The sequence below is a fragment of the Podarcis cretensis genome, assembly GCF_951804945.1.
Source record: "Podarcis cretensis genome assembly, chromosome: 8".
Lineage (NCBI taxonomy): Eukaryota > Metazoa > Chordata > Lepidosauria > Squamata > Lacertidae > Podarcis > Podarcis cretensis.
This window is the reverse complement of record NC_137177.1, coordinates 17,919,825-17,990,221: the sequence shown is the minus strand read 5'-3', so window position 1 is coordinate 17,990,221 and position 70,397 is coordinate 17,919,825. Positions and strand designations below refer to the sequence as shown.

Here is a 70,397-nt window from a genome sequence, read left to right as displayed (position 1 = left end):
ATTCATTTCAGTGGATCCACTGAGTAGAACTTAGTTGGACACAACCTAATGGCTTTGGTTTCATTCTCAGTCATCTCCTGTCATCCGTCCCCACAATAACTTTGCATCTCCCATTCCTTCCCAAACTCTAACCAACTGATCTGTCCAGACTTGACTTCTCAGGTTTGACACAAGTTGCCTGCCAGAAAGTGGTTTCAATGATCAGGCCAGTAGAACTGTGGACTGCTGTTGAGAACCAGGTGGAGGGAGGGAGATCAGAGAAGGATAAACTCACTTGATCAGGCCCAGGCAGAGCAGGAAGACAACCGCTGCCAGCAAAGCCCCACATAGCCCAGAGAGGAGCAGTGCTGAATAGCTTCCTCCTGCAATGATAAACCAAGATCTCAAAGAAAACTGGGATTGGAAATCAGGAATCCTGGTCCCCATCCTCCTTCCTTCATTTCCCAAAAGCAAATGATGATGATGACAATGATCATCATTTGCTGCTCCTTTTATTTTTAAACATCTCCAAGTAGTTTAACACAAACAGGTAAAATAAAGTCAAAAATTAAGATGCTAGTTTTAATTGGCATCATTTTTCAGTAAGGGTGAAATGGGTGGAGACACCATTCTGGCAATCCCCGATCTACAGAAATAAATGAGGTTCACTTGTAATTAAATGTACTTTAGAATCAGGGTGCAAAAGTCAGGATTTCTCAATCTGGTGGAGTCTCACCTGTTTTCAAGGAACTAAGGAGGAATTGCATGGTGTAGACTCCCAGAGAATTGTTCCCAAGACAGATGATGCTGAGGTCACCATCCGGGCTACCTGTCCAAATTAGGGAGCTGGTGACCTCATTCTTCTGGACTGAGGAAGAGACTTTCAGGTCTGTCGTGCTGGTGTTCTCAGTTACAGTCATCCCGCCCAGTTGCCAATGGATCTGAGGTGGAGGCTTGGAGTGCAGGGAGCAGTTGCAGAGGATGCCATTGTCCTTGCGCCAACAGGTAGTGTTTTTCTCGGGTTTTTTGCTGAGCTTGGGGGCATCTGCAGAGAACCAAGTAGCCAAGGTAAAGAACACATTCCGATCTAGCTAATGACTGCAACAGCTGCAATACCACAATTCATTCACTAGAGGCAGCCAGGAGCAGACACTGCTGCCACCCTAGTTCCCTACTCTGTTGCATAAGGTAAAATCCTGCTTTGGCTTGGGTTCAGAAGGCAAGGAGTTTCTTTCCCCCTTGTGTCCAGTTTGAAAATAAAAGCAGAATTTACAGGAATGGTTTACAAGAACTTAAGAGCTGTGTCTCATAGAATCTTAGAGTTGGCAGGGAGAGAAAGGGTCATCTAGTCCAACCCCCTGTAATGCAGGAATCTCAACTAAAGCATCCATGACAGATGGACATCCAGCCTCCAAGGAAGGAGAGTCCACCACCTCTCGTGGGAGAAAACAATGCGGCCTGGGCTTTTCCAGTCACGGGGCAGCAACAATAGCAAAAGAGTCCCTGAATGGGTTTCTTCTGCCCATGCTGCTATTAGAGGCTCAGGAACCCCTTAATGAAAAAGGGAGTTGGCCTCCCTAAATAGGAACACTACTCTAGGCAGCTATTTGGGTGGGATGTAAATCTCACTTGGTGTTTTCACACCGAACCTCAAATGCAGCCCAGCAGAGGAAAAGGGGTGTCCTGTAGCATGGGAGATCAGCACCCTTAACAGTTCCCCTGCAGCAGGGAGTCCCAGTGATAGACCCAAACCCTGACTCCCTCACTCACATTCCACAAGGAGGTGGAGGAATCCCTCAGCAGAAGCTATGGAGTTCTGAGCCTGGCACTTGTAGTCACCCTGATCCTCTGCTTTCACATTGACCAGCTCCAACCAGTCATCTGGCAGCTTCTCCAAGGCCCTGCCTTCCTTGAACCAGCTCGTAGTGGCTGCAGGGTTGCTATCGGCCTTGCAGAGCAGCCGCAATAAGTTGCCTTCCTGAACCGTCAACTGGGAGCCACTGGCTACTTCCCTGGGGCAACCTGTAATCACAGGAAAGTGCCGTTATGTCTGTGAAACAGCAGCTGCCCCGCTGAAGCCAGCCTTATCCTCCAGAGGAGAAAGGATCCATGCGCTGACTTTTGCACCCTAAAACTCTCTGGTACCTCGAGCTAGTGCTGGGTCCCTCCTGTGTGCATGGGTGACAGTGAACGTCATTGTCCTTGGGCAATCTGGAACAGACATATCAATATTGAATCAACAAGAGAAGAGCCTTTACATTGGTGAATGAGAGGCCCGTTGCTGTGCAAGAAAGGGCCTTCTGGCGGCATTGGGACTGGCTAGCTGGAAGGGAGGGAGACCACTAATGGCAAGCAGATCCAGAAGCAATGAGAGGTGGAGCCAGAGACAGGTAGAGCCAGCTAAATCCAGTTATATCGCTATTCTTGTCTGCCCTGCTGAGCTCTAGAAGGGTAGAATGGAGACCAAGGAGGAGAAAGCTGGCAGCCTGGGCCACCCCTGAAGCTGGTTGTAAGAAGGCAGCAAGTAGGGGCTGTCTAAGGTTGGACTGAGGTTGGTGGGTCAGTGCCCCATTCGCCCCAATGAATCAGCCTGTACTGTCCGCTGGAAAGGTGGGGTCAGCAATGACCATCCAGGAAAGTGCCCTTCCCCTGCCCAGTGTACACAGAGCAGACAGAGCAAGATGAAAAAGCACCATATTTTGACACAAAAACGCTGCACTGTTGTGACTGCAATCTAGGCTGCGTCTTTTACCTCCTGTTCTGCCCTCCACTGTCCATAATCTTGGCGCATTTGGGGTTGTATCCCAGTGCTAATCTGTCACAGAGTAGACTCATTGACATGAATGAACATGCCTAAAGCCCATTGATTTCAATGGATCTACTCGGAGTAAAACTTAGCCGGTGACATTCTGCTTGTCAAATGTTTACTTTATTCTGTTCCTATTAGCGTCGTCATTGCTAATCAGATTATTGCATTTTTTGAAAAAGGAAACAGAGGGGAATAGAGAAAGAAGAAGGGCATAAATCCTTTCCTAAGCTACACACACACACAAACACACACAAACACACACACACACAGTGGGGGGTTTTCTGGGGGGATGCAGGGCGATGCATACCCTAAACATTTTGTGAATCTAAGTTTGGCAGTATTTCAATATGAGTAGGAAAAAGAGTACAGTGGTACATCAGGTTACATATGCTTCAAGTTACATATGCTTCAGGTTACAGACTCCGCTAACCCAGAAACATTACCTCAGGTTAAGAATTTTGCTTCAGGATGAGAACAGAAATTGTGCAGTGGTAGTGCAGCAGCAACAGGAGGCCCCATTAGCTAAAGTGGTGCTTCAGGTTAAGAACAGTTTCAGGTTAAGAACAGACCTCCAGAACGAATTAAGTTCTTAACCCGAGTTACCACTGTACCCCTAAACATATTTTTTTAGGAAAAGCACTGTATACACACACAAACACACCATGATGACCAGAAAATTGCTCATAAAAAGACAATGCAGATTCTCGGTATGCCAAATGAATATCAGAGTATTGGGTTGTGCAACACCCCAACAGCTAAACACAAGGCCCACCTATGAGGCTATCACATAGTACCTGAGAGGGGGAAGAGAAATTACTTTGCAAAACGACTTAGGTCCCCACAAGCAGCATCCTTATGGCATCCTTTTCATTGGATAAGCAACGGAACTATGTTCTGCATCTCCAGGTAGCAAACAGTGAGACCATTGCCACCTGGGGATATTCCTTCATGAGATGCTCATTATACAAAAAGGTCTTGAAGCAACTGAAGGTGGGCAGGTGGGAGAGGGACATCCAGCCATTCTCCTCCATTGTCCACACAGACCTTTTATTACAAAACATCAGAGCCACATCCTACACATCCTGCTTTATGGGCAGGACAGATATGTGAACAAAAAACTTCTAAGTTTGGCCTTTGCATTTAATATTAGAGAGCTGTCATTCTGATGAGAGGTTGCATAAATGTGCCCTCTCCTGGTGAATGAGGATACTCTCACAGATTTCAGACAAGGGTTATGTTCAGTGACCTGAATTTGTGGTTTTGCCCCTGGGGCAACTAACTTCTTAGAAAGCTTCTGCAAATATGTAAGTTCATCATGGGGCTCCTGAACTTGTGATGAAGCTGTCAAAAGCTGCATCTCACACTACTTGGCTGACACACTGTGCAATGCAGCCACAGCCGTGTACATTTGCAGAGGTCCCCTTAGTGGAAGCATGCTGGTATTAGTTGCAGGTAAAGCCACTTAGCATACAATGGAGTTTCCCAGGTTAATGCCCCCAAGGAACTTCCCACTCCCCATCTCTTACATTGCACAATCACTGAAATATTCTTCCTGATTGAGCCATGTAGATTCTCTGCCTGACACTGATACATCCCAGCATCCTCTGATTTAATGTTGGACAGTTGAAGAGTTTCTTTACTGCCCTGCATATGGTTCTTTAGGGGCTTGTTCTTCCTCAGCCATGTCACGGAGGGAATAGGTTTGCCCTGAGCTTCACAAAGCAGGCTGACAGTGTCACCTTCTTGGACCACCAGTTTTTCTTTCTGCGCAGAGAAATCTGTAAGAGAAATGCAATTAGATCACAATTGGTCCTGGGATGCCTGATGCTAAGGAATCCTCATTCAGTGCTGAGGTGTTCTTGTGTATTTTGAAGAAGGATGGTTGACACCAGGTCTGCAAATCTTTACAATGATTATTAATTATAATTGGTTCAAGACAGCTTTGGGCCATAGTTTTGCAAAGAGAGATAATCCCCTCATTTCTCTGCCAGTTCAACTGGCAAGAGAAAAAATAATAATATCCCCTGTTTTGCCTTCCACTGGGAAGACGGGCCCATTTCTTTTCCTTCTCATTCCCCCTTAATACACAACTTAATGCCAACATAGGATTCTAAATGGCTTACGAAGTACAAAAACCAGTTACACAAACATTAAAATATAAACACCCACAATTGAAATATGCAATAGAACAGTCCCATCAAACAGAAACCACATGGCAATTAAAAGAGGAGACCCAGGTCAAGAGCCGGAAGGGTGCTACGGTGGGGAGTGAATTTGGTTTGGGTGCAAGGATGCGTGCATGGCATGGCTTCTGGAAAGACCCAGTGAGCCCAGCTCCTCCCTGTTACCGTCCAGTTTGTCTTCAACTCTCCTCCAAACCACCATCCTGGGCTCTGCCACAACGCCCAGCCATCTCTAAAACCCTTCCTCCTGCACAATCCCCACTCTGAGATCCCTAAGCAGCTATTGGCTGCCCAGCGGAGCTCAGTGAGGATGGGGATGTGCAAAAAGTCTTAAGAGTTTTGTATCTCACCAGGGTGTCCAGGCCTTGTGATTCCGATGTCCTGAGGTGGGTCTGAAACATAAGAAAACAGTGAGGGGTGCATGAAAGGAGTAAATTAGCTTGCATGGGCTAGAAAGAACTGTTGGCTGTTCATGGGAGGGGGAAGCAGTACTGAGCTATGGGAGCTACTCACAGACCACTTCAAGAGAGATTGTATTCGCAACTGTTGTATCAACTGCAGGGTATCTGACACGGCAAGTGAGGGCTCTGCCTTGATCCTCCAAAGTAGGTGTGAAGGTGAAGGCAGAAGCAAAGGTCCAGCTTCCATTGCTGTGCTGATGTTTCTGTGCACTTGCTTGTACTGGCAAATTACTCCATGAGATCTGAGGCTGGCTCCATGATTCCTTCCATGGGCAGGTCCCTGGCGCCTGGCAGATGAGGGTGACGCTCTTCCCCAAAACCACCTCTGATAAGTTCAGGATCTTTGGCTTTGCCAGCTCTGAGAAAACAAAAGTCCCCAGGATGGGATCAGAAGAAAATTCACAGACTAAAGTAACTAGGGAACAGGACACAAGAGTCCTGAATTATGGGTGGTCACCAGCACTACTTTACCCCCCACTTTGTGGCAAATCCCACCATTCTTTCGTTTGTCCTTTAACAATAACTTTGTGTCTCTCCCTTAGTAGACTGATTCCTCATGCAATGGTCTGCTTTCTCTACCAATGTTGGTCAATGTTTCTGCCCAATGTGGACTCAGCCTGGAGAGGGAGAAATCTTGATGGCTGCCTCTATGCTGCTGAACATGATGTTTGATACTCAGGATCCTGAAATTGGAGGATGAAGCCAGATGTGATTTGGGAGACACAGGAAGAGGGGGGAAATGACACCTTTAATGCAGCAGCCATAGGAGGGATCTGTCTTTCATCAAAAGAGGAGCACAGGCTGAGAAGGGGTCACTTAACCCTTGAACTATTTTTTCTGAAGCAAATGGCCACCCACCCAAACTGCTCACTTGCATACAGGGGAATAGGAAGCAGGTCTGCATATCTTTTGCTGTGGGGTGAGGAGCTTGGAGAGGGCAATTTCTAGGGGCTCAGCTATACTGTTGCAAATAAAATGTTTCAAGTGTGTTGCAAAGTGATATATAGAAATGTGGCACTAGATGGTAATGGTGAGCCATGGCAAATTCAGTGGAATTTTTTTAAAAAAGAAACAAACATTTCCTCGGCGTTCTTTTATATGTGTGTAGATTCCACCTAGGAGACATGGAACAAATCCAGAACTCCCCTGTCCACACTCCCCACCCCGTCCATGCATACACCTTCTTCTAGGAATGGGTTGCTGAACTGTGATAATGAGTCTAGCTTGTCTGTATGGAAAGAGGTGGATGACCATGTAGAAACAGCTGACATTTACCTGAATGCCATGTAGCCAACACAAGCCTGGCTTGCATATCACCTTAGCCCTAACTGAACTATTGTTTGAAGGTGAATGCACACTGTGTTGGTGCAGAGGACCCAAATCAAAGGTGTTTTGCTCCTGCCATGTTGCCAAGAGCTAAGCCATGGTTTGGCAGAATGTTAATCTAAACCAGTGGTTCCCAATTAACTAATTACTAAGGAAATCAGCCCTGAGTGCTCACTGGAAGGACAGATCCTGAAGCTAAGGCTCCAATACTTTGGCCACCTCATGAGAAGAGAAGACTCTCTGGAAAAGACCCTGATATTGGGAAAGATGGAGGGCACAAGGAGAAGGGGATGACAGAGGACGAGATGGTTGGACAGTGTTCTCAAAGCTACCAGCATGAGTTTGACCAAACTGCGGGAGGCAGTGGAAGACAGGAGTGCCTGGCGTGCTATGGTCCATGGGGTCACAAAGAGTCGGACACGACTAAACAACTAAACAACAACAACAACAACAACAACAACGCCCTGTTTTCCAAAAGCCAAGCCCCAGTCCCCCTACTTTTGAACATTTTGATAGCTCTATGGTAGTTACCTCTGCAAAGCAATTTTTTGAACAAAATGTGGGGTAGCCTTTAATAAGCAAAGGATTTTAGGTATACTAAAAAAACAGACTAGGGCTGAGAGATATCTGGTATTCAACATTGTGATATATCAGCAGCTAAAAATCACAATGTTCTGATATATCACAATGTCTGAAATGGGAGATTGGGCATAGGGATGAGGGAAGGAGCAGCCGCAGAGATTGGATGGCTGGGGGGGAGGAGAGGAAGCGGAGTCACCCCCATTACATGGTTTGAGTGGGAGGGGGTGGGGTGCATCAAGCCACAGTCAGGGGGGCAGCCAGTGAAGCAGCACATCCACTGTGGCTGCTGCTGCTGCTTTCCTGCTAAGAAAAGCTGCTCCGAGTCAGTGCCAGGGGAAGGTAGTGCCACAATTCCTTGAAGTGAGAGCAGTCAGATGCCCTGTTCTCCATCAGCATGAGGAGAAGGCGGTGATCGGCTGCCCTAGTCTCCCTCGGTGTGAGGGAAGGCAGCTCAGATCAGTAGTGTTATCGGCTGAGATCATCGTGCGAATTTGGTGGTGCCTTGAAATCGAAGAGTGCTAAAACAGACCATAAAATTTGTGAAATACCATGCAAAAATGACAAAAAATGAGTTGGGGGAAAGGCAAGGGATGGGGCAGCGGAGCCCCTGTGTGTATTCCACAGACCCCTAATTGGGAACCACTGATCTAAACTCAGGTTCATGATTTGTTTCTCTCCAAAAGAAACCATGAGCTGTAGCATAGGCTTGCTTTTTAGCTAACTGCTCATGGTTTGTTTGGGGCTCAGACATTAAGCAGAGGCTTAATCTCCTGTAAAACCACTGCCCCACAACAACAAGGGGAAGGTTCTCCACCTCCATGCTAAGCCAAATCAAGGCTTAGCTCTGTGCAGACAGCAGCAGGAGAAACAGGGGAGGAGCAAAGTACCCCTAATTTTAGCCCTGTGCCTCAACCCACTCTGCACTGTTGGCTATTTGCAGTATGGTAGCGCTGCAGAGAGCTTGCTGGGGAGACCATGCATTAAAAAGGGACTCAAAAAGTACTTAAACAAGGTTTTAATTACAAAAACAAAAACTCCATTTACACTAAATACATCAACAACAAAACAGACCCAACCACCAACCCATCCCCCAGGGTAATGGAAGAGCTAGGTGCTGCTCCTTATATACTACACCCAATTGCTGACACAGCTTAATCAATACAACTCAGCAGCACCTGCTATGTTTCACAGCTGCAAGACTGGGTCTCATTATCTTGCTCTGGCCCTTGCTCTGGCCCCTTAAAGACATACACATCGGGTGGAACAATGATGAACCTTTACATTTAAAGAAACCATTCAACATGCACTCACCTTAAAACCAGTCAGCTATGGGAAAGTGACCTGAGTTTGAGGCCTGAACAAGATAAGAGGCACACCTGTTGCTCTGCCCACATTTGCTTGAGGCTCCATCCATGTGTGCTTCTGGCCCTGCCCACCACTTGCATGTGGCCCCTGGAATGAGGCCCATGAACAAAATAAATGTCCCCCACCCAAAGCACCCTCTGGTCCCAGAATTCAGGATGCAGTGGGTTAGGACAATGTTCCAGATTTTCACTGAGGCTGATTTCAAAGGTGGCAAGAGAATACCTCTCTGCTTCTCCTGCATTGAGGAAGCTGTGGAGAGATGCTGGGGGAAGGAGAAGAAGCAGGTGATGGGATGCAGCTGGAAGTGAAGGAGAAAATACCTCCAGTTTCCTGTTTCTCCAGACTGTCAGCACAGAATCCACAAGAGAGTTCTTCCCTCTGGTGAGCTGTGTAAAGTACTCAGACATTTGGAGATGCAAATGATCTAATTTTGGTGTTACAACAATGGAGAGGAACAGGAAGCATGGAGCACTTGTACATCCTGTCCCTTTGGAATCAGCATAATGTCCAGAGGTCAAGGCATATTTGTAGGCAGAGCCTTTCCCCCCTTTACAGCACGAAAGAGCACAAAACAGGGAATGAGGGAGGAAATAAAGAAGTAGGAAACCTCTTACCTGTCACAGAAACACGAGGTAAAATATAATGAGAATAGCTGAATTTTAAGTTCAGTCCTTTCTCAATTCGAAAATAGTACTGCCCTTCATCCTGATTCTGAACATCATTGATGCTAAAGGAACAGTCACCTTCTGATGGATTTCCAGTCAACTGGAAACGATTCCCAGCAAGTGAGGCAATGCTTTGATCCTTGTCACTACTGGCAACAACACTACCAGCATTTGAGTGCCACTTGTTGCGAATATAGGAAGTAGCATGATCGTTCTTAATCCAGTAGACGTATAATTTCCCAGAATACTGAGAAGTGGGATAAGTGAAGTTGCAGGGAATGTGAACACAGAGACCTCTTTGCATGGAGACATCCTTTAGTGCTTTAAGATCATATCCCAGGAACTGACTCCGCAGACCTGCCAAAGGAAAGAAGGAAGGAATTCACTGGTTTGTGGGCTTAGCAAAGACCAGTTTTGCAGCTGACCCTCTTGCCAGCATACTGTACACCTCGAGAAGAACATTCTGCACAGTCAACAGCACCAAAACATCAAGGGTTGTCTGGAGCAGCAGTGCCTGGGGATTGTGGTGGGTCTCCAGTCCCAGGACCTCCCAACCACCCACCACAGTAGCAGGACCTCAGGGGGAAGCATTTCCCTGGGCAAGAAGGAGGAGGACATTCAGGTGTGAGTGTCTAGCAGGTGCCACACACACTCTCAGTCAGAAGGAGGAAGGTGCTCTCAAGCCCCCTGACCAAGGACCCTGAACCCAGGGATATTCCGGTGCTCCTTAGGCCTCACACTGGAGTTCTTCCTGCTATTTGTGCTAAGGACTCATCATTTCCAAGTTTTCAAATTCTTCACTCTTAAATTAAACCAAGTGAGCAAAACTTAGGAGGGATGTAGGAAGCAGGGCTGGCCTCAAGAGGTGGCATGGTTGGGTGTCTGTCAAGAGCCCTTATCCCAGTGGGGACTCAAGGATAAGAACCCTCTGGAGCTCCTGCAGTGAGGAAGGGGCATGTGTGGAGGGTGTCTTGTTCAAGGACCACCCAAAACCTGGACCTGATCAGAAGCTGCCTTATGCTGAGTCCATCCACTGGTCCATCTAGATTTACTCTGATGGGTGGTGCCTTTCCAGTGTCCCAGACAGGAACCTCTCCCAGTTTGTGGAGATGCTCGGGTTTAACTTGGAGTGTTTTTGTTGCAATTCTTCATTCATTCATTCCCCAACTTTTTCCTGACAGGGACTCATGGTGGCATAGAGATAAAAATAAGAACAGCTAAAAACGTTTTTTTAAAAACCAATACAGTGGTACCTCAGGTTAAGTACTTACCGTAATTCGTTCTGGAGGTCCATTCTTAACCTGAAACTGTTCTTAACCTGAAGTACCACTTTAGCTAAGGAGGCCTCCCACTGCTGCCGTGCCGCCAGAGCACTATTTCTGTTCTCATCCTGAAGCAAAGTTCTTAACCTGAAGCACTATTTTTGGGTTAGCAGAGTCTGTAACCTGAAGCGTATGTAACCTGAAGCATAACCCGAGGTACCACTGTAATTAAAATAAATAAAACATGAATGCTATATACACACAAACACACACTTTAAAATATACAGAAAATTACAATAAAAACAGCACGGCACCAGCCCTTTCATCACAGTCAGTTTCCAAACTCAGCCTTGGTCCTTCCCTCTTAGGAAGCAACACTCAGAAGAACACATTTTCTCATTTCTGTACACCAAGGGTGGAGAAAATGTGAGCCTTCAAAAGTTGAGGGACCTTCCTTGAGGGTGGGCTTTGCTGGCTGGGGTTGATAACATCTAGAGTCTAACAATATCTGGAAAGGCTGAAGGTTCCCCAGTGTTGTTGTGAACCAGATCTACCTTTGCAGAGAAAGGCAAGGATCAACAGTGTCAGCGTCGCCATCGATGAGGCTGGGTTCTTCATCCCCCAGGGAAGGTTCATGAGTTGTATTGTCCTTCTGCCTCTTGGCATCTTTTTTGAACTGGAGGCTTCTTTCTGAGGCTGGAGCTCTGGGGCAAAGAAAGAAGAGAAGAGGAGCATGAGGCACTAAGTAAGCAGCGCTGGCTGAAGCAGGGAAGATACTCAGAACCCATAGTTTCAGAAAGAATCAAAATGTGGAAGCAGCATTAGCCACAAAGTCTCTCATTCCAATGCCACAGTCTAGCATGAGCTCAGACGCCAGGCTCGCAAGGGCCACCAGCCCCAGCCTCAGTTTCCCCATTTCTAACATTCCCAGCAAGCTTGCGCTCCTATCTCAGTGACATCTACACTGGTCATGTCCACAGAATGGAAAATGGCAGGATTCCCCAAGGTCGTGCTCTGTGGGGAGCTGGTATCAGGCACCAGGCCCAATGGCGGACCAGCTGATTCTCTGATCCTGACCTCTACTAGCATATGAGCTCAGGAAGCATTTTCATGAGAGGGTGTGGGAGAGCTAAGGGAGTCTCCGTACTGGTACGCACACACACACACACACACTGAGTGGAGCCAGTCGCTTTGCACAGGCACCAGTGGAGTCAAACACATGAGGTAGCTCACACCCTGATGAGAAGGCCGCTGTGGAATCCAAGCTGAAGAGCCAAGTGCATCTGCTTGTTTGTGTTTTTTTGGACAGCGATGAGTGAGGAAGAAGGAGAAGACTGAAGATGAAGAAGGACACAATTGCCCCCCTCCCGGGTGATCCAGGGCTACCCTGACCAGCTCTGGACCAATTCCAGATTGACCCAGAAAAGCTTGATTCCGTTCAGGATCCAGGAGCTATTCAGTCAGGATGCACCGTTTAAATGCCAACGAACATTTTAAACCACATCTCTAGACATACTCAAAGAGCTCATATTTAACTAATCGCTTCATCCAGCGGCCAAATGACATGCGATCTAGGAGATCTCTGTTTCAAAACAGACAGTAGGGTCCCCTGAAAAAGATGGGGACCCCAGCATCATCAAGGAAAGGCAGCTGTCCCCCTCCATGTTGCTTCCCTCTGTCTCCCTCCATGTTGTTTCCGCAGATGAAATTCCTCATCTCTGGTTGCTATTTGTCACCCTTGTGAGGCAAATAGCAGCTTGAAGGGGAGGATAAGCCCTCAATGATGTGGAAATGTGGAGAACTAAAGACAGGGGAAATGAGACGCTGAGAGAAACCAGGGGGAGTACTCCGGCAGGGAGCTTGAAAGCAAAGACCTGAGCCTAGAAACACAGTGCAAATGCTAGTCTGGATGAGCTCTTTGTTGTGTGTTGTTGCACCTGCATAATAAATGCAAGAAACAAGAGAACGACCTGTCCCAGAACCTTCCCACTCTTGGCTGTGTTTTGTTCTGCAGTATTCGCCCTGGGGGGAAACAGCCTCTTTTGCTCCTTTCTCTGAGATTGGGAGAGAGAGAGAGAGAGAGAGAGAGAGAGAGAGAGAGAGAGAAAGCCTTCTTCAAAACCAGGGCAAGCCCAAGACATTTTGGTGCTTGAGGTGGAGCAGGAAATGGCACACACACACGTATATAGTACCAAAAGCAAGGCAAGTTATTTTGATGCAAGACCTTAAATCAGCTTTCCGCCTGAAGTAGCTCCCTCATCCTGCCCAATAGTAGGGTTGGCTCTGCTCACCAACCCTCAAAAGAACCTCCCAAACATCTGCTTACTGAACCTCTTCTTGTGAACCATTACCGCTTTGGGTGGGGTTCAAAGTAAAGACAACTAAGACATTCTGGATGGTGTATGCACCATGTCTTTAAAACACATCTTAAGCACATTTTCTGCCCCAAGGAATGGTAGCTTGCCTCTTACAATTCAGAGCAGCTTCAAAAAAAAAAGGACCATTCACAGTATTTTGGGGGGCAGGGGGATGTGCTTTAAATGTATGGTGTTACACACTACAATTCCCTGTCCAGACCCAGAATTTCTCCTGACCTGTCCGTTTCGACTTGCAGCGAGAGATGCACCTCCTGGTTGCCCCTGTCTTTCCGCCTGTGGTCCTGACCCTCGATGAGAATTCTGCTAAACGCAGAAGGGGAAATAATAGACAGGAACCAGAAAAGCAGAAGTCTCTGCAAAACGTCTTGTGCAAGCAGGAGGAGGAGAGGTGGGGGGAGATAGCTTTCTCAGGCATTTCCCCCTTCTATCATATATGAAATCTCAAGATATCACAACTGAAGCTTGACATTAGCTTCACCCTGAGTGGATAAAATATAGTAGAACCCAATGTGGTGTATTGGTTAGGACACGGGTCAGTAAACTTTTTCAGCAGGGAGCCGGTACTCTGTCCCTCAGACCTTGGGGGGGGGCAGACTATATTTTGAAAAAAGAAGAATGAATTCCTATGCCCCACAAATAACCCTGAGATGCATTTTAAATAAAAGGGCAAATTCTGCTCATGTAAAAACACACTGATTCCCAGACCTTTAGTGGGCTGGATTTAGAAGGTGATTGGGCCGGATCCGGCCCCCAGGCCTTAGTTTGCCTACCCATGGGTTAGGTTGTTGGTTCAAATCTCCTGCTCAGCCATGATGTTTGCTGGTTGTTCTCAGGCCAGTCTTTCTACCTAACCAACAGCGGAGGGTTGTTGTGAGGATAAAATAGGTCAGAGCAGAGAAACATGTTTGCCAGCCTTAAACTCTTTGCGGAGGGAGGATTGGAATATTAATGCAATAAGCTGGGGGGGGGAGGGGGTTTAAAAAAAATGAAATTCAAAGCAGTAACCCTGGCCACTTTCACTAATGCCCTTCCCTCTAAATTTGGGGCATTGTCAAATCCTGGTTCTCCTGACCCTTTAGAAAGGTTTGCTCACACATACACACACACACACACTGCAAAAGTGCCATGCTTGGGAAATTCCAGCCACTAGCCATCTCAGTTGGCTCAGAGGCATCTAGCCATAAAAAAAACCCGAGCACATGCAAGAAGAAGAAGAAGAAGAGTTTTGGATTTGATATCCCGCTTTATCACTACCCTAAGGAGTCTCAAAGCGGCTAACAATCTCCTTTCCCTTCCTCCCCCACAACAACCACTCTGTGAGGTGAGTGAGGCTGAGAGACTTCAGAGAAGTGTGACTAACCCAAGACGCAAATTGCCACATGCAAATATGTGCCATAGGCTTGTGTCCCAGGCAGCAAGTATCTGGAAGCAGTGGATGGGAATAAATGGACAGCTCTCCCTCATAACACCATTCTTCAGGAACATCCAATGCAGCCGAATGTTGGAAGATTCAGAGCAGATAAAAGAATGTGGTGCATAACTGAACTATGGAACTCACTGCCACAGGAAGAAGCACTGTCTGCTAGCATAGACGACTTTAAAAGAGAATTCGACAAATTCATGGAGTAGAGGGCTGTCAAAGGCTGCTAGCCACGATGGGGGATATTCAGTTGCCGCTGTTGAAGGCATCATGCCTCTGAATCCAAGTTGCTGAGAATTACAGCTTAAATGGGCATCTAAGAATTTACCATCAGAATTAAATCCACCATGGATTAGTCCAGTGGGTTGCTAGCTGCAACCACCTCCTGAATTTAGAGCACCAGAACTCTATGGTATGTTAATTTGGGGGGGGCAGGAGCCAAAGAGGCAGTCCCTCCGTGGGCTCCCCACCACCACCACAGTCTCCCCTGCCTGGGTTGCATGGTGGCAGCTTCCAGCGAGATCTTGCCAAAAGCTGGCACTGCTTCTGGAACCATTTCTGCACCAGCAGCAGAGGCGGTGAGGTGCCCAAGGGGAGATGCCACCTGCGCCCAAGGCAGCTACCTCTCCCCACCTTATGGGTGGGCTGGCCCAGAAGGAGGGGAGATGTAACTGGGAGTGGGAGGGAAAGAGGGGGCAGGATAGTCCAAATGCCGTTTCGAAGCAGGCAAGAAAAACCATTCCATCCCACTTGCCTTGGTTGTGGAAAAGAAACAGCATAGAAGGATTTTGGCATGCTACACTTGTGAAGAAGAGGAGGAGGAGGAGGAGGAGGAGGAGGAGGAGGAGTTTGGATTTGACATCACTACCCTAAGGAGTCTCAAAGTGGCTAACATTCTCCTTTCCCTTCCTCCCCCACAACAAACACTCTGTGAGGTGAGTGGGGCTGAGAGAAGTATGCCTAGCCCAAGGTCACCCAGCAGCTGCATGTGGAGGACTGGAGACGCAAACCCGGTTCATTAGATTACGAGTCTACCACTCTTAACCACTACACCACACTGGCTCTCTTGTGGTTCTTGGGAACCATAGCTCTGTGCAGAGAATTGCATGGCTGTGGTGCAGGTGCTTATCTCCACACACCCAGCCTAGGAAACTGCAGTCACCTGGTTTCTTCGAGGAAACCAGGGCGGTTAAAACAATTTTAAACTGATAGCATAGGTGTGCCCCCAGACATGAGTTAAAGGCAAAGATGAAAGTGGGAAATTCAGTTTTGAGGCAATGGCACAACGTGTCTGCACGCGGATTGGACTTTCCTTGGTGAAAGGATGGTGTGACCATTGAGGAAGGCTTGTGACTGGATGGAAATTGCAAGATAGGCATGCAAATCCTGTCTCAAATCTGGTTTCATAATGCAGCTCTTGCTGCTTCAAAATGCCTCTGACAAAGCTCAGAACAAAGGCCACCAGGCCTGGCTCAGCAAGCCCACAAGAGAGAGCCCTGCATCCAAATACTGGAGGTGGTCTAATTGGATCTACCTGCGGTCCCCTGCTTGAGACAACAGGGTGGGCAACTGTGGGGAAAGTGGTGAGGTGACCCTTGAGATTTCTACACAGGGATAAAGAGAAGCCACAACTCATCCAATGTTGACCAACTTTCCGGTCATGTGCCGTGGTCCACCAATGGGTCAGCATGTGTCCTACTTTACACAGTCCACTCTTTGAAGGGCGGTCTGGTCCAAGTCTGATTTAAAGGTAATGCATAAGGAGCTGAGATTTAAGAAGGGAATGTATAAGAAATGGAAGAAAGGGGGAATCACAAAGGAAGAGTATACTGAAGCAGCCAACAGCTGCAGGGAGGTCAGGAGGGGAAAAGTCTAGAATGAGGCCAGGCTTGCAAGAGAGGTTAAAAATAGTATTAAAAGGTTTATTTGGCTATGTTCAAAGAAAGAGGAAGAACAAGCAAATTAGTAGATCCTTGGTGTGGAGAAGACAGAGAAATGCTGCTGGGCGACAGAGGAAACTGCTCAACACCTACTGTATTTTTTGCTCTATAAGACTCACTTTCCCTCCCCTAAAAAGTAAGGGGAAATGTGTGTGCGTCTTATGGAGTGAATGCAGGCTGCGCAGCTATCCCAGAAGCCAGAACAGCAAGAGGGATTGCTGCTTTCACTGCGCAGCGATCCCTCTTGCTGTTCTGGCTTCTGAGATTCAGAATATTTTTTTTCTTGTTTTCCTCCTCCAAAAACTAGGTGCGTCTTGTGGTCTGGTGCATCTTATAGAGCGAAAAATACTGTACTTTGCATCTGCCTTCCAGACCCTCCAAATGTCCCTATTTTCCAGGGACGTCCCTGATTTAGAGAAGTCATCCTGGTTTCTGATTTGATCCCAGAATGTCCCGCTTTTCCTTAGGATGTCCCTATTTTCATTGGAGAAATGTTGGAGGGTATGGAGTTATCTAACCCCCATGCTGTTTGAAGGCAATCCTGTATAAGGAAGTTTGTTTTAACGTTTAATGTTTTATTATGTTTTTATATGTGTTGGAAGCTGCCCAGAGTGGCTGGGGCAACCTAGTAAGATGTGTGGGTATAAATAGTAAAATTATCCTTATGGAATGGGATGTCCCTATTTTCATCAGAGAAATGTTGGAGGGTTAGCAGCACCCGACCTGGCAATAACAGCATAAACAATGTAAGGAAGGAGCTGCAGCCCAAGATAGGAAAGGGGGTAGTAAGTGAACACTGAGCTATTTTAAAAGAATTCAAATCTCCAGGGCCTGATGAGCTGCACCCAAGGGAACCAAAGGAGCTTGTGGGTATATTCTCAGAGCCTCTGTCTATAATCTTTGAGAATTCTTAGAGAACAAGTGAAGTCTCTGCAGACTGAAAGCAGGCAAATGTTGTCCTCATCGTCAAAAAAAGGGGGAAAAGAAGACAGGTAACTACCAACCTGCCAGCTTGATGTCAATACCTGAAAAGGTCCAAGAACAGATAGTTAAATGGTCAGTCCGTGAGCACTGAGAAAAATATGTTGTGATAAGGTTACTGTTAGGTAGATTTATAGCTGGTGGACTGTCCAAACCCAAAGTGTGCTCACTAATGGTTCCTCATCATCCTGGAAAAAGTGAACTATTTGAGCAGTCATGTTGGCTCCCCTCTTAGGCCCAGGATGACAACTGTCTGCTGCCAGCTTCACACAATGGGGACAGCCTAAGTGCCAAGCTCATGCCTGCTAATTCTTCATTTGAATCCACATGATGTCCAGGAGTGGGGACCAATCAGACGTTTGCAGGGTGTTACCTTCTACACGGGACATGGGTGGCGCTGTGGGTTAAACCACAGAGCCTAGGACTTGCCGATCAGAAGGTCGGTGGTTTGAATCCTCGTGACGGGGTGAGCTCCCATCGCTCGGTCCCTGCTCCACCCAACCTAGCAGTTCGAAAGCATGTCAAAGTGCAAGTAGATAAATAGGTACCGCTCTGGTGGGAAGGTAAACAGCATTTCTGTGTGCTGCTCTGGTTCGCCAGAAGTGGCTTAGTCATGCTGGCCACATGACCCAGAAGCTGTACACCGGCTCCCTCGGCCAATAAAAGCGAGATGAGCACCACAACCCCAGTCGGTCACGACTGGACCTAATGGTCAGGGGTCCCTTTACCTTTACCTTTACCTTCTACACATGACTCAGCATATTCCTTACCATCACTTCTGACTTGGATGGCTTAAGGAATTCCCCCACCCACCCCTGCTGGCCCATCTTAAACCTGAACTTCACTGAACAGTCCCAGAACAGCGCTTTTCTTCGGGGGGAAATCAGTACCGATACTCACCATGAAGATGTTGCAGTCAGTGCCACATTTTTAACCAGTGGAGGGTTTTTTTCTAGGGGGGAAAAAAAAGGTGTCAGTACTGAGTACAGCCAGAGAAAAAGCACTGCCAGAGCAGAATTTAAAAGTACCACAACTAAAACAGGCATGAGGCATATTGGCATCATGAGGCAAAACCATGAAACTAACCAATAAAGACAGTATCAAAACAGCAACAAGAACAGCAAAGTAGCAGGCAAGAAGATGCCCACACAACCAGTGGTCTGGGTGAAGGTGACATATCTGCTTCTTCAGATATGTGGGGCTGAATTTTGGATGGGTTGAAAAAGATGGGGTTGGGCAGACCATGACATCCCTAACTCTGAATGCAAACGAAAGAGGAAACCGTGCTGCACCTTCGCCTGCCCAAATCCCCTTCCAGTCGAGGTAGGAATTTGGGGTGGCACCATTTCACCTTGCAGTCTGCTCTGCCAATTGTTACCCAATTATAAAAATATAATAAAACATCCAAGGTTAAGAACTTCCCCATGCAGGGCTGCCTTCAGGCATCTTCTAAAAGTTGCACAGTTATTTATCTCATTGACATCTGATGGGAGAGTGTTCCACTGGGCAGGCAGTGGTTAGAGTGCCGGATTATTAGGAACCCGGGAAACCAGGGTTCAAGTCCCCACTCAGCCACAAAGCTCACTGGGGGACCGTGCTCTAGGTGCTGCCTCTCAACCTTGTCTACGTCGCAGGGTTGTTGAGGGGATGAAAGGGGGAGGGGGAACCATGTATGCCGTCTTGAGCTCCTTGGAGGAAAAGGTGAGCTGTAAATGAAACAAACAAACCACTTACCTGGACAGCTTGAACATTCCAGGGGCATCTGCTTGCAAGGGACAAGAGACTAGAGAGGGAGACTCCAGTATGCTTATGACACTCTTTCTGACAGTAATCTCTTTTGCTTGGTTCAGTTCCTGTTTTATTTGCAAATTGAGCACAGGGCAAAGTTCCTTACAGAGAAAGGTGTTTTGTTTTGCCTTCCATTTTAAAAACTGCACCAGTTTCACTGAAAGCAAGGAGCGTGACTGTGAAACCCACCTGCCCATTGCAAACCTGACAGGACTTCAGTTGCATGAACTTTCTTCATCCTCAGCACCCAGCTCAGCAGGTCCTGCTGGTAGGAGCCCCCAGGCGCAATAACAATTGATTTCCAGGCATCTCCAAACTTGGCCCTACAGAAGTTTTGGGACTACAACTCCCATCATCCCTAGCTAACAGGACCAGTGGCTAGGGATGATGGGAAGTGTAGTCCCAAAACATCTGGAGGGCCGAGTTTGGGGGGTGCCTGATTTAGACACTAGCACCCCTTACCAGTGACAGAGCTTCATGCTCCGACACTGGGAGGTGGAGAGAAGGCGGGGGGCTGATGCGCATCCCGGGGTGTGGTGCGTTGCCTGTGGGGGTGTGGTGCCCAGCACAGGTGGGGGCAACCGCGATGGCACCCCACCGGGATTGCGCTGCCGGGGGCAGTGCGCTCCCCCCGCACTCCCCTTCCTCCACCAGTGCCCCTTACATGCACATATTGTTTTCCCGTTTGCTTCCTGTTCTCTTCCATGCTTTTTCTAACTGTTTTCTTTGGGTGTTTTTTGTTTTATTGCAGAAGGCAATAAATAAGAAATAATCATCTTTCACTATCCCAAGCCAGGTGTGGGGAACCTCAAGCCTAGGGGCCAAATGAGGCCATCTATGCCTCTCTGGTTCTCTCCTGGAACTCTCCCCACAGCAAGCCCCTCCTCAGCCACACCCCCTTTGCCCAGGCCACACCCCTCTCCCTCCTTGATTTGCACCCTCCTTGAATCTGTTTTCCTGGCTGTAATGCACAATAATGCCTTGCTTGCTGGCATGGAGGTCGGTGGGTGTAGAAACCACCCTAGTTGTGCAAAGGTAAAATTTACATTGGTTGCTCCACCCACTTTAGCTCTGGCCCTACTCAGCACTGGCATGTGGCCCTTGGAAGGCTAACCTAAAGATAAGGTGGCTCTTGTGCTGGAAAAGTTTCCTCCACCCCTGACTTAAAAAAACCCATAGTGTTATAAAGTTGCATGGAAATCAGACACCTAGAACACGCTCACTCAGAAGTGGTTCCCCCGCTTCTTGCATATTCTGGAAATAAACAACATTCTGCTTTTTGTAAAAAAAAAAAAAAAAAAGGTTGCGTTTTTCATACAGGCCAAAGTTGTTGAGCTTTTTCTAGTTCTGCTCCCAGAGTTATTTTTATGAAACATCAGCAAAAGCAGCATGGGCTGCCATACATCCAGATTTCCCCAGACATTTTACAGATTCCCGCCCAGACACTGCTAGAGACAACTGGATTCCCAGATGTATGCCAACCCTAGTAAAGAATACTGTTAGTTATTCGGGTGCAAGAGAAAGGTAAGGCCGATCGCTGAATTCTCAGTTCCTCAAACAGATGTTGCTCTGGGAACGGTCTTGTTTGTGGTGTGAAAAACGTCAATGTGAGGGATTTCAGCAACTTCTGTTGGTTATTCAAATTAGATTTTCTCTTCCCCTTTGTGGGGAAGGTGGTGACAGTGACTGTAAGATGGGACGATTAAGGGAGAAAGTAGCCTCGTTAAGCAAGAGCTGCTTTGATCAACAGAGATAAAGAGCTTGGAAATCAATGGCTGAAGGGGACATTTTAGTGTAGATTTGCATCCAGAATGCAGATTTGATAGTCAGTTGTCCATAGCCTCCAACATTTTACAGAAGAAAATAGTATTGTAGATTTCAGGGGTCCGCCTGTATGATCCCCATGGGTCCCTTCCAAAGTTAAAATCTTTAAGAGGAAACATGCTATACCACTCACATTAGTCTTTTCGTAAGATAATGGTGTGAGCTGGCCAGTTAAGTACAGCCATTTACATATCCAAACAGGCTGCCCTGTTGCCGTAGAGACAAACAGGTGGGCTTTTTCCCACCTCACCTGACTGGATGTTACATCATCCTAGGATAGAGAACAATAGACCAATGAAGGGTCCTTTCCATGAAAGGAATCAGATTGCATGCTTTTGTCTTAATGCAAAATATTTCAGGTTTTTGCAGAGTTTGGATTTTTGGATAACCAGCAATAACACAGAGCAATCTGAGGCATGTTTACGCAGAAGTAAGGCACTTCTTACTAGGAACTGTGTTTAGAAATGTAGTCTTAGCCACTGTATAAAGTGCTGAGTCATGGATCACAAAGTTTTTGTGTATGTTATCACACTGATGCGCAACCACCAAGCGGAGCGAGATTCCTAGGGTTCTAGGTGCTTATTCGGGGTTCATGTTTCCTTTGGAATGAGGCACAGCGGAGACTGCAGTGTCTTTATGATAGATGGTTTTTAGGGTTGCCATATTCTGAGGAGCAAAAAAGAGGAAGCTATGACGACTCTCATTTTAAATACCCCTACTATATATAGGATATAGAAGCTGTGATATATTGCTGAGGGAGGGGACAGGAGAAAAAAAAGAGAAAGGCAAGTCTTCAACCACTAGTTATGTCTATGTCTCATCCAGAAAGGAAAGCCAGAGACATTTTGGTAAATTTTAAAAATCCACCCAGACAGGAATTTTACCCCTGAAAAAGAGGATGTGTCCTGGAATAAGAGGACACATGGCAACCCTAGCACATATATATAACCTGAGCCTAGGTTGGAGGGGTTCACAGCATAAAACCCCAAGAGAGTCTGGTTTTCCCCATAGCTGCAGTCTTGGATTCAATCAGAAACCAAATATTGCTCTGATTCTCTGGCTTCCCAGCCTGTTGCTTTTCTGCTTCTAGCTCACATCACTCAATTCTCAACTCTCACCATTTGTCCTACCTGCAAGTTGAGGGGGGGGGGGCTACCCATTTCCTGTCTCACACAGAGCCCCTTCTTTGTTCCCTTAGTGGTCCATTACCTAGGTTATTACTTCACCAGGAAACTAGCTTGGCTATGACAACAACTGGAAGGTGGCCCAAGCATTCAGCTGAACCCACACCAAAAAAACTCATAACAATATCCTTAGCAGCAACCCTTACTTGCAATAAAGGAACTATATATGAGCTTCCCTATATTAGAAGAGAAGTCTGTTTTGTTCCCTTTATACTGAGCTGAGGCTGATGGGTAATGGGCTGCTGCACAGAATGTATTTATAACTGGAAAAGAATTGGAACTGGGGACTTTCTTGCTTACAGTTAAAAGATTAGCACAGCAAGCTAGGGAGAGTTGAATCATCATCAATTTTTGCTTCGATGACTGGCCAGTGTGCTAATCTTATATGCAAATTGTCATGAACTCTTCTTCTTAGGTTTCATCACCATTCATGATACTAGCATCCCCATTCCAGTATGTCCCCGAAGAGACTGAATTGCAGGGCTTTTCCGTCAGCTATGATGAAAGACCAGCAATGTTTGGTCCCTCCTCTTCTTTTAAGCTGGTCATTACAGTGATACCTCGGGTTAAGAACTTAATTCATTCTGGAGGTCCGTTCTTAACCTGAAACACCACTTTAGCTAATGGGGCCTCCCGCTGCTGCCACCACGCGATTTCTGTTCTCATCCTGAAGCAAAGTTATTAACCCGAGGTACTATTTCTGGGTTAGCAGAGACTGTAACCTGAAGCGTCTGTAACCCAAGGTACCACTGTACAAGAACTCTGCAATTTAAGTAATAGTGCCTGAGTCTGAGTTCTTCCTCCTCCCTCCCAATCCTTTTTTTCTTTTATGTCATGTCCTTTAAGATTGTGAGCTTGAAGGCAAGAGCTATCTCATCAATGTCATTTGTGAGCGGCTTTGCAAGACTTTTCTTAGGGGCAGGCACTGAAATAATGGAATAAAATGCATTAAGCAAATAGCTAAATGATAAATAATGCTTATGTGAATAAACATTTGCCAGCCATGGATGATTAATTAGGCTCAAGTCTGCAAAAGCTTATGCTGCAATGCATCTCTTAGTCTTAAAGATGCCACACAAGACTCATTCTTATCATGTGCAATAATAATATCCATATAACCATTCCTCACTGTATAAAAGATCAAGCACGCATTGAGGTCAATACCATTTGCAGTGGTGCCATCAGGACTTTGGAGCATTTTGAAATACATGAAGATACAGACATTGCCACCTAAAGAGAAGGTGGAGGGCATAAGACCATTAAGTGGAAATAACATTAGACCATTACTTAAATACAGGAGTGGAAAGATTTCAGGCTTGCAAGATCTCCTTCAGATTTTTTTATTAGCCTGGTAGGGCTGCACAATATATCACTATATTGTTCAAAACTGGTTTGAAGTCCATATTGTGATATTGGCTTCATAATTTTTGACCTGGCAATATATCACAAATCATGCTGTGTGTGTGTGTGTATGTGCGTGTTCTGCAAAAATCACAATAGGGGGAAAACTGTGAATCCAGTCAATGTCTCTGTATAGCTCCATCATTATTTCAGGCATTGTGATCTATTGGTATATCACAATGTTGAAAATCAGATATCGCCCAGCCCTATAGCCTGGTGCAAAAGTCATACACTTAGAAATAAAGAATTTTTTCTTTATTTAGTTCAAGAACAGATTGGAGCTGACAATCCTTCTTCACAAAAATCCTCTTCTGGTTATTCCATAGCAACATTATTATGCCAGTCCACTGACCTATATAGGTAAGGGAAAGGTAAAGGGAAAGGACCCTTGAATGGTTAAGCCCAGCCAAATTTCAGGCCGAGGGAATTGGCGTTTGTCAGCAGACAGCTTTCCAGGTCATGACTAAACCACTTCTGGTGCAACAGGAAGCCAGAGTGCATGAAAATACTGTTTACCTTCCCACTGCAGCAGTACCTATTTATCTACTCACGCTGGTATGCTTTCAAATCGCTAGGTTGGCAATTGGTCCATATAGCTCAGCATCGTCTACACTGGCCGGCAGTGCCTCTACAGGATTTTAGACAGAGAGTGGCTCCCAGTCCCTACCTGGAGCTGTTGGGGATTGAACCTGGAATATTCTGCATGCAAAACAGATGCTCTGTCCCTGAGCTATGGCCCTTCGCCCATCAGACATAGGAACACAGGAAGCTGCCTTATACTGAGCCAGGCCATTGGTCCATCTAGATCAGTACTGTCGACCCTGACAGGCAGCAGCACTCCAGGGTTCTAGACAGTCATTCCCAAAGATGCTGGGAATTTAATCTGGCATGCAAAGGAGATGCTCTACCACCAACATACAGCCCTTCCTCAAACATATTCATCACTTGAGCAGTATAATTTGTGAGCCCATGTGGTGTAGTGGTTAGAATACCAGACTAGGACCGGGGAGACCAGGGTTCAAATCCCCACTTGGCCATGAAGCTCATTGGGTGACGTTGGACCAGTCAGTTCCTCTCAGCCTAACCTACCTCAAAGGGTTCTTGTACTGATTAAATAAGGACGGACAGAACCATGTGCACTGCCTTGAGCTCCTTGGAGCAAAAGGATATACCGTATTTTTTGCACCATAACACTCACTTTTTTCCTCCTAGAAAGTAAGGGGAAATGTTTGTGCGTGTTATGGAGGGAATGCCTACGGGTGGCATGCCTACGGATTTTCCTCCTCTAAAAACTACGTGCGTGTTATGGTCGGGTGCGTGTTATAGAGCGAAAAATACGGGTAAATGCAACATCCTAGAGTGCTGGGCTGATAGAGGAGAGTCCTTTTGTTGTTACCACTGCTAAACAAGCCAGCATAAGAAATCCTTGCTGATCTACTTGCAAATCAGCCAGCAGATCCAGATCTACTGTCTCCTCCAGACCAATCCAATAATTTGCAATGGTTGCCCAGCTTTGTGTGTGTGTGTGTGTTTAAAACCTTCATAAATTATATAGCCCCTATTTTTCCTCCAGTGCGCCTAATATATGTGAGCCCCGTCCATTTCTGCAGCAGCAATCAGATAACAGTGAAAAGGGGAAAACAAAACAGCCTACAAGCTGAGTTTCACTGGCATTCAAATTCTGCACCAGATAACCCATCTGTGGAGAATTATAAGTAGGCAGGGGAAAGAGGGGAGGGAAGCAGAAGATGAAAAGCCCTATATATTTGTATGGAAATGCAGCCAATTGCACACTGCAGGGGACCGTCCTCTGTTGTGCTGTTTCCTGTGTTGAGAAAGAAGGCAGAAGCTAGAACAAAAAATGGGTATGGAGAAGTTCCAGCCCACAAGGCTATACTAGTCTGGCTGGAAGAAGACGGAAGAAGAAGGGGGCCATCTGGGGATGAGAAAACCAAAATGAGGCATGAGTGCACAGTAACTTCCTGCACACAACTCAATAAGCCTGTGTGTGTGTGTTTCCCTGCAAATGACCCTCAACCCCCAAGTTCAGGCAAAATAGCCCAGAGTTGATTGATGCTGTTGCCAAGGTGTGTTTGCATAAGCACCGTCTGAAAAAGGAAAGTTAATCTCGTGCTTTCCATGTGAATACATGCCATAGCAAAGGTAAAGATAAAGGTTAAAAGGATGGCGCTGTGGTCTAAACCACTGAGCCTCTTGGGCTTGCCAATCAGGTCGGCGGTTCGAATCCCCGCATGGGGTGAGCTCCCGTTGCTCTGTCCCAGCTCCTGCCAACCTAGCAGTTCGAAAGCACACCAGTGCAAGTAGATAAATAGGTACCGCTGTGGCGGGAAGGTTAACGGTGTTTCCATGCGCTGCTCTGGTTTCCGTCACAGTGTTCCATTGCACTAGAAGCAGTTTAGTCATGCTGGCCGCATGACCCGGACAGCTGTCTGTGGACAAACGCTGGCTCCCTCGGCCTGAAAGCAAGATGAACGCAGCAACCCCAGAGTCGCCTTTGGCTGGACTTAACCATCCAGGGATCCATTACCTTACCTTTACCTTTACATGCCATAGTAGAGGCGTACTGTAGTTTGGGGGGCAGGGGGCATACTGGGCACCACACTGTGGGGTGGCATATATGTGGGGCCTGCAGTGCACCAATGCCACGCATCTCTCCTGGGCGTGACGCAGTGGCTCGGGCGCCTGCAGGCTCCACGCTGCCCGAAAGGGCAGTGTGGGGCTTGCGTCTGCCTACCGCCTTCCCCTCAGCCGCCCTACAGAAGAGAGGGAGGTGGCAGATAGGCTACATACAAGCTCTGCGGTGCACCCTGCCCTGGCTCAACCCACCTCCCTGGGCGCCTAAGCAATTAGTTACGCAGCTGCGCCATAGGTTTAAAGCATATGACTCTCCACCTCAAAAATCATGGGAACTATAGTATAAGGGTGCAGTTGGGTGGACAGCAGTTCCCAGGATTTTTATGAGAGGGTGTTATGTGCTTTAAATTTATGGCACAATTGCAGAATATTTGCTCCTACCTTTCCTTCAAGGAGTTCAGGGCAGCATACGAGGTTCAGGTTGCCTTTCAGGGGAATATTATGATTATATTCATACCCCACCTTTCCTCCAAGGACCTCAGTGTGGCATACATGGTTCCTCTCCTCCATTTTATCCTCACGATAGCCCTGTAAGGTAGGTAAGGCTGAGAGACAGTGACTGGCTCAAGGTTACCCAGTGAACTTCATGGCAGAGTGGGGATTCAAACCCTGATCCCTGAGGTGCCCATCCAAATTGCTATCCTGAAATATACTCGGAGTCGAGAGTGGATTTCATGGTCTTTATTTAGCTCATAGTAGTGAGGAATGGAAGTTTCCCCAGAATGTCTGCTTTATATACATTATTTACACAATGGGCCCCACGTGATTGGCTAATTCCGGGATTCTCCGGTAGGCCAATCAGGTTGCGGATTCACTTCCACCTGGAGCTGAATTGGGTGGCTCCTGTGGACCAATCAGACTGCTGCATTCTGGGTCCTATTGTTCTAGGACAAATCAGACTACAGTGGTGCCCCGCAAGACGAATGCCTCGCAAGATGAAAAACCCGCTAGACGAAAGGGTTTTCCATTTTTCGAGGCGCTTCACAAGACGAATTTCCCTATGGGCTTGCTTTGCAAGACGAAAACGTCTTGCGAGTCTTGCGAGTTTTTTCGCTTTCCCCCCACTTTTTCTAAGCCGCTAAGCCGCTAATAGCCGCTAAGCTGCTAATAGCGCTAATCCGCTAAGCCGCTAATAGGGATGCTTCGCAAGACGAAAAAACCGCAGGACGAAGAGACTCACGGAACGAATTATTTTCGTCTTGCGAGGCACCACTGTACTGCATTTTGGATCCTATTCAACTCAATACATAACATATCCACTGCAATGCACTGGCTCTTGTAAAAACAACAGGTGGCCAGTGTAATGATTACTCTCCTTGTAAGCACATCTTAGCTTTGATTCCTAGAATTCTTTATCCCATGAGATTCTGCCACCTGATGTGGGCTGTTTCACCCTCATGGGCAGTCCGGCCGTGAGAGAGAGGTCCTTCTTGGAAGTGGCATGGCTGTAGAATGCCTCCTCAGAAAAAAATAACATGCCACTTCCCTCATGGTTTTTTTTAGCGCAGTGGGAAAGCCCTTTTGATTCTCCCTGGCCTTTTCAACGACTAGTATTTTTAAGCGAAACTTGGGCTCTCTTTGTGTAAAGCTGTGTTTTATTTTACTGAGTGGCAAATGCTGCTTTTCCGCCTACAGAAAGAAAGGCAAAGATAAACTTTTGTGCTGCATTTTAGGAGTTTTGCTGATGCTTTTACTTATTACCGTGTCGGTTAATACTGCATTCCATTCTTTGCCCTGACAACCCCCCCCCCCAAGTAATATGGATGACCCTATAACTCTCATCATAAATAAAAGATGGTTTTTATTCAACTACCAGTGTGAATGTAGTTTACTCCAGATTCTGTTTCCATGGCAACCTTGCCATTCACTATTTTGCTTCTGTAGCGTCTACAGGCATCATTCCATAGGCATATCCCCCAACATTTCTCTGATGAAAATAGGAATGTCCTGTTCCATCATCATCATCATCATCATCATCATCATCATCATTCCTCACCAATCTGACTGGGTTCCCCCAGCCACTCTGGACAACTAACAACATAAAACATAAAAACATAATAAAACATTAAACATTAAAAAAAAACCTTACCTATATAGGACTGCCTTCAGATGTCTTCTAAAGGTTGTCTAGTTACTTATCTCCTTGGCTCAGGAGTTGTATAATACCCTCCAACACTTCTCTGTTGAAAATAGGGACATCCTAAGGAAAAGCAGGATACTCTGCGATCAAATCAGAAACCGGGACGGCTTCTGTAAATCCAGGGCTGTCCCTGGAAAATAGGGACACTTGGAGGCTCTGTCCTTGAGGACTCTTGTCTCAGAAAGCCTGTCTGGTCAGTTCACTCCTGACTGCGGTGCAGGCTCTCCATTGGGTAGGTTTGCCATACGTCTGGAATCTCCCGGACATAGCTGGTATTCAGTCCTCGTAAACAGTGTCTAAGTGGAAATCACTGAAATGTCTAGGAAAATCCAGATGTATGGCAGCCCATGTTGGTAGTGTAGATTTTGATGAATTTTTGTGTCCAGATCTTCACTTTTTAAAATATGGCAACCCTACCACTGGGGCAAAGGGGGCACTGCCTCACCAAGCTCAGCCTGTCCTCAGCCAACCCTCACTCACCTACCTCCTTATTTACAACTAGTTCAGGGGTTTCTACTGCCTGTCACCCTCTGCTCCTCCTTAGTCACAGTGTTGCCTCTTGTAGAACTCAGCAGGGCAGAGGATCCAAGTAAACCCAGAATGATTTGACTTTGCCTTCCATTGGCTCTGGGTCCCTGCTTTCTGCTCTACCAATCCCAATGGGCAGCAGGCTCCATTGTTAGGTTAGTTGACTTATTTCTTCTGGAAGGCATTGCTTGTTGGCAGTCAACTGGTGTTGGTATTCTTGTTATTATCTAGAATAGATTCTGCTGAGAGGTTGCAGAACAGCTGAACATATTTGTGTTTGGCCATGCAGCTTCATTCGTGTTTGTTTTAACCCAGTGACTGAGATCAACTTCAAAGATCTTTTGATCCAATGGACGATGGTCCATATGGTTGTGCTTGTTTAAAAAACTGTTGCTAATTGTGTTCTGTACGTTGTAAAAATGCTCTGGTATATTTTTTATTTGCTGTTTATTTAAGATGTTTTAACAAAGTTGTAAACTGCTTAGAGTTTAAACTGGCATGGTATATAAATTGTCCAAAAAAAATATTTTTAAAAAATGAGCAATGCCTGTGCTTTCAATGGGGGGTGGGAAGAACAGTTTATTAGATGGTCTACAAAGACCCCAGAAAATTTCCAAGTGATCCGTAAAAAAACAAGAAACCCTGACCTAGAAGTAATTTGGGTTGCTTGCAGGTAGTTTGTGAGCCAGCCTGGAGTAGTCATTAGAGTAGAGGTAGACAACATGATGTCCTCCAGTTGTTTTTGCTTCAGGCCTGTTTTCAAGATTACCAGGTTGTTGGGGAATTGCAGCTGTCATAGGGCCTGCAAGAAACTGTAAACGTTGCTGGGATCAGGAGCTGTGTTTGGACCTCTGAGGTCATTTGCAATGTTCTCCTCTCGTCAGTGCAGCACCAGAGCAGCTGAAGATGTTGTATAATTCTGTTTGGCATGCATTCAGTGAGACACATGCAGAGTTCATTATCAATACATAAGCACACACATATGTGCACACATTTCGTTTATAAATTATTTTGTTGCTTGCATTTTATTCATCGAATGGGGCTGGTTCAACAATGGATGGCAGATCCACTGTGCAGACTAGACGGAACATTGCCACAGTCGGAGAAGAACCACTGGTGTAGCATGAAAACTGCCAGTACATTTTAGCAAGTAGCACGTAAGCGGCACACAAAACACTACCAAACCATTCTACATTCTAAATCTTATATTAATAATCCAAAAATTGAGAGAGCTATGTACAAGATCTACTACAGAAGCCACAAACAGAAAACTCATTCAGTCTTTAGAGTTCCTTTACCCAGGCTCCTGTAGATATCAACAAAAGTATGTTTGATCAAACGAAGTGTCGGTGATGTTATGCACAAGAGTTAGACAGGGTGCCAGCGTTTATCACCTGTTTCGCCAATGAAGAGTCTCGGGCTTCTTCAGTAAATTCTCTCTCACGCTTTTGATACATTTATAAACATTCAAGTCCATATGTTACATTTCTTTTTAGATTAAGCTACAATATTTAATTTCTTTCTTCAGGAAATTCTCCCTCAAGATTTTGGTGCATTACATACATTCAACTTCATATGTTAAGTTCTTTCTTGACTTAAGCATTTATTCATTTACTAAGCCTGGCTAAAGGAACTCTAAAGACTGAATCTTCCTTTTGGACACCATTTGAATGAGTTTTCTGTTTGTGGCTTCTGTAGTAGATCTGTAGTAGATCTCAATTTTTGGATTATTAATATAAGATTTAGAACGTAGAATGGTTTGGTAGTGTTTTGTGTGCAGCTTATTTGCTGCTTATTTTATACTGGTGTACTATGAGAATAGGCAACATAGGTTCATTTGTTTAGTACATTTTAGCAAAGCTAAGCAGGGGCAGGTATAGTTTCAAATGGGATGAGGAGCTGAGGCATCTGATCAAGGCCTGTATTTTAAAATGAGCTTAAAGATATATTTGCAAATGTTTCATGCTAGGCAGAAACCAGCTGGCTAAGTACTTTGGCAGTTGTTTATCTTCTGAACATGCCCCCCCCCCCTGATTTATAGCAGTAGCAGGAGACAAGTTTCTCAAAGTTGTAAAAGGGAATTACAGGCTGGGAGCAAATGTTACACTGACCCTACAAATTACAGAATACAATCAAGCTGCAAAAACACTAATTAAGAGTTGGTAAATAGTAAGATTTATTGTTTAACAGAAAATAATACCATGTGCCTCTCATCAGACTCTAGCCATATTTTCGTAAGGGCAATAAATTTTGGGAAGAGCTAGTGGGAAAAGCAGCTGGCTGGGAAAGGGGGTGTAAACTGAAGAGGCTTCTTTTGAAGCTGTTTTTTACTGAGTTCCTTTTTACGTTGCAAAGGCCTTTTCTTCTAAAAAGCTATCTATGTTATGTATGAGATTTGTTGGCTTAATGTAATTATGCATAGGATTTAGAAGGTAAAAAAAGTTAGATTCTTATGTAAGATACTTATTTCATTGATGGTGTGTGAGAATGTGAACCCAAAATCTCTGTTTAGATAGAATTTAATACCACAAGCCATTTGTTTTAGCCATTTGTTTTGGAACGCAGGGGCAACAGGGGCAAAAGGTGATCTGGTAATTAAGGTGCCTTGTCGAGGCAAATGTAAGATATATGGCTACTTGTCTGCCATTTATGGATAGAAGGAAATATAGCTCTTTGTCTCCCATAAAAGGTAATAGGAAATGGGTGTATCTTTTATGATTGGTTCTAGCAAACAGCCAATAGGAATTTCAACCAGGCTGATTGGACAGAGGCAGCCAAAGGAGGAGCAAGGGGGCTGGGTTGAGGAAATATAAGTGCTGGCCATCAGGGCTGGAAGGGGCAGAGCTTTGGTAACCATATACCACTGTGTCTATCATTTATTTGTCTGACAAATAAATTATTATTTTAATTTCTCTATTGCTGCGTTGAATATTTCATTCCAGCTAAGCGTTAACCACAAGCAGGGTGCTACTGGACTAGATGACTCCTGGGGTCCATTCCAATCCTATGGTGAATAGCGGTTACATACGTAACACTTTTATGTATTGAATTTTTTTTAGTTAATCCTATTATCCCGCAAAGATGACATCATATGCCTGCGTTTTAAAATTGCGCCACAATGTACAGTGACGTCAGAAGAGAACTCCGTCGCCCGGTGGGCAGAAATAACGCGCGGTCGCTTCGGCAACGCGTATGGACGCTGTCCGACCCCTTTCTCATTTTCCATCTCCGCCTCTTCGGCGAGGCAAATGCCTACGATTGGATACTCTTCATTGTCGTTCAAAAATGAACAGCCAATCGTCTTCCAAAACATGGAGGGCGGGATTTCGGTTCCTTCCAATCGCGTGCCAAGGATGGAGGGGCATTTCCTTTGAGAGCCCGCAGAGCCGAATTGACTGGGAATACAAATAAAATTCAACCCATGATAGGGTGACGGAGGTGGGGATAGAGTATATTTAGCCAATGGCTATAAGAAAGAGGTGGGTTTTAAGGGCACCCGTTCCCAATGCTTTTTACTGAGTGGTCTAATTCTGAATGTATAATCCAATGGGCAGCAAGAGAGAGGATGACTGATAGAAGGCTATTTCAAACAGGAGTACAGAAGAGGTGGGGCGTGCTAGAAACAAGCCAATTAGCTTCAGGAATAGTTGAGAGTGACATACTAGGCAGCCAATGGCTTTTGAGCCGCCCCTGCAAGGCGTCTGCGCGAACCCCGCGCACCCTTCAGAGCTGAAGCCGGGAGGTAAGATGGCGGCCGCCGACGGAGATGACTCCCTTTACCCTATTGCTGTGCTGATCGATGAGCTGCGGAACGAAGACGTTCAGGTACGGCTCGCGTCAACCGAGGCCTCCCTGGGCGTAAGGGAAAGCGGCCGGAGTTTATTCGGGCAGCCGGGGCCCGAAAGCCGCGCCTTGGGTTACAGTATCCAATCAGCGGCCACTTTTCATCCGAGAACCCCGCGTGTGAGCGATCAGAAGCTCAACCGGATTGGCTGTAAGGATTTTCATTTGAGAAGGCGAGGAGCAGGGTGTTGGCTAATGGAAGGGTCTGTATTATTCAGTGACTCCCCTTCGTCCGTGTTGCGAGCAGCCACGTGATTGGCTGGGCGACCTGTTTGTCTAGTATGGGGGTTAATCAAAACAGTCAAGAGGAGGGTCGCCTTTTCCTTTAATAAATATATTGATGGAATGGCGAGAGGAGGTTCCTGATTGGGTCGAGCCTCGCCTATTCATTATACGGATGTTTCCTGACCAATCAAGGAAGCGTCTTGATCTGATCTCCAGGGGAGGGGTCTCCTGCCCGTCATGCTACGGCTTTTCCAGGGGGTTGTTAGGCTAAGGACATAGACGAGGAAGTGGTGCATAGCCTATTGTCATGGAGGGGAGCCAGTCATGGGGGCGGGGAGATATCAGTAGGGGTGCCATCTTTGAGGTAGCTTACTATGTATGTGGGGTGCGTGACTGCTCCCCTTTTCTCTCTCTCTCTCTCTCTCTCTCTATCTACTTGGGCTTCTGGTTGTAAGGAATGCATAGTTTTGGAATTTGTGATTAATGCTAGCTAGCATGGTGCCTGCCCATTGGGAATGGCTGCATCCCTCAATACCTCCCATAATATAGTACTTTGTTTGGTGATACAATAGATGTGTTTTGGCCCCAAACAGCTGCAGTGATGGAATTGTTTGAGGGCTAGCAGAGGTGGCAACCGAGGTGCATTTAAAATAGCTGTTCCTTGGTATTTTGTATGTAAAACAGCTACACTGTAAGCTGTTGTTTGTAGAACAACACAGAACAAGGTCTCTGCCCTGAGGAGTTAACAGTCTAAAAGCCAGTAAAGGGTTGGGGGAGGGAAATGGAAAGGTTCATTGGAAGAATACGTACATGTGCTATTTCCCTGCTGTGATTTGATGTGATGAAAAGGGCTTCAGGGTGTCACTTAGGGGTTTTCTGTTTTGGATGTAAAATGTGTTTAATTACTTGACGGTTGTAAACCGGCTTCCCTTACTTACTTTTATCCCTTGTTATCTTTGTTGATTCATACTTTTTAAGCTGTCCCCTGTTGAATTTAGAGTGTAAGACCTACCTCTTCATGTAAATCAGTTTCCCATTACATTAAGGTATTATAGAAAGGTATGGGAGATGGGTGTGTGTGTGCCGTGCAGTGCAGTGCATACATGTAGCATGAGATAGGTGTTATTAAGGCTCTTCATCTTTATTAATTTATAATATTTGTGAGTTGCACTGTGAGACATTTTCTAGGGGGCTTGCAAGAAAAAACAAGAACAAGTTATAATAATTTCTGCTATCAATATAGTAACAAAAGCTTCAGAACTATATATAAATATAGACTGAGCAGAGGATCACAACTATGCAACATTAAATTAAATGCACCACAGAGGAATTAAAATTTTGCAGAGTTATAACAGTAGATATTAAAAGCCCTGGGAAAAAGGAAAGCTTTTCCAAGTGCTGGAAATCTCTTAAAATAGATGCCTTCTCTGGGGAAGGCACTTCACAGGTGGTGATGGTGAGGCTGCTGAGAAGGCCTTTCCTGCCTCATTTGGCAAGAGCCCTTTGAGAAGAGCATCAGATGACAACTCAAGGCATATGTAGGTACATGTGGGGAGAGGTGCTCCTTCAGATGCCAGTGTCAAAATCAGTACTTAAAATTGGGCTCAGGGGTGGAACAAAAGTCAGTGAAGATTTTTATCATTTATTTTATTCAGTTTCAATACCACCCTTCATCCGAAGGTCACAAGGCGGTTTACAATATAAAAACAGAAAAATACATATCATAATGACAAACAAAAATATGATGGAGTACTGGCATAATATATACACCTGCCCCAGATGATACAGAATATGGCTACAGGGGTACTAACTGAAGTTTCAGCTTCAGTTGCAGCTCCTCCACATATGATACACATTGCAGGAATAAATTCAGTAAGTTATCAGGGCTTGAAAGCTAGCCCATATATGCCCAAGGTCATAGCTAGTGTGCCAGCCTAAACAAGGGAAATCTTTTTTCTCTGTGCGTATTCTACAGTAATAATATTATTAAGAATACTAGAAAAACAAATCAATATTGTTCTCTGCTACATGGCTTGGGCCAGTGACGTGTTGGGACTGCTCTGGCTGTCTGGTCCAGAGCTGCCCTTGATATGGTGGGTGTTGGGATCCCCTAGAACAATCCTGGGCACTCTCAACAACAAAGCTGAGGTCACCTCCTGATACGGGTAGCGAGACCGCTGGACAGCAGGGTGGGCAGTATAGCAGCAGAATTTCCAGTTTGTCTTAATTGTCCTGCACAACGTTCAAACACAGCAGATTGCCACCTAAATAGCCTGGAGGAAGACCACATAATTCTCTCCCCCAGCCCTCCAATCTATTCTGATTCCAAACCTGAGTACCCATGGGGGCCACAGCTGGGAGAGAGTAATTTCTCCAAGCTCACCTACCCTCAGTAATATAGTTGAGATCAACCGTGCTAAAGTAATAGATTGGAGGAATTTTACTACAGCATCAGCAGACCAGAGGCCAGGTTGGCAAGGTGGCCAGAGATATTTTCATTGAGGGAGAGATTGGAAGAGGGGATAGGTGTAATGTACCTAATCATCTTCTCTGGTATGTCAGACACTCAACACCAGGGGTCTGCAACCTAAACCAGTGCGGAGCAGATCAGGGAGCGCCTTCCATGATGCTGGCCAGTTTCCCATTGGCTGCAGAAAGCTCCTGCCGCCAATGGGAAGCTGCGCATGCCTCCTTCGCAGCGCCGGAAATAGCATGTGTGCGCGTGCGCATACACACTCCGGCCCACCTTGGTGTATGCGGGACCGTGAAATGGCCCAAACCACAAAAACTTTGCCGGCCCCTGCTCAGCACCATTCCATCCCCCCTTCACAGTAGGCAATCTTGTAGGGGTATCCCTGCCCGTCTCCAGGTTGTTCAAAGAGTTTCCCTTTACCCAGCAAAGCAAGAACAACTATTGAGTTGCTGCTTTGGGGGCTTTCCTTTTAACTATTCAAAACAGTGGGATTCACAAGCAATAGTTTAATGGCACTGCGTGCAAAATGAGTGAAGAGGTAAATTAAAAGGGGTGTTAATGAGAAAAAAAAACACCTTTTGCCCTCAACTATTACTGGGCCCAAAGGGACGCAGGTGGCGCTGTGGGTTAAAGCCTCAGCGCCTAGGGCTTGCCGATCGAAAGGTCGGCGGTTCGAATCCCTGCGGCGGGGTGCGCTCCCGCTGCTCGGTCCCAGCGCCTGCCAACCTAGCAGTTCGAAAGCACCTCCGGGTGCAAGTAGATAAATAGGGACCGCTTACCAGCGGGAAGGTAAACGGCGTTTCCGTGTGCGGCTCTGGCTCGCCAGAGCAGCGATGTCACGCTGGCCACGTGACCCGGAAGTGTGTCCGGACAGCGCTGGCCCCTGGCCTCTTAAGTGAGATGGGCGCACAACCCCAGAGTCTGTCAAGACTGGCCCATACGGGCAGGGGTACCTTTACCTTTACCTTACCAGCGGGAAGGTAAACGGCGTTTCCGTGTGCGGCTCTGGCTCGCCAGAGCAGCAATGTCACGCTGGCCACGTGACCCGGAAGTGTCTCCGGACAGCGCTGGCCCCAGCCTCTTAAGTGAGATGGGCGCACAACCCCAGAGTCTGTCAAGACTGGCCCGTACGGGCAGGGGTACCTTTACCTTTACCTTTATTACTGGGCCCGCCTAACTAAACTCATTCTTCTAGATGGCTTCATGATGTTATCTCACAGTCCCCTGCATGATGATGATCTGCCACCAGTCGTAGTCTTCCAGAAATCACTTTCCTGACAGCGATGTGGATGATTAATTGGGTGATTCATAACAGGAAACAGCCCATCTCAGCAATTGGGTGTTCTATTTATTGAACTGTATAGATAATAATAATGTTCCGCTCATACAGTATTGCTGCTCCCAGGACAGCTGCTAATACTTTTTTCTTTTCAAAAATGGGCTGGAAGTTAGTGCAGTTGCGTTAAAACAAACAGATGTTTCTATTGGCTGGTTCCACTTGGCAAACTAGCAGGCATGTTTTTGGAAAACATAGGTAGTCCGGTATTCCTTGCAGCACATTACAGCAATCTAGTGAGTGCACAGCTAATTATGTCCAGGCTTTCTCTGTCCAGGAAGTGTCCCATTTGGTACCCTCAATTTGCCACACTGGCTGCATATCGTAGTGTAAAAATGATAAGTAGGCCATCCACTTTTGTGGATTTATTTGCAAAGTACATTTGTTCTGTATGTAATCAATAGTGTTACAGGGGACATCTCTGAAATATTTCCTCCCATTTCTCGCTCCCACAAGTTATGGCCTGCTTATTTCAGAGTTGGGAAAAGCCATACCTCCCATGGACCTTTTCTTGAGCGTCACGTATGTTTTCTGATTACATACCACTTAACTTGCTATTGCTATATTGATTGTACTCCAGTGACATCTTATGAAGAATCAGGGTTGGCTGGCAAATTAGTGGCTCACCTTTAAAAAATATGTTATTTTGATTTCTTTCTCCCCTATCCAGCTTCGTCTGAACAGCATCAAGAAACTCTCTACCATTGCACTGGCCCTGGGAGTTGAGAGGACGCGCAGTGAGCTTTTGCCTTTTCTCACAGGTAATGAAAAGACCAGGAACTCTGATTTTAGAGAATAAGAATTGAGTCTAGGGGCTGTGATGCATGTGCGTTTGAATTGCAGCTTGGGCAGTACCCCAAATCCCTTTCAAAAAGCTGTAGTGATTTCCTTTTTAGGGCTGCAGTATATACGTGCTCAGCGGCACTTGAGACTCTTGCAGAATTTTAAATCCTTTTCAAAGCTTTGCTGATGAATGCAGCCTTGCCAAAAGAAAGGGACTGCGTCCTTGTTGAATTTAGTTGGTTCAAGATTGTGCTGATGGGATTGTTTATTTCCTGCACTGGAGGGCAAAAGTTCACATCTTCAAATTCTCACATCATGTTAGCTTCCAGATTCTGTGCTCTTGACAATGCAGATTTTAGTCTTGATTTGCTTTAATTGCTTTCCCCCCCCCCTCCCCACAGACACTATTTATGATGAGGATGAAGTGCTACTTGCTCTGGCGGAACAGCTGGGAACCTTCACAGCTCTGGTTGGGGGCCCTGAATATGTCCATTGCTTGCTGGTAAGCCCAGTGAATGACTGGGGAAGAGTGCTCTCCACAGTGGGAGAATGTGAGATTTTCTAACATCTCTGTTTCTTTCAAACTTTGGTGGGGGGAAGTGTTGGTCATTAGCAGATTTGAGGGTGGTCCTAGGTTGGATTATGCTGCCCACTAGTAAAAAGGATATGTTGTAAAATGGTAGCATGCATCCACCCTTTGCCTGCTTCTAAAGTGCAGCTTAATGGTATATGGAATGCCTTTCCCATTTGCTTCCAACAATGTTGCCCCAAAACAACAGATGCTGTAACCTTGTATTTGGACCCTTTGCATGGTTGACATCCGCTCTCACACACCAATACAGGTCGCACCCCTTACTTTCCAAATCTTCTTCCTTCTCTTTATACTTCTTTGAAATACTTCTGTATTTCCATAAATCGCACAGGGGCCAAAGATTGTAACAGGGGCATGCTGTATTAGAAGACTGTTTTCTTCCTTGAGGGATTTGTTGATTTATTATAAAAAATATTTATAAATTGTATTTTGGCCCTAGAGGGGGTATCCAAGGCAGTGTACAAAACCAAAATATCTAAACTTAGTTTCGTGTGTGTGTGTGTGTGTGTGTGTACATACACACATACTGCCTTGGGGACCCTTGCTAGATTATCAGTAAACTAGATTATGAATGGAGCAGAACATGCCTAGAAACCTGGAGAAGTGGAATTAACTCACATACTATAAAAGCTATTAAAAACCCATGTGGAACAGAAAGCTGACATGGAGCCAGTCTTACATTCCCTTGGGAGGAAGTTGCTTAGACAGGATGCCACATCTTTAGATGATTTATCTAGCTTTCAGAACATCACATTTTTCTTCAAATTTCCCCCCTCCATTTCTGTTATTACTTACTGTAATAAGAAACCCGCAAAAGGTCAGGCAGTAACACATTTGGTGTTACAACACTCTTTGGTATGCTAAGCTGCAGACATTGCATTTAATGTGTAATGTATCCTCCCTCTTTGTGCTGCAGCCTCCGCTTGAGAGCCTTGCTACTGTTGAGGAGACAGTGGTCCGGGACAAAGCGGTGGAGTCTCTGCGAGCCATCTCCCATGAACACTCTCCATCTGACCTTGAGGCCCACTTTGTTCCCCTTGTGAAGCGCCTGGCAGGAGGTGACTGGTTCACCTCCCGCACCTCTGCTTGTGGCCTCTTCAGTGTCTGTTACCCTCGAGTCTCCAGTTCGGTCAAAGCTGAGCTCCGACAGTAAGTGAAATGCTTTACATTAAGGTATGGAGTGGGCTGTTGGTTGGGTCACTGATGTCAAAGGGTGAGAGACACCAATTCAGAGGGCTCCGTATTTCCCAGCTAACAGTCCTTATCCCTTTCCTGCAGGTACTTCCGGAACTTGTGCTCAGATGACACTCCGATGGTCAGGCGAGCGGCAGCCTCTAAACTGGGTGAATTTGCAAAGGTCTTGGAGCTGGAACATGTCAAGAGCGAGATCATCCCCATGTTCTCTAACTTGGCCTCTGATGAGCAGGTCTGTGGGATGGCACCTTGCTTTCTGGGAGAGGGCTGGGCCGCACTAGATCACCTGTAACCCACCTCATGTCTCTCATACAGGACTCTGTGCGTTTGTTAGCTGTGGAGGCCTGTGTTAATATTGCACAGCTCCTGCCCCAGGAGGACCTGGAATCGTTGGTGATGCCAACACTACGGCAAGCAGCAGAGGACAAATCTTGGCGGGTCCGTTACATGGTGGCTGACAAGTTCACGGAGGTTAGTACGAATCCATGTATGCCTCAGCAGTGCTTGTGTGGTATTCGTTTTATTTGAAAGATTTATACCCAGCCTTTTGATCAAATCATCTGAAACTCAGACTTTGTGTGTGTGTATACACACATTATTTCTTTTTTAGAAAAACCTCTCAATTCAACTTATTAAAAAAACGTTGCAAAAACTCACTTCGTGCTCTTATTCCTCTGGTCAGAAGCCGTGTCCTTTCCTCTTATTTCTACATTTCCTGGGTATTTCTCAGTTGGAGCACAATTCTTTTTGGCAGGGATCTATTTGGGATCATCATATATTTTCCCTTTCTTACCTACAGCTCCAGAAAGCTGTCGGTCCAGAAATCACAAAAACCGACTTGGTCCCGGCATTCCAGAACCTGATGAAAGACTGTGAAGCTGAAGTGCGGGCTGCTGCCTCCCACAAAGTCAAAGGTCAGTTGCAGTCACAATGCCTGTGGTGGCGGCTTGTTCTTTCCAATTGTTTGGAATCAAAGGGAACCCAGATTCTCTGAGGGGTGCTCCTGCCCCATCCGTGTTCTCACTTATCTGAAATCCTGTAAAAAGCTGTTTGTGTTTTGTGCTACAAATACTGCTATTTCTGTTCTAGAAAAGGTAAATTTGACACTCAAATAATTCAAATATTGCAAATCAGATTTTTGTTGTATATACCTTCTGTTCCCTCGACGTGGCTTTATTCTGAGCTTGTTAGAGGAACAATGTAAGTGATAGAAAATGAATGCCTATAAGAGGTAAAATGTTTAAAGGGAAAGTGAAATGGCTCTAACATTCAGAGCACTCATGGTCTGTGTGCTGGAGCCATTTAAAAATGACACCTACTATTTTTCAAGCCTTATTTACATAGCTATGATAGCTGGACACATGCTTAGAATGTAACTGATATACAGTAAAATACAAGCCTTGCTTCCTGTGATTTGGTGTGGCTGTAGTACAGATACAAGACTCCACACATAGGTCAGAAAAAAAAGGTAGCACATGACATAGTTCTATAATGCCGCAACAACTCAACTAACCTTTAAACAGCCAAATGACAGTCTCTATAGAAACGAGAGACTTGTCTAAATTCAGTTGCAGGAATATGTGTTTCTGGAGATCAGTAATTTGTACATTATGGTGTGTTAGGAAGTCTGACAGTGGAGTGATGATGCCTAATGGACTACTAGATTAACTTAGAGCTCATATCTTCCTGATGGGCTCCTTTGTTAGCCAGATAAACAGCATTCCCACTGCACCACTTTGGTTGTGAAGCCCTAACAACGTGATTACTGTTTTTCCTTAAGAGTTCTGTGAAAACCTGTCTGCTGATTGCCGTGAAAATGTCATTATGACCCAGATCTTGCCCTGCATTAAGGTATGTTCCAGGACGCGACAATCTCTAGTGAGTCTTGAGCTTGTTTTTTGAAGCATTTGTCAGCTTGCTATAACAGTACAATTAAGGGCTGAAGAAACCATGGAGGCAAGTGTCTCACTGTTAAAGCAGGGGGCGACTTAACTATTTGTTTGTTTGTTTATTAAATTAATATACTGCCTGTCACCTGACAATCACAGGGCGATTTACATTATAAAGTCAGCAAACTTTTTCAGCAGGGGGCCAGTCCACTGTCCCTCAGACCTTGTGGGGGGCCGGACTATTTTTTGGGGGGGGGGAATGAATAAATTCCTATGCCCCACAAATAACCCAGAGGTGCATTTTAAATAGAAGCACACATTCTACTCATGTAAAAACACCAGGCAGGTCCCACAAATAACCCAGAGATGCATTTTACATAAAAGGACACATTCTACTCATGTGAAAACACTATGATTCCCGGACCATCCGCAGGCCACATTTAGAAGGCGATTGGGTCCAGCCCATGGTATTAGTTTGCCTGCCCATGGTATAAAGGTTGCTTGTAATAGAATAAGGAAGTAAGACAGATGAGCTGTGCAGATGGGTTGAAGAGTTACTGTAGATACGTTTGTGTTCGGTGTGTCCCATTTTCTTGTATTTTATGTTTGTGGGCCACCCAGAGTGCAGTGTTTCTGGTTGGCCTCACGGCAAGCAAGTAAATTTCTTTGTGTTTGTTTTTGTTTTTAATACTTTTTGCCATTCAGGAACTCGTGTCAGATGCCAATCAACATGTAAAATCAGCTTTGGCATCTGTGATCATGGGATTGTCTCCCATTTTGGGCAAAGACAACACAATCGAACACCTTCTGCCTCTCTTCTTGGCTCAGCTCAAAGATGAGGTGAGTGGTCCCCCCCCCCCCCATCATGTTCCTTTGGTCCACTTGTTAACAGTTCTGTGTCAAACTGTTCAGCATTAGGAGCATTTCCCTGCCTTGATCTCCTGAAGTTGCATTATTTCATGGCTGCTTCACTCCCTTGCCCCGGAAGTGCTAAATATACCCTTCCCCAACCTGGTGTCCTCCAGATGTGGTTGACTTACAACTCCCATCATCCCTGACCATTGGCCTTCCTGGCTGGGGCTGATGGAGTTAGGATTCTGTGGTCCCCTGTCCCCCCGGAATTCTGGGAACTCGGCTGGAGTCATAAATGACCAATTTCTCTAAAGAGGCCATAGAAAAGTAATGGAGTACATGCTTTATATGTTTAGGGTTCCAGGTTCAGTGCTAAGTAGCTGGGACTGGAAAGATTTGTGAACAAACTCAATAGTGAACGGGATGGACCTACATAGGTTCCTACACAGTATCACCCCTACCCTTGACTTTGGTGTTCAAGGGCTTATATGACCAAAGCAGGTCCATTTAGATTAGGGTTGGTGTCTTCCATCTCTGAAATGGGAGGCTGTGCTCCCAGTATGGTCTGAAGGCGCAGACTGGTGCTAAGCAAGTCTGAGTCTTGTCAGCGCCTAGATAGTTGATTGCCTGGGAGCCACATGTACGCCACCTTGGGATTTTTGATGGAAGGAAGCTGGGGTAGTAAGAAAATAAATCAAAGCCACCTCTCCAAGTCAAAGGTTGCAAGCCTAGTTTAGATGTGGTGGAAGAAGATATGCAAGTATTTGCAGTCGTCAAAAGAGTGGGTGGATTTTAGGGGTTGCATCTGGGAGGTGGAACTGCCCTCTGATGTCACTGTGTTCACATTTCTGCAGTGCCCGGAAGTCAGACTCAATATAATCTCTAACCTGGACTGTGTGAATGAGGTGATTGGCATCCGGCAGCTGTCCCAGTCCCTGCTGCCAGCCATTGTGGAGTTGGCAGAGGATGCCAAGTGGCGTGTGCGACTGGCCATCATCGAGTACATGCCCCTGTTGGCTGGGCAGCTAGTAAGTGCATCTTTGGCTTTTTGCGTATGAGTTTGACATGCTGGGAGAACACAGTGATCAAATATTCTTGGGTCAGCTGGGCCTGGGTTGCCGCAGGCACATTGTTTGGCTTTGTGAAAGCTTTTGTATGTGTTCCGCCTTGTGGGAACTGCTAGTTACTGCCCATTTGCTTGGGGAGTATTAACCATTCAGCTTAAAAACCTAGAACTTTTCACAACCTTTGTGCTGGTTTGCTCCCTACCTGCCATATGAGCGAGACCACTTTCTCCGTGTTTTGTTTCTGACTGTGAGAATCCCATAAACAGCATTAGCGCAAGTTAATCTGAGCTCTCTGCAATTTCCCCTCTGTAGGGTGTGGAATTCTTTGACGAGAAGCTAAATTCCCTTTGCATGGCATGGTTGGTGGATCACGGTAAGGCTCTTAAGTTGAAACATTTTTTTTCCTCCCTTAATCTTTTTTCTCCCTGTTGTTACATTTGCATTTGTTCAAATGAAGGAAGGTTGAATGCCACATTTGGACAAGAATTAGAGGTGCAGTCTCTCCGTGTTAACTAGAGGGGTGATTTTTATCACCCTTATTTGTAGGAAAAGGGGCTGTAGAGAGGAAGGGAGACCAAGAGCACATGCTAAAGTGGCTCTTTGAATTATGGCCCAGGTGCTTTATATCTCTTTAAAATATCAAGCACTTTATATCCAACTAGTGATCTCTAACATGGAAAGTATATTTCAAAGCTAATGGGATCCATTATGAAAGCTCCTGTTCCAGCAGAGAGAATTGGCTCATCTAAGCTTTTAGTGCAGGAATAAAAGTTGTATTTTTTTATATTGAATGGGAGAGTTCTTTTTCAGCCACAGGAGCAATTAAGCTCAAGTTCAATGCTATTATTTCACAATGATGGAGAGGCAATGTAGCTCGTTTCCATGGTGGTTTGCTGCATTAATTCAATAGCCTGGTTTACACGTGCTATAGTTTATATAAGCCACAGAAAACCTCGTGCTTGTGGCACATCTCAGAAGCTTCTGCTTTGTTTTACATCAGATAACAGACTAAACTGTGGTTATTAATGATGGTTTTTTGAAAGCATAGTTAAGGTTAACCATTGCTTGTCCAAGTTCAGATGACACTGCAGGCTGTGGGAAACATACAAGTGGTAGAAAAAAGGCTTCTGAACCACTTTGCTGCCACACCAGAGGGGAAGCATGAGACCGTGAAGCCTTCTGAGGCTTGCTCTTGTAACACTAAACTATGGTTTAGTGCAGGTAGCCAATGTAGGAGTCCCAGCAACACCTGAAGACCACCAGTTCTTCCCATCACATCAGGGCAGCATGGCCAGTGGTTAGGGATGATGGGAGTTGCAGTTCAGGAACATCCAAGTGCTACCACATTGGCTACCCCTGGTTTAGCAATGTCTGAACCAGACAAATGTGTATTCAATAACAGACGTTCACTAATTAAAATTTCTTTTAGTCATTTTGTGTGGAGGGGGAATAACGTAACTAAAATTTAAATATCTGGGGCCATTAGGGGTTGTTGAAAAACTGTGAGGCCCAAAAGCTTTATAAACAAAAGCAACTGCTTTTTTTACCCATTTCCTTCTGCCATTCAGTCATTCAGTGCATCCAGAATGATTCAGAAGTGAACTTGTGCCTTTCAGTCTCGTCTCCACCGAATAAAATGTGTGACCAATGACCAATTCAAATTGTTAAATGAGCTATCAATTTATGAAATCTGTGAAAGCCTATCTTCCCTCATTTCCATCCCAGAATATCACTGCTAATTTCAAATGTTTTCGTGGAAGGGATGCTTAACCAGTGACAAATGCCATGTTAGAGTGGATGTAAATTGCCAGTGGAAAGATGCCTATTGTTTTTTGGAGCGGAGCTCTGAAATCTGTCACACCTCCATCTCCTGCTTTGAATTTTAATGGGGCAGGAAACAAGTGACATGTATAAGGCATAGGAGTACAATCCCAACTCAGTCCTTGCAGCATTTGTGGTCTAAAATTGAGCTGGGCTTCTATTGTTTTCCAATGCAAAGCATATAGGGCTTTTGACATAGAGCCGCTAAGGGCCTACAGTGATATCCACTCCTCCCATTGACCGAATTTGGTTTGGGCTCGGGACCAGATCTGGTGCACGACCTTAATAAGTACCCACACATGCATGAAAATCTTGCAAACTTCAGAGTGGGTAGGTGGCTTCCTTTGCCAAATGTGCTGAAGAAGTTGGACAATAGCATTAGTTCGGAGTGTTCTCACCTTTTAACCTGTGCTGACACTGCTCTCCTCTCCAGTCTACGCTATCCGAGAGGCAGCTACCAGCAACCTCAAGAAGCTTGTGGAGAAGTTTGGCAAGGACTGGGCCCATGCCACCATCATCCCCAAGGTGCTGGCCATGTCCAACGACCCCAACTACTTGCACCGCATGACCACGCTCTTCTGCATCAACGTGAGTTGGGGCAAGGATGGGGTAGAGGAGGAAGTTGGGATGAACTCAGGGCAAAGGGAAGAATGTGTTCTCCACCATGCAAGAGCCGCCATACTGCATTAAAAATGTTCTCCTTTTCTCCTCTTCCGTCACCTATAAGTCCTTAATCGTTTTAATATTGCCGCATCCCATATTCTGTTAAATGATTTAGACCTAGAAGGAACTTCAGTCCCATTTGGATGCAGCTAAAATTCTTGCTCCAGATAATAAATTCCTCTCCAGTATTTTAGTGGAATTTTCCATTTCTGCATGATTACTTCATGTAACTGTTTTCTGATTCAAAATTAACTGGGGTGCATATTTTAAATTTTGTGTGCAGATTTTTTTTATTTTATTTTGTGTGCAGAACTTTAGATTTGCCCCCCCCCCCGCCATGTAAACTAACTTCAGTGTAAACCACTGAGGAAGAGGAGGGTGATGGGGGGTATTGGAAAGGGGTGGACTTCCATGCCAGGTACAAAAGAGATCCCCCACCCCTACCCCGATGAGATTTTCTGCTTTTCAAACTTGAGAGTAAAAACTTTCAGGTTCCAGACCCCCCCCCCCCTTAACACACAAGTTGGAATGCCTGTCTCTAAGTTCTGTTGAAATCAGTGGTCTGAGGTTAGTCCTTTCCATTCATTTTCCATGGGTCTATTCTGAGGTTGATTAGCACTGGATACACCAGAGTTCTTTTTTTATCACCAAGTACTCACAGAGCTGTTTTGCATAAGAATAAGCTGTCCAGGGAAGTCCATAAGGAGAGATTGGGTTGTCAGTTGCTTTAGATATTGGGCATCATGCTTTGAGAGGAGGAAGAGAGTCCTCAAACTCCTCCTTTATTTAGTGCTTCTAGGAATCCTATGGGACAGATTAATTATGCTCTTTCTGTGAAACACGTTGAGAAATTTTAGGGGTGCTTCACTTGTTTAGTGGAAACCCCCAGTGGTGAAACCTCCCATTCTTTCTGAGGGCTAGGGCATGGTTTTAGCTCCATCGGCAAGCATGGCATTCAAAGTAAGGAGCAGCACAGACCTAGCAGCCAAGGGAAGCTCAAAGTCTCCTACGTACCCTGTGGATCCCACTTGATCATGATCCAGTTCCATCGTGCCTTTTCCTTTGCTAGGTGCTGTCAGAGGTGTGTGGGCAGGAGATCACCACCAAGCACATGCTTCCCACTGTGTTGCGGATGGCAGGCGATGCCGTAGCAAACGTCCGCTTCAACGTGGCCAAGTCCCTTCAGAAAATTGGACCAATCCTGGACAACAGGTATGACAGTTCACTGGGGGCACCATTGCACCTGACGCCTTTATGGCAGCAGTCCCGAAACTCCTCCCAATTGGAGGATGCATTTATGGGGAGGGGGGAGGGGAGAAGCACTTGGGGCCTTTGAAGACCTTTGGATTTACTGCCTTTGCCTTCCACTCACTTCTTCCTACTTATCCCTCTGCCACTCTTATCCCCACAGCACCCTTCAGAATGAGGTGAAGCCAGTGCTGGAGAAACTAACACAGGACCCCGATGTGGATGTCAAATACTTCGCCCAGGAGGCGCTGACTGGTGAGTCAGGAACGTCCTTTTCCCCAACGGGAACAACCTCACTTTGTGTCAAAACAAAACACTTGCTTCCCAGCTTCCCAACTAGGAAGGATGTGCTTGTCAGCTTGAGGCCTTCTCCTCTTAACCTCTGTTCCTGAGTTGCCTTGCAGCTTGCTCCTGTCCCAGATTTGAGACAGGTGCAAACTCTTGGAAGAGTGCCCAAGTGTTTCTCCTGATACTTGAATTCTTCCAGCCAAAGGGAAGAGGAGTGAGGAGGAAAAGGAATTGCTGCTGCAAGGGGAGGCTTTCTTTACCAGCTCCTTGATCAGCAGGGGTGGGAGGGAGAGGTGTACATCAAAGAGAGCTTGGATGGGGAAGCATACAGACATTGTGGCTTGCTTGAATTTGGAGCAAGGGCTGTGAAAGAGGAGCCCTCCTGGGTGAGACTAAATGCCTATCTAGTCCATCCTCCTGGTCCCCACTGTGGCGAACCACATGCCTGTAGGAAGCTCACATGCAGGACCTGGGGCGTGTTGCTGCTTCCCAGTAGCCTGGAGCCACTGATCATGGAGATAGTTTATAGCCCTTATGACTACTGCTTCTTGATAGCCTTAGTGTTATATTACATGGTCATGAATTCCACTATGTGCAGTGTAAAGTATTTCCTATTGTTTGTTCTGACTCTCCCACCTTCCAGCTTCAGTAGATGGTCCTTGGAGAGGGAGAGAAATGCTGCTCTTTCCATTTTCTTCACCGCACATCATTCCATAGATTTGCTTTCAAAACAAAAAAGGCCCAAGCATTGCAGCCTTCCTTTGTTTTGGCAGTAGCTCTCACATCTCCCTTCAATCCCCACCCTCAGATAGTTTGATTGGTCCTTTTTGTAAGCCTGGAGCTGAATATTTGTCAGGTTAGTTTGCACAATCCATTCGATTCCTCCTGGCTCAGTACTATTTTCTAAGTGGGTGGACTGACTCCACGGGGAAGAGATTGGTGGTTGAGGTGACACAGAGATTATGGCTGAATGGCTTCTGATGACTCATTAATACCTACAAGCTGCCGGCTCCTGTCGCAGCCATCAGCCAACAAGGACAAGAGGGTGGAGCAGCAGCCCTCTTGCTTCTCCTGGCTGTACAGTCACTTGTCTCTGGACTTGATGATCCCTCACAATAGATGTTCATAATTGCATATGGGATTGTTCATGCAAGAAAGAAACCCAACCATCTGGAAATCTGGCAGTGGAGGAATTTGTATGCCTCTTTCTGCAAGTAACCCTTAGAATTTAACTAGTTTTCTTTCTCTCTTTTCACAGTGTTGGCACTGGTTTGAGCCCTAGGAGTCCCGACGCTGTTGTCTCTTCCACTTGGGCCCCAATTGGACCGATCTTTCTCTCCCCCTCCCCATTTCCCTGCATGTCTATGACCAGCCCCCACCCCGTGGATCCATATGGTGATATTGGTCAGTGGCTGACTCTGGAGTCCACCTCCCTCTTCCACTCTTAGCTCCATGTTCTGAAACCTTCCTCGGCAGCTGTGATACTTCCTCCCTATCTCATCTTAGCCAGGTTCCATCTTTAGTTTTGTTGTGCCACCAGGTGGCAGCAAATGGCAGCCTCTCCCTCGCGTGTGCCCCCCCTCCAGTCCTGCCTCCTGGTGCAAACTCATGAGAGGCAGAGCAGCCCCTTCAAACCTACACTTGGCATGATCAATGTGAACACTCTGGGGAGGCAAAGTGCTTGGGGCTTCTGTAACCTTTTGGCCACGGTTTGCATGAGAACTTCCCCACAGTGCTGTATGTAGCTGTGCATGAGGTATTGATTTGGCCTTCCTCTTGATGAACTTTGCTCAGTGGGCAGCCAGATTGCCCCTGCCACTCCCCCATCCCAGCGATTTAAAAAGTCCCAGGGGTCCTCCATTCAGTGTCTCTAACACCACTTAATCAGATAGAGCATCAGTTACAAAACTAACTAGTTCTCAGGGGGTTCCTTTGTTAGCAAACTTCTCTTATGCTCTAAGTTGAATGCAGCAGAGGCCTCTCCCCTCCAGCCCCAGAGAGGGGAGGAAGGGGTGCTTAAATCCCTATTGTTTTAATTTCTCACCAAACTCACTACTATTCTTTCTCAGTTAAGGTCCCCCTCGTACCCTATCTTCTGTGCTGGAAGGAGTTTCTGTAGATAGCATGTTGGGAGAAGCAGCTCTTTGCAGAAAATATTACTTTGGGGCGGTGAAGGATATGAACCCAGCAGGAATTGTTGTCTTGGGTCCGCTTTTCAAGCTTGGCCCTTCCTAAATTTGGAGGGGTAAAGGGATGCTTTTATGAAGACACCATTCAGCAGGAGGGGCAATCAGGTCGCTGTCTCCTGCAGTGCTTGGACTATCCAGTGTGACATATTAGCCAATTGGAATCTCCAGCATCTATCATGAAAAACCACCACCAACTTCCTCTTCCCCTCCCCTTAGTCTGCCCCAGTTATGTCCTGACCCCTCTTTTTTTTTAGTTCCCAGCTGCTGCCTCTGTGGTTCTTGCACTGAACAAGTATCTAAGTGTGTTTTCTAACCACACACCCCTTAACACAAACACACACAAACACCCTCTCTGTTAGTGGCATGTAATTTTAAAACTGTTGGAATTTTTTTTAATTTTTTTTTGGTGTACACTTGTTTTTCCCCCCTCCTCTCTATGATTAATAAAATGCTCGATCGTTATTTGGCATCTCATTCACTTTGGGCTGGGGTGACAGAAACTATTTGAGACAGGAGTGGGGGAAACTTGGGCCTGTGGGCCTGAATTCAGTCTTCCAGGCTTCTTTATCCATCCCTCAAGATGCTTCACACACACACACACACACACACACACACACACAAAAACACCAGTTAGCCCTGCTCTGTATCCTCCTAGAGTGCTTTTGCCTGTATGGAATGTGTACTTGAACTGTGATCATGCCTCTTGCTCACCCAAATGGAGACAGGCTGGGGGTGGGAGGGCAGGAGAGATGTAGCAGTTTCTGGCTTTTGCACTGCTGGGCAAAAAGGCACATTTGCTGCTTCACCCACTGGCCCCACACAGTCCTTGCAGGATGCCCACAACAGAATGTGGCTTTCCAGAAGAAACAGGTTCCCTGGCCACTGCTTTAATGAGAAGTAGTTACAGGAAGCCTGTTGCCTCTAGGTTATAGCTCTGAATTTGTATTCACTTCTGTACATTTCAGTTGGGCTTTGTGCAAGAGAATTCATCCTGCAGAATCGGGACCCAAGACTCATAGGTTGTGAATCCTAAGCAAATACTTCTCTGCACTAGAGAACAAATCCCTCCTCTCTATATAACAAGCTTCTGTTATCTGGAGAGCCTCAGGTTTCCTCTTGGCGTTTGCTGACTACATAGACTCAGATATTGCCACTTTGCATGTCGTCTTCTCTGGATGTCTTAATTATTTTTAGAGCCCCTTTCATTATCCCATCGCTGAACTACAGTTGACAGTTCCTGTTGTTGGAGAGGAGCTCAACAATGGAATCCAGTGAACAACCCGTATTGCAGCACTTTTGGAGGGCTTCATTTCTAAGAATTGCAGGCCTTTTCCCAGATCTTGGCAGGATGGGAACAGTTATGGTTGGGTGTTAGAGTGAATTGGGGCTTCTGGTCCCGCCTGCCTTAATGGAGGCAGCCCTCAGGACAGCAGGGGATTGGCAAAGGAAAAATAAGGATGACATGGTAAATCACCCTTGCAAATTCCCTGCAGGGCTGGGGAAAGTGGGCTTCACTTGCAGTTTGTCCAAGTACCTGGCTCTCGCTCTAGCATGAGATGAGGGAGGCACCGAGTGCAAAAAAACCACCTGGTGAAAACCCTCCTATACCACCATTAAGAAGCAGAAGATCGCTGTTTAAATGGATGTGAAATAGGCTTTAAAGTACTGGTGCATGATGGGAAAGGATTGCAACAACATACTGCGGAATATACCAGCTACATGGATCAAAGGTTTGAATTGAGAGAAGATTTTCTTCAGAGTGAGAGATGGGGCGAGGGAAGCCCATGTTTTCTATATTTAGGATTCGGCAATCCTCTCCGGAATATAAGATAAAAAGAGATTTAGAATAAACGGACATAAATCAGACATCAGGAATCACAAGACAGAGAAACCAGTAGGAGAACACTTCAATCTCCCAGGACATTCTATACAAGATCTCAAAGTAGCTGTTTTACTACAAAGGAATTTCAGAAATAGACTGGAAAGAGAAGCTGCTGAATTGCAACTTATCACCAAACTTAAAACCATGGAGAGTCCTGGTCTGAACAAAGACCTTGGATTCTTATCTCATTATACATGACAAAGCCATTTTTCACCTTCTCACCCCTTGCTTTTTCCTGTAAGACCTATTGCAGTCGTTAAGAGTCATCAACAGGCTCATCACAGCTATCTGCCAATCACCCATTCCCACCACCCTTCTGAGTAATACCCCTCCCCACCTTCTCACTATATAGAAGGGTCTGGAAACTTCTGTTTCAGTGTATCTGAAGAAGTGTGCATGCACATGAAAGCTCATACCAAGAACTAACTTAGTTGGTCTTTAAGGTGCTACTGGAAGGAATTTTTTTTTGTTTTGAATTTGGCTATTGTTGGGGATATATTGGAAAACTAATTAAAAAAAAATAATATTAAAAAACCACAGTAAATTGGGGAAGGAGGGGGACGTTCTGTCCTTTATTTTCTGAAGAACTACCCCCTTCTACTTTCCGTGTACTCAGCTCTGTGTGTTCTCTCTGTTTTGCTGAGCAAATATTCTTTGCATCTCCCTTGGGAGGAGAGAGCTCTTTTAGAGCTGGAACAGCTTCAGGAGGGGCTTTGATAACAAACAACTACTATTCCTTGGTGTCACTGCATTAAATTTTCATTTATTTAGCCCATTTTTTGTATTCTGGTCATGCTTTGGCAGAATGCTTGGAAGAGAAACCAACAGGTTTTGCCAAATGTCACTGTTAAGAGATAATAATTAAAAAATAATAATCTGCCTGTTATGCAGCTGGGCTTAATTTTCAAGCATCTGGTGGCAAAATTTAACTGCTAGAGGTTAAGGCAAACAACTGGACCTGCTGGGGGAATTATGAGGACATTCCACCAAGGAATGTGGGGTATTTTGCCTGAGAGGATCAGCAGGGGGGGAGAGCATAGGATATTTTGTCATGGGCGCGAAAAAACCCCACATTCCAGCTGTTGAAGGTGTATCTCAAAGGCTGTGCCCTAACACCCATGATTAGTGCTTCTGAGCATGCACAAAGTGCCTTCCCACTTGACCCTGAAGTCCAAAGTGAGGGGAAAGTTTCAGGGCCGACAATGGGATGTAACACATCAGTCATTCAAGAAACAGAAGTTGTGAGTTGATGTCATAACCAGAAACCCACCAAATTCACCCCACTTAGCTTTCCAGGTGGGCACGGGTGGCGCTGTGGGTTAAACCACAGAGCCTAGGACTTGCTGATCAGAAGGTCGGCAGTTCGAATCCCCGCGACAGAGTGAGCTCCCGTTGCTCAGTCCCAGCTCCTGCCAACCTAGCAGTTCGAAAGCATGTCAAAGTGCACGTAGATAAATAGGTACCGCTCTGGCGGAAAGTTAAACGGCATTTCCATGCACTGCTCTGGTTCGCCAGAAGTGGCTTAGTCTTACTTACTTACTTATCAAACCTTTATTAGGCATTATGTTGGTAAAACCATAAAAGGAAAATAACATATAAAAGCCTTGAGATATATATAAAAAGGCAGGAGTTGGCTTAGTCATGCTGGCCACATGACCTGGAAGCTGTACGCCGGCTCCCTCAGCCAATAAAGCGAGATGAGCGCCGCAACCCCAGAGTCAGTCACCCATTACCCTTTACCCTTTAGCTTTCCAGAGAGGAGCACAAAAGAAATCTGCAGTCTTTGTAACATTTGCTTTATTGACAAGCACACAAGCAGATCACGAGTGGAGGCAAACAGGCAAGTCTTCAAGGCAACAATCTCCAGAGCTACTTGGCCTTCAGCCTAAGGTGCTCTCCCTTCAAGCAACCCTAGCTTATTCTCTCCCTACCCCCTGCTCCTCGCTAGGACCCTTTCAGCTGTAAAAGCCCTATCATATGCAGACCACCTGTCTCTGCGGCTCGAATTGCCCATTTAGGAACATCTACAGCCATCAAAGGAACACTTAAGGCTCTCTGGATAACAATCCTTGAGTCCAATTAGGCATCACTGATAGACCATGCTGAAAGCCCCATTTGCAGTGCACAATGAGCTTGCAATATTCTAACCAGAGGATATGGGAAATGAGTGGACTCATTCTATGATTTCTAGACTCTGGCTCAGAGGGATAAGCTGTTGTCAAGCTGGAGGCATTATGGTTCTTTGTTCAAAACTGAGTTGAACTAGAGGACAGGAAATCCCAAAAAGGCATTTCTGAAGCTGCTTTCGGAAGTCTGGCCCTACTGCCTTGTGTCACATGGCAATACAAACTTAGGCTTGTTAGCTCTTAAAATTAATAGCTGTGCTGGTAACGGGGCAAGGCCTGGGGTGGAGCTTGTGGTTTTGTCGGATCTGGAAGTAGAGCCTACTTCAAAACCTCCCTATTCACAGAGAAGTAAGCAAGCTGTTTAGATTTGAAAGCCAGTCTTGTTCCTTGCATTTCTGGCAACTTCCCCTCCCCTTTCCCAAATCAGCCAGGTCAGTACTTTGCTGATTAATGACATCAACTAATTCAACTGTGAAATGTAACAATCATTAATAAAAGTGTTGTGGATTAGGGAGCTCCGTGCAAAGGGGAAAGGCTGGCACATGTCAAATCGCTGGGCCCTCTGCCTATACTGAGATGCTGGCAAGCAGATACTCCTTTCACTGCAATGTGCCTGAACAGCATGCAAATAATGGGACCTTCGCACTCTGCCTGGAGCCAGTCCTGAGACCTGTGGGTATAGGGTGGGTTACAGACGCTTCAGGTTACAGACTCCTCTAACCCAGAAATAGTACCTCGGGTAAAGAACTTTGTTTAAGGATGAGAATAGAAATAGCATGGCAGCAGTGCAGCAGCAATGGGAGGCCCCATTAGCTAAAGTGGTACCTCAGGTTAAGAACAGTTTCAGGTTAAGAATGGACCTCCGGAACAAATTACAGTGGTACCTCTGGTTAAGTACTTAATTCATTCCAGAGGTCCGTACTTAACCTGAAACTGTTCTTAACCTGAAGCACCACTTTAGCTAATGGGGCCTCCTGCTGCCGCCAGAGCACGATTTCTGTTCTCATCCTGAAGCAAAGTTCTTAACCTGAAGCACTATTTCTAGGTTAGCGGAGTCTGTAACCTGAAGCATATGTAACCCGAGGTACCACTGTAAGTTCTTAACCCGAGGTACCACTATAATAAGTAAAAAGGTACACTGGTGATTCTTCTTCCTCATCTCACTTCTCAACCGTGCAGAGTTGGCACCAGCGGATTCTGGGGGAGGAGCCTAAGCCAAGATGGCCAAGATCCTGGTTCCTTGGGGACCACTGACCTGAAAGCAGGAGGAATCAGTGGCAAACCTATTGCTGCAGGTGTTTTAGCAACAGAGCCCCCACTCCAATGCATTTGACTTTGTCACTGGATGCTGTTTTCAGCACCGAGAGTTCAATCTGGGTGCTGACCAGAGTGCATTGGGCAAGATTCTCTGGGTAGGTCCTTGCCAATGTCACAGCTTTCCATTTTCTGTGGGCCCAATCCAGAGGGAAAGATGAGCAGAGGGCGCCACTCCTTTCTCGTTCATGGCCTCACCAGGAGCAGGTGAGCATGCAGTCACCAATGGAGGCTCGTTCATTAGGGCAAAGGATGTGCTGAACAACTAGCTTTTGCCTCCCCTTTGCCAACTCTCGCCTGCCTGCCTGCCTGCCTGCCTGCCTTGCTTAACAACCCACCCCAGGGGTGGCCCTCCCCATTAGTTTTCTTCTCCCGAGTGCTGTCCTTGCAGAACTCAGCAGCCAGGAGGAGGAATGAACTCTGGGACACTTGCTGAGAAAGCAGCAAAGTCTACAGTGTGGGCTGAGCCTTGCAACTCTTCAGACTTCCAGCTACATCTCTCGATCTCTTTGCCACTGCCACAAACCCTGAAAGAGACAAGGCACACTTGACGCATGATGCCACAAATTGCTGCCTGCTTAAAAGCCCATGCGGAGGAAAAAAGGAGAGCAAAAACTGCTTCTATCCTTGCTTGATAGAGCCCTAATGCCCCTCGTAAGTAGTGTTCCTTCATACACACTCGCAAGTGAATGCATAAGGGGTGATGGGAGTTGTGAGGGGAAGCAGAAGGGAAACAACCTCGTTTCTGGAGGGGGGTATCAGAGCAGGCCCAACAGGAATGGCCCTACCATTGGGCAGAGTGAGGCAGCTGCCCTGGTTGGCAGTGGCCGTGAAGCTAACCTGCTGCATCCGGCAGCGGTGGAGGCTGCAGTTCCTCCCATAGCTAGTATTTCAGTTCTCAGCTGCCACTTGGGTTGAGTTCTGTTCATTGGAACGGTCAGTGCAAAGTCATCTTGTCCTTGGCAAAAGGCAGCAAAACGTCTTGGGCATTGCATGAGTCAGGCATCAGAGACGGCAGGCACAGTGTCGACAGCAATGAGGTGGGCAGTGTTTCCTGTTACAGGTATGCAAAAGTCATTTCTTTTCATCTCTGTAAACATCGGTTTTGATGAGCAGGAGCCTCAAACAATCCCACAGAGATCTTGATTGGTAATCAAAATGTGCAGATGCAAGCTGAAGAGAAGTCGTGGGGGATACGGTGTATAGAAAGGGAAATTACACTTCTCTTGAAACAGGGTTTGCGAAGGCCACCAGCAATGACAAGGGACTGAAAGACCATTTTGAACATTCTTCCATGTTGCATATAGGGTTGCCACCTTTATCCTGGCAAAATACTGGATGGGGTGGGGGGTTGGAGGGAATTCCCCCCCCCCAAGCTGGTGCTGAAGTGTCTTCAAAGCAATCCATTACAATCTATTTCAACCTAACAGGATGGCCTCTCTGGAATTTGTTGCACATACATACACATGAATTTGCAAATCTGTCTGTGCTTGGCTATACAGAGCTTAAATACATGACCTTTCACACACACCTTTCAAACAGATGTGTTTAGAGCGGATCTCTTAACTTGGCACAGATTGAGAGAGAACACCTGAAATACAGGACAAAACTGTATCAATACAGGACGTAGCGTTTCACACTGAAATACGGGACAATCCTGTATTTATCCTGGTCAGGTGGCAACCCTAGCTGCAGGTGTTCAGTGCATCCGGACAGCAGTTTCTTCTGTAAATATCAGGTTTCTAGCCCTCATTGTTGCAAGCAAAACAAAAACAAACAAAATGCAATCTGGGGATGTTAAAAAGCTGAGAAATTGAGGTTGCTGGTGTTTCAGGGAATCCAGTTCCCCATGACCCATCACCTCTGGGTGAAAAAATCCTGTTCACACTTAATTGCCTTCCTCAATCCAGCTGCAGTAGATGTTCTCTCTACACCAGGGGTGGGAAGCTGGTGATGGTCCTGATGTTGCTGTACTGCAGTTCCAATTATCTCTGAACATCAGGCATACTGAGTGGGGCTGATGGACTGCAATGTCATCTTGAGGTCCAATGGTAGTAATAAATAATGATAATGATAATAATAATAATAATAATAATAATAATAATAATAATAATAATAATTCTCCCTGTCTGCTCTACACACACACACACACACCCAACACTCCCTTATCTTTCAGCCAGCAGCTGGGTTAGGATGGAACGGTCACCCATTTTTGCATTCCCCCTCAATAAAAAACATTTGCAATGATCAGATAATTTGCTGGACCACGAGTTAGCTCAGCTGGTTAGAGTGTGGTGCTAATAAGGCCAAGATAAGGGTTCAGTCCCCTTATGGGCCACCTGCATATTCGTGCATTGTAGGGGGTTGGACTAGATGATGCTCGGGTTCCCTTCCAACTGCATTTCTATGATTCTATGAAATGCCCCTGGGGATTATAAAGAGACACAAGTAGACCAAATTTGAAAAATGAGGAATTTGCTCAAAAATCATCAAATGCACTTTGTGTATGAGAGAGAAAAGAAATAACCCAAAACCACACAAAAAAAGCAGGTGCTGGTGCTGAATCAGTTAAGACAGACTTAAAAGCATTTTGAGTTAAAAGCATTCAGGGAAAGACCGTGGCTCAGGACTGAAGCAGCTGCCCTGAATGCAGCAGCTCTCAGGTTCACTCCCTGGGATCTCCACATAGGGTTGAGAGAGACTCCCTTTCTGAAACCCTGGAGAGCTGCTGCCAATCAGTGCAGGCAATAGTGAGTTGGATGGGCCATTAGTCTGACACAGTGTAAGGCAGCTCCGTACATTCCATGCGAGTGATTAAAAAGCACCCCCACCCCAACTTATTGGTACACCATTAAGAAAAAAACAACTCTTTACGAAACACCTATAAAAACTGTAGATTGCATGCACTATTTTAGAAGAGGCACACACAAGGAGAGGGGGAGTTAGGCAAGACAACTCCCTGCTGAATTATAGTTCTGTGTTATTTAGTGGGTAGTAGCAATTTTGTATTCTTCACCTCCAGCCTCCATCTTTGGCTGGCCATGGTCTGAAAGTGGGGCTCTCCTGCTGGACCCAACTTCACCACAAAGCAGCGACATGGCAGGTTTCCACACTACAAAAAGCTGCTCTGACACCCTGTAAACTAAATGTTCTCAAGTTGTGGTTCATGAACCATTGGTGGTCCAACAGCTCCATCCAAGTAGTACATGGGAAAGTTGCAAAAGGGTCGAGAAGATGTACAGTACTTCATTTTTCCAGGGATGGCAATAGAGGCTATTTTGAGCAGCATCTTCAAGAACAAATGCAGAAGCAGGCGAATTACTGAATCGGATCCGAGGGTAAAACTGGCAAATGTCACACCCAACTTCACAGAACTTTACTCACTAAAACAGAGACAGCCGTTGCATTAGAGAGGCAAGGACGTAGTTCCTGATCTGGTTGCCTTCCAGATGATGTTGTCCCTGCAGCTTCCATTGCCCCATGTTGGCAGGTTCTGATGGAAATCGGAGTCATAATGATATCTGGAGGGCATCAGGTTGGGGAATGCTGCCCTGGATTAAGTCCAATTGATCACAGTAGGACTTAAATCTCAGTAGATATGGATCAGGGCATACCAAGGGGTTGGTAAGGACACAGGCCTGGGGCAGGGCACAAAAATCATGCCTTGCCACTCTGGCTCAGAGTGGCTGAGTCCACCTGCCCATCTATGTGCTCTCCAGGCTTCTCATCTGCTTCTCTGGGTGGCCAGGCAAGGCACATAGGCTCATCTGGGTGCCTTGGTGGAGGAATTTGGCTGCTGGCATAGGCCATCACAGAGCAGACCTGACCCCAACGGCCATGGAGGAATTCACTGGTGGAGCGAGCAAGCGTTTTGAGTTTCTGGCTCATAGTCTCTCCCAGTTTTAGAGGTGCCAATACAGCTCCTTGCCAAGGGTACAAGGGACGAGGGGATGGGCACCAATGCAGCTCCTTGCCAAGGGAGCTTAGGTACACCTCTGGGCAGGATTACACAGGACACTGGTGATCAGGACTAAGAGGCATCAAGGAGGGCTGAGAAGCCCCAGGTTGGCAGAGTTGTGTGCATTTAGCAATGCTGACAACACAAGGACGGAATAAAATGTCTTACCTTGTGTCAGGAACTAACTGGACAGAGAGGAGTGGTGGGAGGCACCAGCCGGGGAACCCCCAAGGGAAACCCCAGAGGAAGAAGGCTCAGAGCCTGGGAGTTGGTGGTGGAACACTAAAGAGAGATCAGCAGGAGAGGCAGGGCTGGAAGCTGAAGGGGCAATGGAGTTTAGTGAGCAGGGAGAGCCAGTGACAGGAAGCAGTTCAGACTCCAAGGCTGAAGCTGGGGTGGGGGGGTCAAGAGGCTGCTGAAGAATCCAGAGAGTCTGCTTCTCCTACTGTGACAAGCTCTCTTCCCCCCCGGTCTCCAAGAACACACAGAATAAAGAGAATAAAGAGGAGGGCAGAGACCAGAGGTGCGCAGACACAGTTTGAGACTGCTTGGAAAACATCTGGGAGAGGAGGAGCCTTAGAAAGGGTGGGAGACAGGGACCTTCAGTCCTGGCAACTGCTCCACAGAGGCAAGACCTGCTGGGAAGGGTTGCTGAGTTGTCTGCTATTTCCTTGAATAAAGAGTTGACTTTACTGGCAATGGAGCCTTGTGTCTTTCGTGCTGACCTGTGTCTGACTCCAGCCCTGACACCTTGTGAGTCTCAGCCTTATTTATAAAATGTTCAGTTTCTAGCCCTTGTGATGGGGGGGGAAGGCTTGAAGATGGATGGGCAATATCTAGGGAAATCTCAGGATTCAAGAAAGGGAAGCCTGAGCAGGATTTCTAATTGTCAGAGTTGAGCTTTCAGTACCTAATTCCTTGTCCCTCCTTATAATGAGCAGGAATAGGATAATTCTCATCTCCTTTTAACCTTGAAAAAGACGTATGTCAGTTTTGCAGAATTGAATATAGCCTGCAGAATGTCTCTGCATGGGACCTTGCTGCAGAATGTTGTTGTATCTAAATGCACAGTATACACAGGTCTGTGTTTAGAGATCCTCTTCTCTCCAGCTGCACAGTCAATGGAGCACTGTGATGAGATACAGTGACTTTAAAAAGAAGAGTGCCTTCTCTGGTTTCTGCAACACTGGCAGTTGCTTATCTCAAACACTGGTGGCCACTGGTGCCTCTTCAAAAGCTGTCTTGAAGACCTGCAGCAAAGACCTCCTCACTGCATCCTTGAACTCCTGCCCCACGAAGACATAGAGCAAGGGGTTGATGCAGCTGTTGAACAAGGCCAGACACTTGGAAAGAGGGATGGCCACCAGGTGCACAGCATCTGGAACAGCATCCATAGAGATCCTTGCCAGAGCCAGGGCATGGTAGGGCAGCCAGCAGAGGAAGAAGCAGAAGACCACCCTGGTAACCACCAAGAAGGGCTTGCTGGACTTGTTGAGCTTCTTCTTGTGCATGGTCACCACCAGGATGGTGTAGGAGATCGAGATGACCAGCAAGGGCAGTAGGAACTGGTAGAGAAAGATGCAGATGGTGAGGACTTCTGCTTCCTGCCAGTCCTGGAAGATGTCCAGGTTGTTGCAGGAGCTCCGGTTATTCTTCTCCACTGAGATCTCAGTGAAGAAGTAAGAGCTGGGGACGAAGAAGGTGAGGGAGATCATCCAGAGGAGCCCGCAAGTCCCCCATGTGAGGCGCGGGGTCCGATAGTTCTGGCACCAGACAGGGGCCACCACCAGCACGCAGCGGTCCACACTGATGGAGCTGAGTAGCAGGACACCGCTGCACACGCTCAGCCCAAAAAGGCAGTTGGCCACCTTGCAGGCCACTGAGCCAAAGGGCCAGTGCAGGTCCAGAGCCAAGTTCAACACTGTGACGAAGATCAGGGAGGTGGAAGCCAAGTCGGCCAAGGCGAGGTTGAAGAACCAAATGGTGTTGGAGGTCCAGCGGAGCTTCCAGCCGGTGACCCACAACACTATCCCATTCCCAGTCACTCCGGCTAGGAAGATGAAGCTGAAGATCACCCCAGTGATGACCTTTACAGTGCTGCGCACAGTGGCTTCCTCCAGGACCAGAGAGGGTGAGGAGACATTGCCTGATGGGCTTGTTGACATCTCCCTGCCAAAGAGAGAAGGAGACGGAGAGAAAACTCATATAGCATTAATTATAATTTTTATATAGTGCCATCACTTATGTTGGGGTGGAGAGCACATTGGTTGGGCTCCAACTCCCATCAGCCCTAGTCAACGTGGCCAAAGGTCAGAGATGATGGGAGTTGTCGCCCAGCAACAGCTGGAGGGCCACAGATATCCCATCCCTGTACTAGTGTATCATGGATGGCCAAATAGTCACAGGTGGAATAGGTCATGGGTTCCCAAATTGTGGTTCATGGACCACCAGTGGTCTAGGAGCTTCATTCAAGTTGTCCACAGTGTGTGGATTTGTGGTTGAAGAAAAGAGATGGTGCATTCCTTGCATTAAACATACACATTGGTTTTGATTGTATTTTATACATTTCTTATATTGTATTTTACTGCAATGCAATCTGAATTCTATGGAATGTGTATTTAAGAAATAAAAGAAGCAACAGTAATGCAATTTAGAATCATGCAGCATCTAGCTCATTACAGTTGTTGCAAAAGGCAGAAATAGTGATCCACCAATACCCTCTGCAATTGTCAAGTGGTCCGTGGGGAAAGGAGGTTTGGAAACCACTGGAATAAGTTTTAGTGGTTTGAGGTTCCCCCTGGATCTATGAGCCTGGATGTGGCACTGAGTGGGGCATGAGCTCATCCCTTGCTTTCCTGCAGCACATAGCTAAAACTATGGAATATGCAGAGATGGCCACCAGTTTGGATGATGTTAGAAGGGGATTAGACAAAATCGCGGAGGGTACTAGCCATGGTGACTATGCTCTACCTCCACTGTCAAGCGTCAGCATACCTATGAATGCCTGAAGCTGTGAATCACAGGTGAGCAGAGTGTTGATGCCCACAGGTTCTGCTTGCAGGCTTCCCCAAAACATCTGGTTGGCCTCTGGGAGAATAGGAGGCCGGACCAGAGAGGCCTTTAGTCTGATCCAGGAAGGTTATTCTTAAGTTCCTGTGCTGAGTGCTCATTGCAAAGCCACATCAAGGCTAAGGGAGCTGTCCAGGATTAGGTGCTGTAATTTCCCCAATAACAGCCCTTTCTCATACCCTGGGCTTAAGGTACATGAGGTCCTTGGCCATCACTGCACCACCTAAATGATAAGCACCATCAACTTCATAATTATTTTGGGCAGGGGTAAAAGGGCGACAGGGTGTCTTCTGCATCCTCACTGCAGCTTTTCAACCCCCTACCCTCCTCTTTCCGTTCACAGCCACTCTATCCCATGCAAGAGTCTGCAGCCCAAAGGGAAAACTCAGCCCTCCATGTACTCAACCACTAAAATCTAGGTGGCTTGTAAGAGTAGAATAAGGAGGTATATGGGTGGGTGGTCCTTCTAGCTTTTGCTATAGTATGAGTTGCATGGAAATGCAAACAATAAGACACAACACACCCATGCTCTCTTATCTTGTCTTGATCGTATTCATATGGTGTACACGTGGAAAAACCCACAAGAGAATTAAGATTAACATTTTTGTTTGATCCACCATGCATGCAGCATATTGGTAATTAATTGAGGGATCTTATCTCTCTCCTTTCTTTCTTGTTTCCATTTTGTAAATTTGTCATTATTTGAAAACTTCAATAGGATAGATAGATAGATGATAGATAGATGGATATGGAAATGGAAAAAAGAAGGCAGACTTGCAGGGGGTTGGCTAAGGGCAGACTGAGATTGGTGGGGCAGTGCCCAGTTCACCCTACTGGACTAAGCCTCCTCTAGGATCTACGAGTGAAGAAGAAGAAAAAAGGTTGCCTGGCTGGAGGGGCCAGGATTTCTGGGTTTTCATCCAAAGGAGAACCCTGTACTCCCTTTTCAGTTCTGTTCCACCACTCCTTTCTCCCACCCACCCACCACCCTATGCAATTACTTTAAATATATATATATATCTCAGTAAGTGAAATTCTCAAGGGCAATCTCTGTTGCTCTGGTTACAGCACAACTTCTTTCTAGCTGGGAATATTACGCAGAGCAGAGGGGAGGGAGGAGCGTGAGTTGGAGGGCAGCTTGGATGAATGAAACACCGTTCAAAAGCAGAAAGTTGCATAAGGGGTTGTAGAGATGTTCTGTTGCCAAGAGATGGGAAGAGGTAGAGCAAGCAGAGCTGCCATGGTGGGAGTTGGTCAGTGATGACATGTGCCAAGCCCTTATGGGGGCAGTTCGCCTGCACCCAAACCCCGCAGTGCCTCTCTCTCTAAATTCAACATTCATGTTGAAGGCAAACATGTAGGAATATGTTAATGACGTAGATCGTGGGAAAGGTACTGGTGGATCTAATCTCTCCTTTCATATTTGCAAGCACAAATGTAGAAAATCGTGAGAGCGTTTTTGAAATCATAGCACATTTTATTTATTTTTATTTTCAGGTGATATACATGGTTCTCTTCCTCCTCATTTCATCCTCACAACCACCCTGTGAGGTAGGTAAGTGACTGGCCCAAAATCACCTAGTTTGCTTCTTGGCTGTGTGGAGATTTGAACCCTGGTCTTCCATGTCCTAGTCCGACACTCTAACCACTACACCACACTGAATTTTCAGCTTGTAACATTGTTAATAGCATTCAGAGTTCAGTTGTGCAATGATAATTTTGATGGTGGCGGGGGTTTTAATATAAGACTATTCTTGAATCCGGGGACGCAGGTGGCGCTGTGGGTTAAAGCCTCAGTGCCTAGGACTTGCCGATCGAAAGGTCGGCGGTTCGAATCCTTGCGGTGGGGTGCGCTCCCGCTGCTCGGTCCCAGTGCCTGCCAACCTAGCAGTTCGAAAGCACCTCTGGGTGCAAGTAGATAAATAGGGACCGCTTACCAGCGGGAAGGTAAACGGCGTTTCCGTGTGTGGCTCTGGCTCGCCAGAGCAGCGATGTCACGCTGGCCACATGACCCGGAAGTGTCTCCGGACAGCGCTGGCCCCTGGCCTCTTAAGTGAGATGGGCGCACAACCCCAGAGTCTGTCAAGACTGGCCCGTACGGGCAGGGGTACCTTTACCTTTTATTCTTGAATCCAGAATTTTGGCATTTTAGATTTGGAGGAGAGAGAAAAATCTGCTGGATCTCTCTCAGATGAGAACTTAGGTTTTCGGCTCCGCTTCTTGCATCCCTGCTGGAGATCACCATCTGTATGCAATCTTGTTATGCAACACTCCTGCGGCTGTATAAATAACATAGCTATTGTTGCGTCTGGCCTGCTGGGGACGGCTGTAACCTAGAAGCTCTCTGCGTGTGGGTGGTACGCATTGTGCAACCTTTCTCAAAACTCATTCCAGCTGCTGTTTAAATGCCCAGAGACATACAACCTGGAAACAGCAAAATAAAAAAGGTATACAGGTAGCTGGGGGTTGCAGTACCACCATTTTTACTAACCCCCCTGCTCTTCTGCTGTTAACAGCAGCCCAGCACAGAAGTGAAACAGGTGAAAATTCCACACTCTCTGTGTCAAGGAAAACTGTTCTCAACCGACTTTGTGTATTGAGTACAAAAAGCCAGGTCAGTGAAAAGAAAAGTCACCAGTCTGCAGGATATTTTGAAAACGGCACCTTTCCCCTGTTTCTTCATGATATATGAAAAAGGAACTGGACCAACATTTTGTAGCAAAACGCCCATGTTTACATTTTGCGCCCTATTACTTTAACATCGACTTCGTTGGACTGGTCATGTTGTTCGGATGCCTGGAACAAGTACAAATTCAGGACGAAAGGGAAAAACGAGCTAAGAGGAAGACACGTTTGGCAAATCCTCACCGTGATCAACTCCCGCCCAGAAACCTATATCCCCACTGTGGAAGGATGTGCGGATCCAAAATTGGCCTCCACAGTCACTTAGAGACACACTGTTAAGACCTCAGGGAAGACACCCTTACTCAGCTACCAGTGATCACAGAAGACGAAGAAGACGACTTTTGCATCTGGCTACCTTACCAGAATTGCACTTCATGCCATGATGTTGATGGGACTCTAGGCACAAGGGCAGGAATCCGCAGGCTGCCAGATATTGTAGGACTACAATACTGTCACGCGACAAATACATCATATTAATTTAGTAAGGCCTTCAATGTCATGGCACCGCTAATGTGGAGCTACTAAATTAGACAGGCACCTCCAATTCTGATATTTCACCCAGCGGTCTGACTGTATATAACGCACCTTCCTTCATCGTTTACAAAGGCAGCACAGAACAGAGTTAGCGGGGTGCATCTCTGTAGAGAACTAAGCAGGGGAAGAGGACTGCGAAGATGCTGCTTTTGCGCCCCACTTGTCCGTTAGTGTCAATAAATACGGCCGAATTTCCAGGGTCCCGTCCCGTCCCCCGACCCCCAGGTCTATAGAAAGGGAATCGAAACCCCAAGAGCACGTTTGCCCCTTCAGACGCGCGCCGCAATCCCTTTCTGCTCCAATATTTCCGGCACCACCTTAAAGGCCGGAATTCTTTACATTTCCATGGAGAGCGGAGAGAAGTCGGGGAAGTGATCAGGCCAAGCCACGGAGGGCTTGCAGCGCGAGCTGGAACTGTTCAAAGCGCAGTGTGCCTCCTCTTTTATTTTAAGGTTCCTTATTTATTAAAGCTGGGAGGAAACTGGGGACGGGGGTTCTTATTGGTGCATGGAGGCAGGTGCTCAACCGGTGTGGTTTTTCTCAGCATTCCCTCCTCCACGGAGGGGGGGGGTGAGCTCGACCTGTTGAACTATGCTGCCTCTTATGCCTGGATAGCTCAGTTGACTAGAGCGTGGTGCTGATAACGCCAAGGTTGCAGGTTCAATCCTCGTATGGGACAGCTGCTTATTCCTGCATGGCAGGAGGTTGGACTAGATGACCGGTGGTGGATACGTGCGCCAATACTGGCGCTCTGTTGTCCAGGCAGCGGGCGGGGCGCGCCTTGCCCCTGCTATTCAGCCCGTTAGCTGCCTCCAAGCGGGCGTCTCCTTCTGCATGAGGCTCATCAATCAACCTCCCCGCGACGGGGCGGGAGATCTGCAGGCAGGCTCGCCCGCTCCCATTCCTGCGCCCTTGTCCCCGGTGGCGACGGCGGGAGGTTTGCTAATAATGACGGATTAGGATGAGCCAGCCGGCCCCGCGGGCCGCTTTGGGACACCGGAGCCGCCGGGGGAGCGCAGGGCCACGTGCTCCGGAGCCGCCAAGGCCCATTAGGCGCGCTAATTGATGCGCGCCCAGCTGCTTCAACGCACGCACAGCTAACAAACGCCAGGCGCGCCGCCGGCGAGCTGTTAATTCATTAAGCGCTTTCTCTCCAGACAAGGCGGAGGAAAGAGTTGGCCGCGGAGGAAAAGGTTTAATCGAGGCTTGAGAACACAGCGCGACGCCCTCCGATTTATTAACTCCCGCTCTGACCACTGGACGCCACTCCCGTCGCCTCGGTGGTCGTGCTTTTCTTCTTAAATCCGTATCCCTACCTCCGCCTTTCCTATTGTAAGAAGGGTATCCACTCCAATATCTATTGCCTAATAAAATCTAATTATGTTATTGCACTGATCAGTGTTGCTGGGCAGAAAAATCTTGCGCTGCTTAATTTTTCCGCGGGAAAGAAAATTCCCTTTTATAAGTTCATTAGTAACCATGAGTGGGTGCCAGCTGTGAGTACAATATTAGCCAAGCTTTGTACTTTCAAAGTGTTTAGCCTAAATACAAGTAAAATAAACCTTGTTAAATTAGATTACTCTCTAGGGCAGGTAGCCAGGATAGTGCTCTCCAGATTTCACCCCCCCCCCCCATTAGCCCCAACCAGCAAGTGTCAGAAAATTATGGGAGTTCGATACTTAAGCAGAAGTAGTAAATATTTAAAGTACCAGAAGGGGAAGTTGAAGGAAGTCAGGGGAGAGGGGGGTTTCATTTTCTTTTATATGACAAATGTTATATTGTGTTGTTTGATTGAACATTAAACTGTAAAAAACCAATAAAATCTTCCAAAAAAAGGGAAAAGAAATTATGGAAATTCAACATCTGGTGGGTCCACATTGGCTAACCTTGTTTTAGGGCATCCCCCCACCCCCGATGCAAACTGGTTTGTTTCTGATTTGTTACACTATGGAAATTATCCTAATTTGGATGACAATATTATCTGGGCATTTTCCCAGTTCAAACTTTTCCTGAAAACCCGCATTGCTGACATTTATATCCCTCCTTTTTCCCAAGGTGCCCAATTCAAGGTGGTTATGTTGATATACAAAGCATGCCAGTGCAAGTAGATAAATAGGTACTGCTGTGGCAGGAAGGTAAACAGTGTTTCCTTGTGCTCTGGTTTCCATCACGGTGTTCCGTTGCACCAGAACCAGTTTAGTCATGCTGGCCACATGTGGGTCATGTGGGCACATGTGGACAAACACCAGCTCCCTCGGCCTGAAAGTGAGATGAGCACCGTAACCCCATAGTCACCTTTGACTGGACTTAACCCTCCAGAGGCCCTTTACCTTACCTTACCTACAAAGCTGCAAAACAGCTTGTGTCCCAAACAACTGAAGGAGTGCCTCAGCACATATAGGTAAAGGTAAAGGGACCCCTGACCATTAGGTCCAGTCGTGGCCGACTCTAGGGTTGCGGCACTCATTTCACTTTATTGGCCGAGGGAGCCAGCATACAGCTTTCGCACATATAGAGCTGCCCAAATGTTAATGTGAGTGGGGGAGACTCTTGCTGATGGTACCACGATCCTTTGGGATCCCAGGGACAGTGGTGCACAGGAGAGCCTTCTCTGTGGTGGCCCCTTGCAATGGAACTCCCTCACTCGGCACTTTCATTGTACTCTTAGGACTCAGTTTCATCTTGTCCTCTGCTTTCACCCCCAGGGAAAACCACTGTTTAGTGCTCAATTGGAGCAAACAACAATTCGGGTTTTCTCCGTATTGACATTTGTTCCAATTTAGCGCTAAAGAGTTGGTTTTCCCCAGGAAAGGAGTGGTGCGAGCGGAAAACCACTCAGACCTCTGCCTAGAGTGGAAAACTTATTAGATCTGTGCTTCCCCTCCACTTCTGCACTCTAGTAATTTCTGTGTTGTTTTAATTATAGTTCTAAGTGATGTTTTAAAGGTAAAGGTAAAGGTACCCCTGCCCGTACAGGCCAGTCTTGACAGACTCTGGGGTTGTGCGCCCATCTCACTTAAGAGGCCAGGGGCCAGCGCTGTCCGGAGACACTTCCGGGTCACGTGGCCAGCGTGACATCGCTGCTCTGGCCAGAGCCAGAGCCAGAGCCGCACACGGAAATGCCGTTTACTTTCCCGCTGGTAAGCGGTCCCTATTTATCTACTTGCACCTGGAGGTGCTTTCGAACTGCTAGGTTGGCAGGCGCTGGGACTGAGCAGCGGGAGCGCACCCCACTACAGGGATTCGAACCGCCGACCTTTCGATCGGCAAGCCCTAGGCGCTGAGGCTTTAACCCACAGCGCCACCTGCGTCCCACAAGTGATGTTTTAGTGATATACAATGTTTGAGCCAGGGCTTTTTTTCAGCCATAACTCACTCCAGAACCTCTCAGGTGGGTGCCACTGCCATTATAAGAGAACAAGGAAGGCATTCATGGTGAGATTCCTGCATTGCAGGGGTTGGACTAAATGATCCTTGGGGTCCCAACTCTACAATTCTATGATTCTCTCTCCATTTACGCTGCCTCAAGTAGCAGCATACTAAACAGAGCAGAAGCTGCTCCACATACTGTAGAATTCCTATACGGAGAGCAATTTACCTGCAGGGAACAGAATTAACCCCCCAGGTGTGAGAGTCCCTCTCCCCTACACACCCACACCCACCCACATACCAGACAGCTTCACTGTGTGAAAATGCTTTCCGAGCAGAAATTTTGTGACCTGTGAAGATGCTCTTTAGAACAAGCATTGAAGGGTCCCAAGATCTAGGGAAGAATTGTGGCTTCTTTGCCTTTGGGTTTCCTTAAAGAAATGAAAGGAGAGAGTGGATCCTCCATATTCAGAATCAGTGTACCCTTGTGGGATGCTAGGTGGGAACAAAGAACAAGGGGTTACTTTCTTGCCTTGATTGTGAGTTTCTCAGACATTTGATTAGTCACTTTTGAAGGCAAAGCACCAGGCAGCATGGACTTTAAGTCACATCTAATAAGATGATTTATATAGAGTTCCTTTGGGCAGCAATCACATACTCATTTACCTGGGAATAGGTTCCACTGAACTTACTTCTGAGTAGACATGTATAGGGATTAACAACCCAAACACTTATGTCCACCTCTGCCTCAGTTTCCCCATCTATGAAACGGCCCTATTACCACCTATTATCTGTGGCCACGTTACAGCACCAGATTTCTAACTCCCCAAAGCACCTCCAAAGGGGGGGGAATACACCTGCATGTTAAAAGGATGCATCTTATATATCCTTTTCTAGCACAGGGGAGTGTGTGCATGATCATGTATGGAGGGGGAAAAGAAGGAAGACCGAACACTGTTCCTAACCCACTTTTTAATTTGGACCTAAATCCATTGAAAGAGATGGTTTTACAAAGTTGGATCTCTCCCCAGTTATGGTTTTAAAAAGGTAATTACTCTTGTAATAATTCGGTGGATAGGGCTTTAGAAAGGCTTTTGTCGTCATGTTGTTAATTATTATCCATCGCTAGAAACAGGTGGTTTTACAAAGTTCCGTACCTCCTTACGCATGAAAAAGGCGATTATTATTATAATGACAAGTTTGTTGGAGATGGTCTTGGAAAGCCTTTTGTTGTTACACTGGTTAGTCATGTCCGCTCACTTCAGTGGGTCTACTCTGAGTAAGACTAGCATGGAATACAACCCATTATCTCTCCATCACCATCCTAAGGAGCCGGTGTATAAGAGGGAAAGGAGGAGGAGAAAAACCCTTTTGGGATCAAGCTGTCTTACCTTGCTTCAGGTGTGGTCAGTCTCTTCAACAGGTTAGAAAGGTAGTGAGTTCTGGCCGCCGCCTCCTCTGTCCATCTGCTGGCTGAAGGTGTGGGTGATTTTCTGCTAGCTCCCGAAGAAGAGTGGAAGATGCTGTTTGATCCAGACCCAGTAGGATGACCTGAGCCCAGTGCTGTGGGCAATGAAGCTAATGCTCCGTCTATTACTGAAAAGCCCCCAAGTACTGAGTGTCAGAGAAGCGGATTAGCTGTTCCCTGCAAGGTGATGCGGGGCTCGCTGGCATATCTTTGTCTTCCTGTGCGTGAGGGAGATGTGGAGCGTGTGAGACACGGGGAGAGAGCACGAGAGCAAGTGCTGAAGCTGGAAGGAGCAAGCCGGTCTATAAGGTAGCAAGAAACTCAGCTGCCCAATAGAATTGATGCAATAGGGAGAGGGGGTGTCTCCCTCGCAGACAATGGATGGGTTAATGCAGCCTCCCCCAACGCAATGTTTTGGACTACAACTCCTGTCTGCAGCAGCCAGCATGGGCAATGGTCAAGGGTGATGGTTCCTGCCTCAAAAATCTGGAGGGCCCCATGTTCAAAGGAAAGAAGAAAAACTGTGCTAGTGCAACCCCCCCCCCCTTTTCCAGCTCTTACTCTGCCTTTTCCTCTCCTTCAGCTGCACCATGGTGATGAACAACCCTGGACTTAAAAGAAGGATGCAACACAGGTGCAAGTGACAGTTCAGGCATTA

The 70,397-nt window shown here is 46.5% G+C and overlaps 2 protein-coding genes, 1 long non-coding RNA gene and 1 pseudogene across 7 annotated transcripts; 1 reads left to right on the top strand and 3 right to left on the bottom strand.

Moving 5' to 3' along the window:
* Window positions 1-680: 680 nt before the first annotated feature.
* LOC307221505 (sialic acid-binding Ig-like lectin 14) lies at window positions 681-19,122 on the bottom strand. 4 transcript variants are annotated; one of them, XM_079986053.1, is made up of 10 exons: window positions 19,086-19,122; window positions 13,227-13,310; window positions 11,187-11,336; window positions 9,320-9,727; window positions 5,485-5,790; window positions 5,322-5,363; window positions 4,315-4,566; window positions 2,125-2,190; window positions 1,750-2,001; window positions 681-1,024 (listed from the first exon to the last, which is right to left on the bottom strand). In XM_079986053.1, exons 1-10 carry the CDS (start codon window positions 19,111-19,113, stop codon window positions 696-698), a joined length of 1,917 nt encoding a protein of 638 aa, XP_079842179.1. In that variant the 5' UTR covers window positions 19,114-19,122; the 3' UTR covers window positions 681-695. The 4 variants fall into 4 exon arrangements, with proteins under 4 accessions (XP_079842179.1, XP_079842177.1, XP_079842178.1 ...); XM_079986051.1 differs by lacking the exon at window positions 19,086-19,122 and having other exon boundaries at window positions 13,227-13,519; XM_079986052.1 differs by lacking the exons at window positions 2,125-2,190; window positions 19,086-19,122 and having other exon boundaries at window positions 13,227-13,520.
* Window positions 19,123-32,538: 13,416 nt separating this feature from the next.
* Window positions 32,539-49,796, top strand: PPP2R1A (protein phosphatase 2 scaffold subunit Aalpha). Its single transcript, XM_079986070.1, has 15 exons — window positions 32,539-32,696; window positions 37,419-37,509; window positions 37,933-38,033; window positions 39,040-39,272; window positions 39,402-39,549; window positions 39,633-39,788; window positions 40,117-40,231; window positions 41,098-41,168; window positions 41,912-42,046; window positions 42,913-43,086; window positions 43,438-43,498; window positions 45,380-45,534; window positions 46,679-46,821; window positions 47,021-47,112; window positions 48,404-49,796. The coding sequence occupies exons 1-15, from the start codon at window positions 32,544-32,546 to the stop codon at window positions 48,418-48,420; spliced, it is 1,845 nt and encodes a 614-aa protein (XP_079842196.1). The 5' UTR covers window positions 32,539-32,543; the 3' UTR covers window positions 48,421-49,796.
* Window positions 49,534-51,121, bottom strand: LOC307221769. The gene is made up of 2 exons (XR_013841493.1): window positions 49,948-51,121; window positions 49,534-49,917 (listed from the first exon to the last, which is right to left on the bottom strand). It is a non-coding gene; the product is annotated as an uncharacterized lncRNA (long non-coding RNA).
* A 5,677-nt stretch (window positions 51,122-56,798) lies between these two features.
* Window positions 56,799-70,026, bottom strand: LOC307221601 (chemerin-like receptor 1 pseudogene; annotated as a pseudogene). The gene is made up of 2 exons (XR_013843846.1): window positions 69,663-70,026; window positions 56,799-60,783 (listed from the first exon to the last, which is right to left on the bottom strand). The product of XR_013843846.1 is annotated as a chemerin-like receptor 1 pseudogene (transcript).
* Between the last annotated feature and the right edge of the window lie 371 nt (window positions 70,027-70,397).

Excerpts from the sequence above, each read along its gene's own strand:
- PPP2R1A (XM_079986070.1), top strand. The coding sequence starts at position 32,544 with ATGGCTTTTGAGCCGCCCCTGCAAGGCGTCTGCGCGAACCCCGCGCAC. Across the intron at positions 38,034-39,039 it reads AATATGTCCATTGCTTGCTG|CCTCCGCTTGAGAGCCTTGC; the intron begins GTAAGCCCAGTG and ends TTTGTGCTGCAG. Across the intron at positions 43,499-45,379 it reads GGCATGGTTGGTGGATCACG|TCTACGCTATCCGAGAGGCA; the intron begins GTAAGGCTCTTA and ends TCTCCTCTCCAG.
- LOC307221505 (XM_079986051.1), bottom strand. The coding sequence starts at position 13,425 with ATGCCTGAGAAAGCTATCTCCCCCCACCTCTCCTCCTCCTGCTTGCAC. Across the intron at positions 5,364-5,484 it reads AATCTCTCTTGAAGTGGTCT|ACCCACCTCAGGACATCGGA; the intron begins GTGAGTAGCTCC and ends CTTATGTTTCAG. Across the intron at positions 4,567-5,321 it reads CACAAGGCCTGGACACCCTG|ATTTCTCTGCGCAGAAAGAA; the intron begins GTGAGATACAAA and ends TTTCTCTTACAG.